Source organism: Solanum verrucosum, unplaced genomic scaffold (genome assembly GCF_900185275.1).
Source record: "Solanum verrucosum unplaced genomic scaffold, falcon-dt-bn FXZP01000088.1, whole genome shotgun sequence".
Classification (NCBI taxonomy): Eukaryota; Viridiplantae; Streptophyta; class Magnoliopsida; order Solanales; family Solanaceae; genus Solanum; species Solanum verrucosum.
In genome coordinates, this window is record NW_026020077.1 from 1,142,652 (window position 1) to 1,193,837 (window position 51,186).

General features: G+C 35.1%; 4 protein-coding genes, 1 long non-coding RNA gene and 2 pseudogenes across 5 annotated transcripts; 3 read left to right on the top strand and 4 right to left on the bottom strand.

Moving 5' to 3' along the window:
* The first annotated feature begins 257 nt into the window (after positions 1-257).
* On the top strand, positions 258-856 carry LOC125824197 (uncharacterized; annotated as a pseudogene).
* Positions 857-14,812: 13,956 nt separating this feature from the next.
* LOC125824033 (uncharacterized) lies at positions 14,813-20,327 on the top strand (annotated as a pseudogene).
* Positions 20,328-27,146: 6,819 nt separating this feature from the next.
* LOC125824201 (uncharacterized) lies at positions 27,147-27,728 on the top strand. The gene is made up of 2 exons (XR_007442759.1): positions 27,147-27,422; positions 27,502-27,728. It is a non-coding gene; the product is annotated as an uncharacterized LOC125824201 (long non-coding RNA).
* Positions 27,729-28,231: 503 nt separating this feature from the next.
* On the bottom strand, positions 28,232-31,039 carry LOC125824166 (malate synthase, glyoxysomal-like). The gene is made up of 4 exons (XM_049503527.1): positions 30,567-31,039; positions 29,981-30,306; positions 29,564-29,894; positions 28,232-29,095 (listed from the first exon to the last, which is right to left on the bottom strand). Exons 1-4 carry the CDS (start codon positions 30,969-30,971, stop codon positions 28,439-28,441), a joined length of 1,719 nt encoding a protein of 572 aa, XP_049359484.1. The 5' UTR covers positions 30,972-31,039; the 3' UTR covers positions 28,232-28,438.
* A 3,870-nt stretch (positions 31,040-34,909) lies between these two features.
* Positions 34,910-37,271, bottom strand: LOC125824199 (malate synthase, glyoxysomal). Its single transcript, XM_049503560.1, has 4 exons — positions 36,895-37,271; positions 36,379-36,704; positions 35,962-36,292; positions 34,910-35,645 (listed from the first exon to the last, which is right to left on the bottom strand). The coding sequence occupies exons 1-4, from the start codon at positions 37,231-37,233 to the stop codon at positions 34,989-34,991; spliced, it is 1,653 nt and encodes a 550-aa protein (XP_049359517.1). The 5' UTR covers positions 37,234-37,271; the 3' UTR covers positions 34,910-34,988.
* Positions 37,272-38,374: 1,103 nt separating this feature from the next.
* Positions 38,375-40,908, bottom strand: LOC125824167 (malate synthase, glyoxysomal-like). Its single transcript, XM_049503528.1, has 4 exons — positions 40,466-40,908; positions 39,979-40,304; positions 39,560-39,890; positions 38,375-39,279 (listed from the first exon to the last, which is right to left on the bottom strand). Exons 1-4 carry the CDS (start codon positions 40,865-40,867, stop codon positions 38,623-38,625), a joined length of 1,716 nt encoding a protein of 571 aa, XP_049359485.1. The 5' UTR covers positions 40,868-40,908; the 3' UTR covers positions 38,375-38,622.
* Positions 40,909-41,644: 736 nt separating this feature from the next.
* LOC125824178 (uncharacterized) lies at positions 41,645-45,379 on the bottom strand. The gene is made up of 4 exons (XM_049503540.1): positions 44,748-45,379; positions 44,130-44,561; positions 43,375-43,681; positions 41,645-42,013 (listed from the first exon to the last, which is right to left on the bottom strand). The coding sequence occupies exons 1-4, from the start codon at positions 45,180-45,182 to the stop codon at positions 41,874-41,876; spliced, it is 1,314 nt and encodes a 437-aa protein (XP_049359497.1). The 5' UTR covers positions 45,183-45,379; the 3' UTR covers positions 41,645-41,873.
* Positions 45,380-51,186: the final 5,807 nt, after the last annotated feature.

Here is a 51,186-nt window from a genome sequence, read left to right on the forward strand (position 1 = left end):
TAATTAATAGAGCTGCCAAATGTTTTTAACTTATACAGTAAACCTCTATAAATTAATATACATGGGACCATGAAATTTTATTATTTTATAGGGATATTATTTAATCGATAAATTAATATTTATTAATTTAAAGAATGATTTGAGATTTAATGAATGTTAATTTTGATTATATCAAAATCATAATATCTTACTAATTTATGTATCATATAAAGTACAATGAATACATCAAAATAACTGTATCTTACTAATTTCAACCTTGTGATGTTAGGATAATAAAAGCTTTCAAGATGTATTATCGTAACAAATTTTATCGTAGGATATTAGAAGGCTATGAAGTGAGACAAACTGATCGAACAAAGATTAATACTTTAGATGCTATCAATTTTGCAATCCTTGCTTGGTGTTCAACAAGAGACAATAGCAAATTGTTTTTGACACTGTAAATTTCGTTTGGGGAATGCAATCTCAAAGAACTTGAATAAACCCACTTGTGAAAACGTCATTCATGAACTTAAAGTCATGATTAATGATCTCGGTTATCACAATAAAATGGATGTCAATAATCTGTTGGATTATCCGAGTGAAAGTGATACATGTTTAGAGGTCCAAAACTTAGAAGAAATTATGGATACCATCGAAAAAACAATGTTGATGATGAAGTTGAAGATGATACTATACCTTTGGAACCAGTTACGCATAAGGAAACACTTATCGCATCTAGAACTATTTACAATTTCATGGTGCAGTTCGAAAAGACAACACCAGAGCTCTTGAATGCAATAAAAAAAGTTAGAGTGAGCTTCAACTAGATTTGAATTTTAAGAAAAAACAGAACAGAATAGAATCATATTTCACTAAATTGTCTTACATATATTTGTATTTTAAAGAATTATTAATTTATGTTATTAATGGGGCCATATATTTATATAGAGGTCTTCTAGAAATATATTATCTTATTATCTTATCGAAATTGATAATTTTTTCCATTGGCCCAAGTCGGGACCTGAGGAAATTAGTACTTTAGAGAGATTATTAATTTACTGAGTATTACTTTATAGAGGTTTTACTGTATTACTAAAAGTGAGAAGAATTTAAGTCAAAAACTGAATTACGAAAATACTCATTATCTATTAACTTATTTTCTTAAAATCATTGTTTTAAAAAATAATTGATGGGGTTTTGCTCTATACTTTTCCTTTTGTCATTGTTTGTGTTTATAGCATATTCATTTTCATCTTGATGTAGAAATTGTCCGGCAACATTTTGTGTTGAACTCTTGGAACTCAAGAATTAGTGGTTGACCTCCAATTTTGATCCTCCATGATATAGGATTAATCATCGAATTTCTTTAATTTCAAATAATTTGTTTTTATAAAATTCAAAATAGTTTGCGACTTAGTTTGAATAAATTATAAATTTTCAAATAATATATATTATTTTATATAATTATTAAATGTTATAAATATTCAAAAATTGTCTCAAAAAGATTTTAGTTTTACTTAAATATTTGGTTAATTAATTTAGTTAATTAATAGTTTATATTTTTGAATTAATTAGTTTATAATTAAGTTAATTATTTTAGTTCGTTAAGATTACGAAGCTCATTAATTAATTAATAACAATTCGTCTTATGCCGAATCGAACCAATTGCCTCAATTTGATTAAAATTGTAATTCACGTGGTTATTTTTCAAACACCAACAGCCCAGCCTACTATCTCAGCCCACAACTAACAATACATACAACGGCTATATCAGTGACCCCTACGCTCGTCTTCCTCATCCGCAAACCCAGAAATGCGTACCCAGCAGCGCGTGTGTATCAGATCGTTTCGAGAGTAATCCACCTGTCGTAATCTCCTTGAATCAACGGCTCCTTTCAAAAAATCCGTTGAGGATTCCTACAAATTCAAGCAGGCAAGTTCTTTTTTTTTTTTTGAATTTCACATTCAATTTTCATCCATTCTTCACCCAAAATCAGTCCTATTTTCCCTCTATATAAACCCATCTCAACTCCTCAATCTAGGGTTACGAAAAAGAGAATACAAAAGCTAAAATCAAAGAAAGAATCCATCAATTTCTTTTTAGACCTTCATTTCTTCAAATCTTTCGTCGGAATCCGGTGAAATTCCCGCTTGTGGTGAAGTTTCTGCTCCAAGTTCGTTTGTCTCAGTTCTCTGCCCATCAAAAGGTAATATTCATTCCGGTTCATGTCCTTGTTTGTTCTTAATGTGTGGATTGTTTAACTCTTGACTGTGTGTGAGAGGTGATTAAGATTTAAGAGTGTTAGATTCGAGGAGTCTTTTAATAATCGTTGATTCAAAATGGTTTAATACAATTGGCTTTGTAACTATACCGCTTTGATTTTCTTGTTCGCCATTCTGTGTTGATTTCCATGTTTTATTGCTCGTACCTGTTTCGAAAATGTACCCATTATTTCATATTGTTGCGATGTTGTGTGTATTTCAGTTTCATCTTGAGTTATTGTAGTTGTTGCATTCTGGCCCTTGTCTTTTTACCCTTGCTTGCTTGGATTAAGTATTTGAATCAGTACACTAGTTGTTCTTATCTGTGTTAAAGCTTCTTTATTTAAATTTGATTAAAAAATGGATTAACAAACTGATTAATTCAAGTTTTGTTGCCTATCTTTTCTCTGTTCGAGTTTATTTTATCGCTAACATGATTAGTTGTGTTTTGTTGTTTCTCATCTGAAATCTGCTTACTTTGAACCCTTGTGGAATTCATTTTGTCATTGTTTTACTCTGTTTTCAAAATCTAAGTCTTTCACTTTATTTCCTGCTGATTGGAATCATTTTCGTTTAGGCGTAGGAGTTTCGAACTAATTAATACGATATGGTTGAAGTAGCCGGACATTTGAAAGATTCATATAAAGTGATTTTGTTCTTTGAATTACTATTAAAATCTTTCTTTTGGAGTATTCTTGATCACTGGTAGAATCTCTTTGCATTAGTTTTGAAATAATTGCTAAAGAGAGATGCGCCTTCCTCAAATGATTTCTCTGGTACATGTTATTCAAATTGTGTCTCCATGTTTAGTTGACCACAAAATGAATGTGCATATTTGGAATAATTGGATTATTTTTCTTATAATTATTATTACAACTTGGTCATATTTTGATGGTCATTTCATTGTTTTAGTAGGGTACAAATGTTTGTATAAGTTAGCATTTTTCCTTTGCTCATTTATTATACTCGCTCCGTCCCATTTTAAGTGGCACTTTTTGGATTTCGAGATTCAAACAAATCTATTTTTGATCGTAATTTTTTCATATATTTTTTAAACATTTTGAATTATTATCAATTAATTTGACTTATGTACTTATTACGTAGTTTACATCATTATATATAAATTTTATTTCAAAAAAATTGAAGTCCCATGCGCAAATTTTCGGTCAAACTTAAACTGTTTTACTCTATTTGTCTTAAGTCGCCTTGACTCTAATTAACTTTGTGTTTATTGTGATTCCTCTTTAAACAAATACTTTATGTAGTGTTTTCCTTAAATGTTGGCGTGTAAATCAAATTGGATCAGATGTTTCGTCGTAAACCTAATTGGTTATTTCAAATTACGTAAATCAATAGTTCAAACACTCAATCGCATTGATTTGATCCATTTCTTTTAGATTAAATAGGTTCAATTTTCTCTTGTTGTGATTCCAACCGTGCTTATTATCTGATTATAGCTTGCACTATGTCTGAAAAGCTAAAGAAATATATATGTGTCCTGTGTTAAGAAACTCTTGTTAAATGAACTGTGCTAGAATTCCATTTGTTTTTTGTATATCAAGTTCCCGAGTGAGGCGTTCCCATGTCAGGCGTTCTTCGGTCAAGCGTTCCCAGGTCAGGTGTTCTCAGGTCAGGCGTTCTCGGGTTAGGCGAATCGAGTCAGGCTTTCTCAGGTTAGGCGTCAGGTCAAGCATTCTCATGTTAAGCATTCTCAGGTCAGGCATGCTCATGTCAGGCGTGCATCTTTACAATTTCAAAGATCTTAAAGCCCATTTGAAATGAAGACCTGTTAGGCGTTCTCGGGTCAGGCGTTCTCGAGTCAGGCGTTCTCAGGTCAGGCGTTCTCGAGTCAGGTATTCTCGGGTCAGGCATTCTCGGGTCAGGCGTTCTCGGGTCAGGCATTCTTGGGTCAGCGTTCTCAAGTCAAGCGTGCTCAAGTCAGGCGTTCCTAGGTCAGGTGTTCTCAGGCCAGACGTTCTCGGGTTAGGCTTTCTCAGGTCAGGCGTCAGGTCAAGCATTCTCAGGTCAGGCGTTCTCATGTTAGGCGTGCATCTTTCCAATTTCAAAGATGTCAAAGCCCAATTGAAATGAAGACCTGTTAGGCGTTTTCGGGTCAGGCGTTCTCGAGTCAGGCATTCTCAGGTCAGGCTTTCTCGAGTCAGGCATTCTTAGGTTAGGCATTCTCAAGTCAGGCGTTCTCGGGTCAGGCATTCTCGGGTCAGGCGTGCTCAGGTCAGGCGTTCTCAGGTCCGACGTGCTCAGGTTAGGCTTTCTCAGGTCAGGCATGCTCATGTCAAGCTCTTGGGTCAGGCGTTCTCAGGTTAGGCGTGCTTAGGTCAGGCGTTCTCAGGTCAGGCGTTCTCGAGTAAGGCATTCTCGAGTCAGGCATTCTCGAGTCAGGCATCCTCAGGTCAGGCATCCTCGGGTAAGGCATTCTCGGGTCAGGGATTCTCAGGTCAGGCTTCTTCGGGTCAGGCGTGCTCAGGTAAGGCATTCTCAAGTCAAGCGTTCTCGGGTCAGGCGTTCTCGAGTCAGACAATCTCAGGTCAGGCATTCTCTGGTCAAGCGTCCTCAGGTCAGGCATCCTCAGGATTAGCGTTCTAAGGTCAGGCGTCCTCAGGTTCAGACATCCTCTAGTCAAGCATCCTCGGGTCAGACATCCTCAGGTCAGGCATCCTCGGGTCAGGCATCCTCAGGTTACGTATTCTCCGGTCAGGCATCCTCAGGTTAAGTATTCTTTGGTCAGGCGTTCTTGGGTTAACCGTCCTCATGTAAGGTATCCTCTGGTCAGGCATTCTCAGGTAAGGCGTCCTACGGTCAGGCATCCTCGGGTTAGGCGAATCAGGTCAGGCGTTCTCAGGTCCGGCGTTCTCGGGTCAGGCGTTCTCAGGTTCGGCGTTCTCGGGTCAGGCGTTCTCAGGTCAGGTGATCTCAGGTCAGGCGTTCTCGAGTCAAGAATTCTCGGGTCAGGCATTCTCGGGTCAGGCGTTCTCGAGTCAGGCATTCTCGAGTCGGGCATTCTCTGGTCAGGCGTCCTCAGGTCAGGCATCCTCGGGTTAGGCGTTCTCGGGTCAGGCATTCTCAGGTCATGCTTCCTCGGGTAGCGTTCCCAGGTCGGGCGTCCTCAGGTCAGACATCCTCTGGTCAGGCATCTTCGGGTCAGGCATTCGAGGGTCAGACATTCTCAAGTCAGACATCCTCGGGTCAGGCGTTATTGGGTTAAGCATACTCGGGTCAGGCATTCGAGGGTCAGACATTCTCAAGTCAGACATCCTCGGGTCAGGCGTTCTCGGGTTAAGCATCCTCAGGTCAGGCATCCTCGGGTCAGGCATTCTCAGGTCAAGCGTGCTCAGGTCAGGCAATCTCGGGTCAGGCGTTCTTGGTTCAGGCATTCTCAGGTCAGGCATTTTCAGGTCAAGCGTTCTCGGGTCAGGCATTTTCAGGTCAGGCGTGCTCGGGTTAGGCGTTCTCGGGTCAAGCATCCTCGGGTCAGGCGTTCTCGGATCAGGCGTTCTCGAGTCAAGGATTCTCGGGTCAGGCATTCTCGAGTCAGGCATTCTCGGGTCGGGCATTCTCTGGTCAGGCGTCATCAGGTCAGGCGTTCTTGGGTCAGGCATTCTCAGGTCATACATCCTCGGGTAGCGTTCTCAGGTCAGGCGTCCTTCGATTAGACATCCTCTGGCCAGGCATCCTCGGGGTAGACATTCGAGGGTGAGCCAATTCTTTCGGGCTGCCATGGGTTCTCTTTCGTCTATGTCCATAATTCAGACTTAGACATTTCTAGTTAGTTATTAGTGCATTAGTTTGGGGTTGTATCCCTTCTTGTTTAGACTTGTTGTACTTTAGATGTTTTTGTACATTGACTTTCAGGTTCTATGTGTATTTTCGGCATTGTTTAGTTGTTAGATCTTTTAGAAGTTTATGGAAACTTTAGTCTTTAGGTATTTAACTTGCTTCCGTAACTTAAAATGCTTTAATTTTTGGTTTAGTTGCTTGGTTTGAGTTATAGTAGTGGTTCTCCAACTGGAGGGTTAGTGTGGGTGTCAATCACGACGGTCTGAATCGTGATACATGTTCAAGCATTTTTATATTTGAAAATATTTGACGGTAGATATCTCATTTTATACCTTATGAGTATTCCCTTCGTTCCAAATTAGTAGTCATTTTAGCTTAAAAAGCTTATCACTTCAGAAATTTAAGATCGAAGTTGATAATAATTCCAATTATATTCTTATATTAGAGTAGTAAAAAAAAATCAATATTGTTCAATACATAAAACATTTACTAATCAATAGGGAACTTTACATTATATTTATTATTCTCTTAATAAATAATATGAAAGAGCTAGTAAAATTAGATGAAGGAAATGACTTTTATTATCAGACAAATATAATGGCATATTTAAATACCGAACCATACTATACCACACATTATCACGGAGGGATTACTATACTCCCTTCGTTCATTTGTACTTGTCCATAATTTATATATCTAAATATTAAAAAACATTTAATATCTAATGTAATAAAGATAAGAACAACTTTCACATATAGCAAACACAAAAATCATATTTGTATGTTATAGTTATAGTTTGCATAATTGCACTCCATAGCAAACATAAATATGTATATTTCGCTATACATATACAAAATAAAGTAGTTGTATAAATTCGCTATACATATACAAAAGAAAGCAGTTGTATAATATGCTTTGGTATACATATACAAAAAATCAATTGTATAATATGTGTTTGTATAAAGCGAGAAAGAAAGAAAGACAAAAGAAAACTGGGCAGGAAAATATCGTATTTGTATAATCATAAGTGTATAGGATGAAAATATATGCATTTATATTTGTGTATACAATTTTCCCTCGCTTTTGTACAAACACAAAAACAATGTATACATTTGTGTTTGTATAAAGTGAGAGAGGCGAGATCTGGGAAAAGGGACAGAGGGAACGAAATATATGTATATATACAATTTTTCTCTCGCTTTATACAAACACAAACGCATTTATACATTTGCGTTTTTGTATAAAGTGAGAGAGGCGAGTGAGCGAGCGAGATCTGGAAGAGAGGCGAGCGAGATTTGGGAGAGGGGGAGAGAGGGGAATGAAAATATATGTATATATACAATTTTCTATCGCTTTATAAAAACACAAAAACATTTTATACATTTGCGTTTATATAAAAAAACGAGTGAGGCGAGGGAGAGAACTGTAACATCTCGCACTTAGAAACGACTATAAAGAGTTTAAAATATGAAAATATTGATTTTTGGAAAAAATAAGGAAATCTGGAAATTTTGTTTAAGTTAAGAAAGTGAGTTTTGACCATTTTCAAACGGTCATAACTCCTAGCTCAGAAGGAGTTAGGAGAAGATCTTGATATGATTGGAAATCCCTTGGAGAGATCTGTCCAACTCCGCCAATATTGCATGATTTAGACATCGTATAAGTGAGATATGCCTTTTGAAAGTTGGGTTGTTGGATTGAGGAAAGTCGCAATCCGGATTTAGGGAAGGGCAAAGTAGTATTTTCTCTAACTAATTTCCTAATTTGATTTTAGGGATTTATTGGGGTAAAAACATGACTTAGTCAGTTTGGAGAATTGAGAAATATGCTTAGGGCTTGGAGAAGAGAGAAAAGAAGAAAGAAAGGGAGAAAAAGGCAAGAATTCGTCAAGATCATCCAAGCTTGCGAGTGGAATTCGTCTGGGGTGATCCCTATTAAGGTATGTGATATCTTTTAGTGATGGGTTAGTTCATCCACACACCAACTTGTTTCAGTTCAGCGATTTTGGGTTGTTCATATGTAAAAAGGTGAAGTTCTTGAAGGACATAGTTAATTTCTTGATTGATTATGTTGTTGAAGTTCCTTGTTGATTTGATTCGTGGTTTCGGGTGAATTTTTGAGTTAAATTTGTTATATGTTGAGGGCAATATTGCTCCTAAGTGTTTGGAGAAGTAATCATTGAAGTTTATAGGGTTTAGAGATGAAAAACGAAGCAGAGAAATCGGGGATTTTCTGGGCAAAGGCTTGAGGCGCCGCGCCTGCCAGAGTGGACTAAGCATTCCCAAAGAGTTTATAAATGTTTTCACATTTGAGCAAGAAAGGGACATCGATTCAAAGAGAGTTTTTAAGCTAAGTTTTGAGGAATTATCTCAATTCAAAAAACGAGTTTTGTTTTTACAAACATATGAACTAAGTATATTTTGGGAGTAGTATTGAGCACCGATATGGGGATTCGAGTTCTTATTAACTCAAGTCTCCATAAACCATGTAGCCATCATGGGTAGTAAATGATCATACTTTTTAGATGACTCATTAAGATGCTTTTAGCATAGATTAGTGGATCCACTAAGTTAAGCGTTCTATATGACGGCAAAGTATAAGCCAGTTCTGGCAGCGTGGGCAACACGTTGTATCACCACTTAGGCTCATAGTGGTGGTTGTCGGTTAGAGAATCTCCCACAAAAGTTATATTACTTTTATATATAAGTAAAGTTGAGTTTGTTATTGCTTTATCTTTAACGAACTAAGTTGTTTACACTGTTTTACCTATATATATATATATATCTTGCATGTGTCTTATTGCTTTATATTGAGTTCAGTTATTCATGAGTTAAATAGAGCCAAGGTACTTGTTCATTTGTACTCTTTTCAAGCTTAAGTTGTTGTTTAGCATTTCAACTCGCATACTCGTACATTCAATGTAATGATTTCAGTTGACCTGCATCTTATTATGATGCAGATGCTGGTAACCAGGATCAACATCCAGCACGTTGTTGATCCAGTTGAGCACTCCAGAGTCAGTGGTGAACCTCTTTGCATTCCGAAGGACTCTGTTATTTCGCTTTCCTAGTTTTGCTTTATTAGGATGTTGTGGGGTATGTCCCAACATCCATCTCAGTATTATAGAGGTATCATAGTGTCACGACCCAAAAATGGATGTGATGGCACTCGTCGTATCCCACCAAGACAAGTCAGCCTAAAACCCAATCATTTCGATAAAGTGCGGAAATAAAGCAAAGTTCAATAGCAATTACTATTACGAAAACAAGTCAACTTAATTCAATCCCCAAAACCTGGTTGTCACGTGCACAAGCCTCTAATGTAAATACTAGAATTGAAAGAAAATACGCAAGTCTCAAATGACGTTGTCTTTCAAGTAAAAACAAAATCATAAACAGGAGTAAGAAGGTTCGCTGAGATGACAAACAGCTACCTCTCAGATCTCCACAGAAAACCTCGGAAACGAAGAGAATTGACGGTATCACGAAGATCCGGGCTCGTAACCTACAAAAGATTGTAGAAGCAAGGGGTGAGTACCAAACCACACGGTACTCAACAAGCAAACCTCTAAACACAAGCTAAGAGTACAGAATACGGGTACTCCTTACACCCCATCCTAACCTCCATAACTACAACCTGCATAAAACCAACCCAACCTAACAATTTACAATTTACAAAGCATACAACTCAACAATAGCATTCTAACAGGTCATATATTCTCAATAACACCTCAATATTCGTCAGTCACAAGTTCCATAGAAAGGCACTCACAAGATCAACAACACACAAGATCAAGTTCATTAATAATAAAAATGTGCAATGCAATGAAATGCAATGTCAATTATAGTGATGCATGTCTGACCTAATGATACACACCCGCTGTCTCTCAGTCCGGGACCCATGGGGGACATATCTGTCCATGCATCCATCGCGGCGCGCGATACGTCCCTCGAAATATAATATCCGTCGCGGCGCGCGACACGTCCCTCGAAATATAGTATCCATCGCGGCGCGCGATACGTCCCTCGAAATGGTACATCCTCCTTAATTTCTTATTCTTTCTCAATGCACATAACACTTGTCACAACCATGTCTCAGAATAATGCAAATGACATGTTCACACAAATAATAAGGAGATGACCATTTTCATAACATTGCACAAATCACAACAACCGAATCATGATACAACTTCAACAATGATTCAACAAGTCTTTCAAACAATTCACAACACATCACACAAACAATTGATCACATTACTCACAAACATATACGACAAGGAAATACACGAATTCCATACGCTTAACAAGGGTTTAGAAATCCACTTGCCTCAATGGATTCACAATTCACTCCGAGACTTGAGCCTTCCCTTTTCGTTGAGTTTCCAAATCAATGTAATCTATTCAAATACATAACCACAATGAGATTTCATAACTAACAACACTCATATTACTAGGTGTCTAGTCTAGACCCAAAAGCTCACTCAAATCTGTAACAAGCTCTTAACATTTTCCAAATTTCAAGGCTAAGGTCAAGTCTTAATTCCTCCGGTTATTATAAATTTAAAGGTATTCAAGTAATATAATACCCCAAATATTTAAGTACCTATCTCAATATATTAAAACTAGAATAATAATGTAACCATAACAAGAAACTTAAAGCACGAAACAAAAGTCCAATTTACCATCAAGTAACCAGACAGTGACGTGAATTTGGGAAAACAAAGTAACCACGCATCTTATACTCCTAAAGACTATCTAATAATTTGTTATTTGTTACCCTTAATCATTATGCCATCACTATTTCCATGATTGTAAGTCAAACTTGTCGCTGTGCAAATTCTCAAGTGAAATTTTTTACTATTTCTATACAAATAATATTAAGAAAGTGCACTACCTACTACAGCTATCAACATTTAACCAATCAACCAATCAAAACTATTTAACTTTCTTACTTTTAATCCCATGAAATAGTTCCACCTACGCTGTCTAGGAGAATTTCCAAGTTTCAACTCCAATATCTTTCAGCTATCGCACATAACCACAAAACATATAATTAAGACATGAATTAAGTTATCCCAAGCAAAACAAAGATTCTTACCTAAAGGAAGAGAAATCACTGCTCACGCTTTCTTCTGGTCATTTATGACTAACGCCGCACGACTATGCGGTTTCCACAAATATTATAAACCTAATTTACTTTTACACATGGACCAAGTAATATAAGACCTTAAATAAATAATTAAAATTCCCCAATTATATAACTATAATTAACTAATAGTCCAAAATACTCCTTATAAAATTTTCGGGAATAGTCAAATAATTCTAGTACTAAAAATGATCTAACGGGTTATTACACATAGACAGTCAGACAGTTAGTATTGAGTCTTTCATCTATGTATTTGCAGATACTTTGTTTTGAGACATAAGTGGCCATTTTGGCTAAGATGTTATCATTTAAATTATTGCATTGAGTTTATTCTGTTGAGTTTTAAGTCTGCCGTTAAGTTAAGTAAGCCAATCCAAGGGTTCGCTTAGGGCCAGCGATGGTCTCCGAGTGACGGCCACGTCCAGGGTGTAAGCTCGGAGGGTGACAAGAATGGGAGTGGCGAGCGAAATAGCAACAGTTTGCTATGGGTACAATTAAATCAAACTATATTTATAGTATTTAATTTGAATTAATAATTTGCTATTTATACAATTTTTCCTAAAGATTAACCAATATAAACTGATAAATTATTTATATTTTAATATAAACAGTGAAATCTAAAAATAGAATAGCATATTTTATTACATAGTTAGCCCTACAAGATGCTCGCTTAAAGCGGAGCAACACCATATTTTATGGAAAAGTTACTATAAATAGGGAATAATCGTTTTCTTTTTCTTAAAGTTTGGTTCTACCAATTTGTTACTACTACTTTTTACCTAAAAAAGATGAATTGATATTAAATAAAGATTTTATACAAATATATTTTTCCATTTGACTGCATAATGGTGATGATGGTTGATTTGATTCCAGTAACTTTATTTTCTGTGTAAAGTAGGAAAACTAGTAAAGGGTGCTTGAAATATTTTTATTTAGATTATCTTAAACAATTGTTTCGCTAGTTCCAAAATAATTATCATGTTTCGCCAATTATAAATGGAGGGAGTGAAGACTAAGGGATAGGGTCGGGATGGTTTGATTTAATAAAAAATTCAAATGTTTTGGATATAATTTGATTTGGATTTTTAGATTATGGATTGTACTTTGATTTTTTATTTTCAAAGTTTATAGGTTTTTCATTGGATATTTAATTTAATACTACAGATTTTTGGATATTCAAAAATCGAATTTTTTTATGCCTTGTATTCAAATTTACCCATATTATATGAGTCAAATGCTAATTGATAAGTGCAAACTCTAAGTGGTACCTTATTCGTTATTGTATTAAGTTGAATATGAAATAATATGATATGGATAATTGGATGGACTCAATCCTTATTAATAATTTTATATATATATATATATATATAATAAGTGGGAATATCCACTACTTAGCACATGATAAGTGTTGGATGATATGTGCCTGATAGTGTTGTACATTCTTCTTTTATGGTTGCACCTTTAAAATTTATATTATTGGACAATTTAACACCATTAATTACCTACTAATTTATTAGCCAAATCGTTTGACCTCATTTGGGCCCATTTATTATTTATATGTTTTCAATTTTCAATAGATATTGTTTATCTAATTCTTTTTTTCAACCTTTTATTTTAAGCTTCTTGAAATTTAATTACCTATTTATTACTCTCTCTATGCACTTTTAATTGTTATGATTTCCTTTTAAGAGTCAAACTATAAGAATTTTAACTAATATTTTACAATGTATTATTTCATCATATTCATAGGTAAAAAAATACAATTTATAGTACTTTTTGTATAGATTTTGTATATTTAATTTTTTTTCTAAAAAAATTGAATTAATACAATCTGATTTAACTTTGAAAATTAGTCAAATAGACTTTCAAAAAGCGCAACATGACAAATACAAGTGGACGGAGAGAGTATATTTTAGCTACAAAATATATTAGAGGTACAACTTTTTTTAAAAATTGAATTTTTATTGCGTCGACTCTTGAAATCTTATCATTGTCATATGAATTTGAACAAATTATATATTATTAAAAGTTACATAAAAGATGCTATAAATCACAATAATTAGCAATGAAAAATATTTTTAAATCATATAAGAAATTTGATTGACTAATTGGAATAGAATAAGTAACATGTACTATTTGAAAATAACGTCAAAATTTCTAGAATTCACAATAAATTAACAACTGAAAATATTTATGATTATTCACGTGAATTGAAACATGAGTAACCTATATTATTTAAAACTAACGCAAAAATACTATAAATCACAATAATTTAATAACTTCAAATATATTTTTAAGAAAACATATAAAAATCGACTGACCTTCAAATTCTATTTATATCAAATAAATTAAAACAAAAAAATTAATATATTTATTGGGCCCGTGCTGGCACGGGCACCAAATATCTATATATATGTGTCACAAATGGAAAAGTCTCAATCAAGGAATCAACACATATCATTTACAAATGACTTAAAAAACATTAAAAATTACAATAATTACCAATTTAAAATATTTAAAAGCTATATAATAAAATACGTTGACTCTCAGAATTGTATCAGGCTCACATATATTGGGACAGAAAAAATAACACATATCATTTTAAAATTACCAAAAATGTATTATAAATAATAATAATTAACAACTTAAAATATCTGAAAGACATTTTAAAAGGGTTAATTTTGTAACTTTATCCATATCCCATAAATTAGGACAAAGTGACTAGTAATGTCCATTATTTGAAAGTTACACAAAAATATTATAAATCACAATAATTAATAACTTAAAACATTTTTTAAAAAAATATGAAAATTTGGATGACTCTCCAAATTTCATTTATGTCACATAAATTGAGACAACAAAAATAACATATATTGGGTCCATTTTAATTTATTTGTCTTCTTATTTTTTTTTATATTTAAAAATTGCGTAAAAATGCTATAAATCATGATAATTGACAATATAAAATATGTTTTGAAAAAAATACAAAAAATTCCACTGATTTTTGAAGTGAATCTATCGTAAAAATACTATAAATCATGATAATTAACAACATAAAATATTTCAAAAATGTTGTATGTGGGTAGTATTATTATGTCTTAAATAGCGTCAAAGAAAGTATATGTTTGTGATAAAAAACTTATTCTTTATCCACGCAAACAATCACTTCAAAAACTCGATTATTAATCCCAAAACATACCATTTATATTATTACAGGCAATATATATATATATATATATATATATATATATATATATATATTTATATTAAGGAGCAAATTATAGTTTTACAAGCAAAGCGTATTAAAGGAAATAAAAAGAAGAAGAAAAGACATACATTATAGAGATCCACCCATATTTAACTTGAAAATGTAATTAATAGAGCTGCCAAATGTTTTTAACTTATAGAGTAAACCTCTATAAATTAATATAGGTGGGACCATGAAATTTTATTATTTTATAGGGATATTATTTAATCGATAAATTAATATTTATTAATTTGAAGAATGATTTGAGATTTAATGAATGTTAATTTTGATTATATCAAAATCATAGTATCTTACTAATTTATGTATCATATAAAGTACAACGAATACATCAAAATAACTGTATCTTACTAATTTCAACCTTGTGATGTTAGGATAATAAAAGCTTTCAAGATGTATTATCGTAACAAATTTTATCGTAGGATATTAGAAGGCTATGAAGTGGGACAAACTGATCCAACAAAGATTAATACTTTAGATGCTATCAATTTTGCAATCCCTACTTGGTGTTCAGCAAGAGACAATAGCAAATTATTTTTGACACTGTAAATTTCGTTTGGGGAATGCAATCTCAGAGAACTTGAATAAACCCACTTGTGAAAACGTCATTCATGAACTTAAAGTTATGATTAATGATCTCGGTTATCACAATAAAATGGATGTCAATAACTTGTTGGATTATCCGAGTGAAAGTGATACATGTTTAGAGGTCCAAAACTTAGAAGAAATTATGGATACCATCGAAAAAAACAATGTTGATGATGAAGTTGAAGATGATACTATACCTTTGGAACCAGTTACGCATAAAGAAACACTTATCGCATCTAGAACTCTTCACAATTTCATGGTGCAGTTCGAAAAGACAACACCAGAGCTCTTGAATGCAATAAAAAATGTTAGAGTGAGCTTCAACTAGATTTGAATTTTATGAAAAAACAGAACACAGTAAAATCATATTTCACTAAATTGTCTTACACATATTTGTACTTTTAAAGAATTATTAAGTTATGTTATTAATGGGACCATATATTTATATAGGGGTCTTCTGGAAATATAGTATCTTATCGAAATTGGTAATTTTTTCCATTGGCCCAAGTCGGGACCTGAGGAAATTATTACTTTAGAGAGATTATTAATTTATCGAGTATTACTTTATAGAGGTTTTACTGTATTATTAAAAATGGGAAAAATTTAAGTCAAAAATTGAATTACAAAAATACTCATTATCTATTAACTTATTTTCTTAAAATCACTGTTTTAAAAAATAATTGATGGGGTTTTGCTATATATTTTTCCTTTTGTCATTGTTTGTGTTTATACCATATTCATTTTCATCTTGATGTAGAAATTGTCCGGCAACATTTTGTGTTGAACTCTTGGAACTCAAGAATTAGTGGTTGACCTCCAATTTTGATCCTCCACGATATAGATTAATCATCGAGCTTTTTTAATTTCAAATAATTTGTTTTTATAAAATTCAAAATAGTTTGCGACTTAGTTTGAATAAATTATAAATTTTCAAATAATATATATTATTTTATATAATTATTAAATGTTATAAATATTCAAAAATTGTCTCAAAAAGATTTTAGTTTTACTTAAATATTTGGTTACTTAATTTAGTTAATTAATAGTTTATATTTTTGAATTAATTAATTTATAATTAAGTTAATTATTTTAGTTCGTTAAAATTACGAAGCTCATTAATTAATTAATAACAATTCGTCTTATGCCGAATTGAACCAATTGCCTCAATTTGATCAAAATTGTAATTCACGTGGTTATTTTTCTTTAAGTCAAATTGACCACATTCTTGGTTTCGTTTTTAAGACCCTTTTTCATCCAATTTTTAAACGAAAATTGGTCCATATTTCTGCCCATATGTTCATCACCAAACAAATCCCGCAGACCCAACCTCAATTTCATTCCCAACACCAACAGCCCAGCCCACTATCTCAGCCCACAACTAATAATACATACAACGGCTATATCAGTGACCCCTACGCTCGTCTTCCTCATCCGCAAACCCAGAAATGCGTACCCAGCAGCGCGTGTGTATCAGATCGTTTCGAGAGTAATCCACCTGTCGTAATCTCCTTGAATCAACGGCTCCTTTCAAAAAATCCGTTGAGGATTCCTACAAATTCAAGCAGGCAAGTTCTTTTTTTTTTTTGAATTTCACATTCAATTTTCATCCATTCTTCACCCAAAATCAGTCCTATTTTCCCTCTATATAAACCCATCTCAACTCCTCAATCTAGGGTTACGAAAAAGAGAATACAAAAGCTAAAATCAAAGAAAGAATCCATCAATTTCTTTTTAGACCTTCATTTCTTCAAATCTTTCGTCGGAATCCGGTGAAATTCCCGCTTGTGGTGAAGTTTCTGCTCCAAGTTCGTTTGTCTCAGTTCTCTGCCCATCAAAAGGTAATATTCATTCCGGTTCATGTCCTTGTTTGTTCTTAATGTGTGGATTGTTTAACTCTTGACTGTGTGTGAGAGGTGATTAAGATTTAAGAGTGTTAGATTCGAGGAGTCTTTTAATAATCGTTGATTCAAAATGGTTTAATACAATTGGCTTTGTAACTATACCGCTTTGATTTTCTTGTTCGCCATTCTGTGTTGATTTCCATGTTTTATTGCTCGTACCTGTTTCGAAAATGTACCCATTATTTCATATTGTTGCGATGTTGTGTGTATTTCAGTTTCATCTTGAGTTATTGTAGTTGTTGCATTCTGGCCCTTGTCTTTTTACCCTTGCTTGCTTGGATTAAGTATTTGAATCAGTACACTAGTTGTTCTTATCTGTGTTAAAGCTTCTTTATTTAAATTTGATTAAAAAATGGATTAACAAACTGATTAATTCAAGTTTTGTTGCCTATCTTTTCTCTGTTCGAGTTTATTTTATCGCTAACATGATTAGTTGTGTTTTGTTGTTTCTCATCTGAAATCTGCTTACTTTGAACCCTTGTGGAATTCATTTTGTCATTGTTTTACTCTGTTTTCAAAATCTAAGTCTTTCACTTTATTTCCTGCTGATTGGAATCATTTTCGTTTAGGCGTAGGAGTTTCGAACTAATTAATACGATATGGTTGAAGTAGCCGGACATTTGAAAGATTCATATGAAGTGATTTTGTTCTTTGAATTACTATTAAAATCTTTCTTTTGGAGTATTCTTGATCACTGGTAGAATCTCTTTGCATTAGTTTTGAAATAATTGCTTAGTTCATTACTAAAGAGAGCATGCCTTAGCTTGCTCAAATGATTTTTCTGGCACATGCTATTCAAAATGTGTCTCCATGTTTAGCTGACCACAAAATGAATGTGCATATTTGGAGTAATTGGATTATTTTCTTAAAATTATTATTACAACTTGGTCATATCAATCTTGTTGGTTATTTCATTGTTTTAGTGTAGGGTACAAATGTTTGTATAAGTTAGCATTTTTCCTTTGCTCATTTATCATACTCCCTGTCCCATTTTATGTGGCATTTTTCGGATTTCGAGATTTAAACAAGTCTATCTTTGACCGTAAATTTTTTATAGATCTTTTAAACATTTTTGAATTATCAATTATTCTGACTTATAATACTTATTACGTAGTTTACAAATATATAAATCTTATTTCAAAAAAATTGAAGATTCCATGCGCAAATTCCCGGTCAAACTTAAACCGTTTGACTCTTGAAAAATGAAAAGTGCGCATAAATTGAAATGTGCTAGAATAATTCCATAATGTTGATTCCATTTTCTAGGCATGTGTTGATAACCCGAGTCCCTTTTGGACTCCCCTCTTGCATTTCTTCGAGTTGAAATCTTTCGAGTCAGCCCCTTATCGATGTTCGAGTGAAAAGGGACCTATATGTCTTGGAAACAAGTATACATGATATACGTGAAATAAAGACTGATATATACAGCCTGTTTGGAAGCTGATACACTGTATACTCGATACAGGGAAAAAAAGGTAAAAAGAGGAACCAAAGGCGAAGGGTAATTAATTCCAGCAGGTCCAGGCAGAAAAATGGGCCCAAACATGCCCAATGAGCATTACCAACAACAGATTTTGATTGAAATGGGCCAAAGTCCATTTTGGCAAATTGTTAGAGTTAGGACAAGTTGGACACCAAAGCCCAAATTTATTTGTTTATTGTATTCTATTTGTTTGATTTGATTTAAGGAAAAACTACCTAGTTAGACATACTAAATATATACTTAATTTACCTCTAGTTTAAAAAAATTACGCACAATACCACTTTTATTTTTTATACCATATAGTTTAAAATATTTAATTAGATACACAAATCTCTTATATATGATATTAAATAATTATCTTAAAATTTAAACTCATTAATTAATGGTAAATTATCAATTCAAAAAGTTTTTCTCTCACTTCGATCTGTTGCTCCCTCCCCAAATCCCATTACCTTCCGATCTCTCACCCCCCAGCCCACCCCCCACGATCTTCAAACACTTTCACCATCTCCCTTTCTTTCTTAAATCTCCCAATACCATGTCCCTAATTCAAAACTAAATCTTGATAATTACAAGTATACAAAGATGTAAATTACTTTTTTTTCATTATTCTAATGTATCTTGGTTTTACATCTTATTTATGTATCTGAAATAGAGTTCATATTTCTCTAAAGTTCTATTGTATAAACTTTTACAAATTAGGCTATGAGATACATGTATCATTAGTGGCGAGATACATGTATCTAACAGTTTTTAAGACTGAGACTGAGATACATATTGATACATGTATCTGAGATAAAATTCATATTTCTCTGAAGTTCGATTGTATAAACTTTTAAAAATTAAGCTACGAAGGGCAATAGAGAGCCTTTCTGGTTGATGCATATGACAAGGAATTTGGTCGTTCAACCGAGATCAATATCAAAGGAGAAAACTACATGATTCTTTGTACTAATTTCATTCTATTCAGTTCCGTTATCATAATTAGACTATTTTAAATTGCACCTCAACCTGCCGATGTATTCCCCTTTATATGTGTTTTAAAAAGTTGGCGTAGGATTCAGGCGGATACAAAGGAAGGAACCGATGAAGAAGATGAAGAGTAATAACAAAATTATTTGGGTTTATGATTTCGTTATTTTAGGAAAACTTGTTAGAGTTAATACTCAAGATCCTGTAAATTTGTTGGGTTGTTAATTAGTCAACAATCAATCCTTTAATAAAGGAAATAAGTTACACCCCTTTAATTCAAATTGATAAATTATTTATCTTAGCTTTAAAAACTGTTGGATACTTGTATCTCTGCCCTTCAACATGTATCTCGAGGTCAAAATATGGTATAAAAAGTAATATTACAAACTATTGGGAATTATAATAATTAGGATCTAAATTAGTAGGATTTATGTAAGATGCCCTTGATTTAACAACAATCAATTCTCGTTTTGTTAATAAAAATTGTTTTTTCCTAAAATTATCTTTTAAGTTCATTTAAGTAATAAAAAATGGTTTTCTTTACTTATTTAGTATTTCAGGTTAGGAGTTCTCGGGTCAGGCTTCCTCAGGTCAGGCGCGTTCTCGGGTCAGGCGTCCTCAGGTAAGACATTCCTGAGTGAGGCGTTCCCAGGTCTATGCGTTCTCAGGTCAGGTGTCTCGGGTCAGGCATTCTCTGGTCAGGCGTTCTCAGGTCAGGCGTTCCCAAGTCAGGCGTCCTCAGGTCAAGCGTTTTCAGGTCAGGCATTCTAAGGCCAAGCATCCTCAGGTCAGGCGTTCTCAGGCCAGTCATCCTCAGGCGTTCTCAGGTCAGGCGTCCTCAGGTCAGGCGTTCTCAGGCCAGGCGTCCTCAAGTGTTCTCAGGTTAAGCGTTCATCTTTCCAATTTCAAAGATGTCAAAGCCCATTTGAAGTGAAGACCATGTTACACATCCTCAGGTCGAGATTCTCGGGTCAAGCGTTCTCGGGTCAGGCGTGCTCATGTCAAGCGTGCTCAGGTTAAGCATTCTCACGCCTGACCTGAGAACGCCTGACCTGAGAACGCCTGACTTGAGAATGCCTGACCGGAGAATGCCTGACTAGAGAATGCCTTGATATGAGATAAAAAATTTGAGTGTTGCGGAGCGCCATGGGCTATATAGCATACGAAGAATCAATGATTTTAGGTACTTCCTAAAGAAAGGCCTGTAAATGCGAAAATATGCATTAAAAATTATGTGAGTTCAAAGGCGTTAAAAATTGCCTGACCTGAGGACGCCTGACCTAAGAACGCCTGACCTGAGAACGCCTGACCCGAGAATACCTAACCCGAGAATGCCTGACCGGAGAATGCCTGACCCGAGAACGCCTGAACTGAGAATGCCTGACCCGAGAACGCTTGACCTAAGAACGCCTGATATAAGGACGCCTGACCTGAGAATGCCTGACCTAGGAACGCCCGACCTGAGAATGCCTGACTAGAGAATGCCTGACCCGTGAACGCCTAGCAAGGGTCTTCATTTCAAATGGGCTTCGACATATTTGAAATTGGAAAGATGCACGCCTGACCTAAGCACGTCTGACCTGAGAATGCCTGACCCGAGTCGCCTAACCTGAGCACGCTTGACCTGAGCACGCCTGACCTGAGAAAGCCTGACCTGAGAACGCCTGATCTGAGGACGCCTGACCTGAGGATGCCTGACTTGAGAACGCCCGACCTGAGAATGCCTGACTCGAGAACGCCTGACAAAGGGTCTTCATTTCAAATGGGCTTTGACATCTTTGAAATTGGAAAGATGCACGCCTGACCTGAGCACGTTTGGCCTTAGAACGCCTGACCCGAGAGCGCCTGACCTGAGAACACCTGACTTGAGGATGCCTGACCTGGGAACACCTGACCTGAGAACGTCTGGCCTGAGGACGCCTGACCTGAGAACGCCTGACCTAGGAACGCCAGACTTGAGAACGCCTGACACGAGAATGCCTGACAAAGGGTCTTCATTTCAAATGGGCTTTGACATCTTTGAAATTGGAAAGATGCACGCCTGACCTGAGCACGCTTGGCCTTAGAATGCCTGACCCGAGAACGCCTGACCCGAGAGTGCCTGACCTGAGAACACCTGACCTGAGGATGCCTGACCTGGGAACACCTGACCTGAGAATGCCTGTCCTGAGGACGCCTGACCTGAGAACGCCTGACCTAGGAACGCCAGACTTGAGAACGCCTGACACGAGAATGCCTGATCGAAAAATTACCTGACTCGAAGACGCCTGACTTGAGAACGCCTGACCTGAGAACGCCTGACCCAAAAATGCCTGACTTGAGAAAGCCTGACTCGAGAACGCCTAACACGGGTCTTCATTTCGCCTGACCTAAGAACGCCTGACCTGGGAACGCCCGACCTGAGAACGCCTGACTCGAGAACGCCTGACCCGTGAACGCCTGGCAAGGGTCTTCATTTCAAATGGGCTTTGACATCTTTGAAAATGGAAAGATGCACCACTGACCTAAGCACACCTTACCTGAAAAATGCCTGACCCGAGAACGCCTAACCTGAGCATGCTTGACCTGAGCACGCCTGACCTAAGGATGCCTGACTTGAGAACGCCTGACCTGAGGATGCCTGACCTGGGAATGCCCGACCTGAGAACGCCTGACCCAAGAACGCATGACAAGGGTCTTCATTTCAAATGGGCTTTGACATCTTTGAAATGGGAAAGATGAACGCCTGACCTGAGCACGCTTGACTTGAGAACGCCTAACTTGAAGATGTTTGACAGGGGTCTTCATTTCAAATGGGCTTTGACATCTTTGAAATTCGATAGATGAAAGCCTGACCTGAGAACGCCTGAGGACGCTTGACCTGAGAACGCCTGACCTGAGGACGCCTGACCTGGGAACGCCTGACCTGAGTTCGCTTGAGGACACCTGACCTAAAAATGCTTGACCTAGGAACGCCCGACCCGAGAATGCCTGACCCGAGGACACCTGACTTGAGAACGCCTGACCCAAAAATGCCTGACTCGAGAAAGCCTGACCCGAGAACGCCTGACACGGGTCTTCATTTCGCCTGACCTGAGAACGCCTTACCTGGGAACACCCGACCTGAGACGCCTGACTCGAGAACGCCTGACCCGTGAACTCCTGGCAAGGGTCTTCATTTCAAATGGGCTTTGACATATTTGAAATTGGAAAGATGCGCGCCTGACCTAAGCACGCCTGACCTGAGAATGCCTGACCCGTGAACGCCTAACCTGAGCATGCTTGACCTGATAACGTCTGATCTGAGGACGCCTGATCTAAGGACGCCTGACCTGATGATGCTTGACTTGGGAATACCCGACCTGAGAACGCCTGACCCAAGAACTCCTGACAAGGGTCTTCATTTCAAATGGGCTTTGACATCTTTGAAATTGGAAAGATGCACGCCTGACCTGAGCACGCTTGACCTGAGAACGCCTGACCCAAGAACGCCTGACTTGAGAATGCTTGACAGGGGTCTTCATTTCAAATGGGCTTTGACATCTTTGAAATTGGAAAGATGAACGCCTGACCTTAGAATGCCTGAGGACGCTTGACCTGAGAACGTCTTACCTGAGGACGCCTGACCTGGGAATGCCTAACCTGAGAACGCCTGACCTAAGTTCGCCTGAGGACGCCTGACCTGAGAACGCCTGACTTGAGGACACCTGACCTAGAAACGCCTGACCCAAAAATGCCTGGCTCGAGAAAGCTTGACCCGAGAACGCCTGACACGAGTCTTCATTTCGCTCGACTTGAGAACACCTGACCCGAGAATGCCTGACCGGAGAATGCCTGACAGGGGTCTTCATTTGAAATAAAAAAAATTGAGTGCTCCGGAGCACCAGATCCATGGGCTATATAACACACGAAGAATCAATGATTTTGGGTACTTCTTGAAAAAAGACCTGTAAATGCGAAAATAGGCATTAAAAAATTGTGTGAGTTACAATTGCCTGCCTGACCTTTTTCGTTAATTAATGAACTTCGTAATCTTAACGAACTAAAATAATTAACTTAATTATATATTTTTGAAATTTATCTATTTTCTATATAGTACTAGATACGGACTCGGTGCCAGCACAAACCCAATATATAATTCACTGTCTCAATGTGATATATACCAGATTTTGAGATTTAAACAAATCTATCTTTGATCGTAAATTTTTCATAAATCTTTTAAATAATTTGAATAGTCAATTATTGTGACTTATAGTGTTTTTTACGTAGTTTACAAATATATAAATTTATTTTTAAAAAATTAAAGATTTCATAAGCAAATTCTCGGTCAAACTTAAACTCTCAAAAACAAAATGTGTCACATAAATTGAAACAGAGGGAATATTATTTTTTATTTTAATTCATGTGATACAAATAGAACTTGAGAAAATATTCAAACTTTAAGTTATTAATTATTGTGATTTATAATATTTTTTACATAATTTTATTGAAACAATATATATTATTTTATTTCTCAATTTATGCGGCACATATTTAAATATTTTAAATTACTAATTATTGTAATTTGTAGTACCTCTTACGTAATTTTTAAATAATATATATTACCTCTCATGTCTCAATTTATAGGACATTGATATGGCCAAATGTTTTTATGTCTTTTGAATATTGTAAGTTATTTATTAACGTAATACTTTTTACGTTATTTTAATCAAATGCGAAATATCTTAAAGTTTTCGAAATAATATTTTTTCTTCAAAAATAACAAAAAATACATTCTGATGGGATGAATGGGTCCGGAAAAGTCCTAATAACAAAACTTTTATACCTTTTTAGACATTTAAAAAGGGTCAAACTTCAGTTTATTTACTAATGTGCACCAATGGATTTGATGTAAAATGGTGCCAAAAAAAAAAGGGGCAAATGCATCTTTGAAAAAGTAGTGTATTACCAACAAAATGACACCGTGGGAATTAGAGGAAAAAACATGAAGCAGACAACTCTCAAAGCAAATTGTACTACCAATCAAAGCAACGTAAAAGCAAAATTACCCAGTAAATTACCAACTTGTCCTTTGTCTAGGAAGCAATTAAGCAAATTTTATAACAGACATAAACAAATGAAAAATGATTTACTGATAAAAACATACTGAAATATGACATATTATTTAATTCATATTAATCCATCCATTTGAACCCAATTAAATATTAAGGGGACTATAACCAACCCATTTATTGCATAATGATTCAATCTTATCAAATTTCACATATTTGAAACATTACATTTAAATTCACTAGAAAGATAATATCGAAATGGTTTCTCTCCACTGATTTCTTTAATACTCCAATTCCATCACTCTCTACAAGTTTTTTATTTTCATCAAAACTAAACATTTTGTATTATTGCGGAACCAAGAAAAAACAAGAATGTTACTCATGAATAAGCCTGGACCATGAATTTTATATCATCCCCAATCTTCTACCCAGAAGATGAACATTCAGGAACCTCAAGTGAAATTCAATCCACAAAATAATGTAATCTATGAACAGCGTCGTTGTGGTAAATTTGACACTGTATTTGATTTGGTAGCGGATAATTCAGAGGGATTATAAGCAAATCTGTTTGAGTTACAATGTCATTAAATATTGAGGAGATAGTGTTTGATGAAAGTCTCCAGCGAAATGAGTTTGAGTTACAATGTCATTAAATATTGAGGAGATAGTGTTTGATGAAAGTCTCCAGCGAAATGAGTTTGAGTTACAATGCCAATTTTGACATCTGAAGCTTGTTGTAACTGATGATAAATCTGTTATACCATGAGATTTTCAATATCTCTTCAACCAGCCATCTTTATTCGATTTTGGGATCTAGCAATGTGTGAGTGCATGAAAAATGGCTTATCCACTTGTTATTGGTTCGAAGCATTTATCTCAGTTCATTCTCTTCGATCGTGTTCCGGCATATATGGTAATCTTTTGTACGTGCTGGAATTTGACGAGAATGGTGCATGTGTTGGTGCTAGTCTTGCTTTTGGGGCTCAAGCTGGTGGTGTCATAATTGTTGGCCATGGTGAGACCTTTCTTCTTAGAGATGCCCGTAGGATTTGCATGTGGTGCTTTGAGTTTGTTTTCATGAGGCAGTCCGCTATCAGTGTACAGACTCGTCGTAGGTACTTCCTATTATTTCCTGTCATTTAAGACATGCTAGCATACTTTGCACATCAGCATGCTATTACTCTATGACTAAAGGGTGGGATCTTACATTAGTGAGATAATTGAACATCAAATTGCTGGTGTAATTATTAGTGATATATCCTCATTCCTTGCAAGGCTTACATTGAGTGTGGATATACTCTGATTGCAATGTATCAGAGGACAGTTGTCTGATTGTCACACGGTTTTGGATAGAATACCAAGGACTGTGTTGTTTGTTGGATTGGATGGATAGAGGCTTATGAACGAGCATTCAACTGTGAGGGAGTATTCAGTTTGTTCTTCTTAATACAACATGGATACGTTATACTCTTGATAGTCATTTGCAATGCAAATCCGTTCATTCCATTTGTGGGGGTTCTGCTATGTTCAATGCTTGTCACTTTCTTCTGATGGTTTCTCTCAAGAACAAGACTTCTTCCTCGACTTTCATTCCTTGTGCTATTGTAATACTTAAGAAATACAATATTGGTACATGGATAGCTACAAAATGTGCAGCTTATTCAAGTATTAACTTACAACTGAGTGAAATTGTCGAGATAACTTACAGGGACAAAGCTTATTAGTACTGGTGTCGCAACATATGAACTCACCCGACCAGATTTGTGGATGGCGACAATCAATCTTGCTGGCCCTTTAGATTTACTTTTACTGCTTACTCTTATGTAGGGTGTTCCCCAGCTATGCCTCTGCTTTTAACAGTATTATGACATTATTCCTTGCTCAAGATGTTGCCTTCACTCAACATGTGCCAGTTGGCTCCTCCTATATCGCGTGAGAAATTCACTTCTTCTATGACACTTGGTTTGGGCTACTTGGCTTGCTTGCTGAAAGGAGGTACTTCAGGAATTCTTCAAGTGCATACAACTGATCTTGAAGGACGTTAGGAACAAGCAAAGCAGTTGGTCAACACACATTTTGATCACTTTGTACCTTGTGAAACAATGATTTATTGTATACAAGAGTTCAGCTTACTTTTCACTGTGCATTTGAGTTGCTATGCGCAAGTTTGGTGCAGAAAATGTTTCCGAGGTTATGAATATTACTTCACTTCCCTAGTACTACCCATGAGTGCATTCATAACGGTGTATATGGCCTAATAATAAGGGAGCACAACAAAGCAGAATCAAATATTTTCCCCCTTCTCATATGTTAATACTACCATGTGGCCATTAGGAGAGTGACAGAATAATGCAAGCATCTACAAATCTCTGTGAGCCTACTGGAGCCAATGTTGTAGCTGTAGCAGGCTACAAGACTCTTCTTATGGAATTGTTTTGTAGGGTATTGCTAAGGAGATTCTTTGGACACCAAAGTAGTGTCCCAAGGTCTATCACGGATTCATAGAATGTGAGGAAGTTCTTTGCCTATGTTCAGTTATGGGCTTCTGACAATGATGTTGTTGATTTAGGCTTTACTACTCGAACCTTGAGGACAAGGTTCTTATTAGGGCCGGAGGTATTCTCATGAATGAGTCTGTACCAGTATTGACAAAGCAGCCCACCAATACCATATTAAGTGGCTCTGCTTGGGATCCAAGTTGATATATAGCTACTTGTGGGAGCAAAATAGGTTTATGCGAATATTGTTGGAGTGTCAGTATCTCCTCATTCCCGTTCTATCTGTTATTCTCACCCCCCTTTTTGAGTCTACGCTTCTCATTTCCCTTCTATCCTTAGTTACTATTCCTTGTTATCCTTTCAACTACCTTGTTGATCTTAAGCTTTCCATTGTAATAGTTAGTTTGAGCATGCAATCAAAGGAATTGATTCCTTGTAGTTGAGCATTCAAGTGTTCACTTCAGAAGATCTCTCAAGAATGGTTCAGTTTCGCTAATTCAGGTAATATATTCTCTCATTTTTATTTGTTATTCAAATAAGAGAACAAAGGAATTTTGAATAATGGGGTTATTGGGTACAGATGTAGATGAAAGCCTCACTGGAGGAGATGCCATCAAGTTATTTGCCATGTCCAATTTGCCTCGTCAAGAGCTCAAGCAGGTTCTTTTCTTTTCTACTTCCTTTATTTCCTTAATATCGTTCACTTGTACCCAATAACCCCATTATTCAAGTGAGCCGTTATTTTCTTAGATAGTGTATATATGGTCAAAATTATTTTATTATATGGCAGATCTTGAATCCTCTTGACTTCTTCGTATGCTTGCTTCTTTATATTTTGAATCTCCCTATTGAAAATCCTGTCTCTGCCATTGCATGCACCTGTCTAGAAACCTTGTTTTAATGTTTGTCAATGCTTTGGCAAGAGCTCAAGTGCAGTATGTGCTTTGTCTCAAGTTTGTAACACCGACAGCCAATTAAATAATTTGAAAAAAATGAATATAACTTAAATAATATGGTGAAACTGGCTACTGGGTGAAAATAGCACCTTCTTTTATACATATACCTTTGTGTTGCCAGAATTGTGCAATGAATTTACAGATAAACTGATTTTAAACAATTTTAGAAGTTCTCAATCTCGCGTAACACACACATAATCTGGCTGTGAGCTGAAAATCCTATAGTATTTTGAATTTAGACAGTGTTAGCACTAGTTAAAATGCATGTTTTTAGCGGACTGTGCTATGCTCATATAGAAGTTTGACACATGAAAGATGTTCGAACAAGGTACGTACTAAACAATTCACGAGGACTACAAAATGAACAATTTCCTTTATTACAATGGATAGATACAAATAACAGATAAATTGAAAACCAAAGCTGAACTAGAGAGCCTTTGGATAATCAGCAATCCTCTCAAAGGCAAAATTCCCTTTCTTTTCATCATTACTGGGGAAGATGGCAATACTAATAAACAATACAGGGACAACAAATTAATAGGAAATGAAAAGCTGCAAAATTTAGAGCCGGGATGATCCAATAGGATGATGTATGACAATGTTATTGTAGGCATCAAGAGTCATAAAATCATCCAAAACTGGTGCAGTGCATTGCCCTGTGAATAACTTGCAAGCCACCTTGTACATTCCCTTCTTGAATTTCTCCTTTCCAACTTCTCTCTCAATCCTAGCCATTTCATCCTCAACCACTCTTCCAAACAGGTCTAAGTTCACTTTCACCCCAAGTCCATCCCCATCCAATTCCACACCATATTTCAGCCACTGCCAATTCTGGACTCTGCTAATCTCAGCTGCAGCAGCTTCCTCCATGAAGTTGTAAAGAGGGACACAACCAAGCCCTGTCAGCCAGGCTGCCAAGTACTGAATTCCCACTCGGGTGTTCAGCCGAAGGCACTCCAAGGTACAGACCCCTCTCGGCCTCTGCAGCAGGTCTTCTTCATCTAGAATGGATGCATCTCGACGCTTCATGGAATGGATTTGGTTTGGGGAATTGCCCATGTTGTTAGTGAAGACTTCCATGCATGCTGGAACTAGGCCAGGGTGAGTAACCCATGTCCCATCATGCCCCGCCGTCACTTCTCTTAGCTTATCCTTCCTTACAAGTTCCAATGCTGCCTCATTAGCTGCTGGATCATCTCTAATTGGAATATGAGCTGCCTGTTTCAAGGATCCAACACAGCTATTATGCATCAATTTGATCATGTACAAGAAGATTCCAAATTAACCTAATGCAGAAATTGGAAATTACTCCAGATGTTTTTTTTTTTCAGATATTGTAAAACTAATAAAATAAAATAAAATTGGTGTTGGGTTGATAATCACACAAGTATCAAAGGATGACAATATTGCAGCCAACACACTAATCGGCTTACGATCTGTCATACATATCAACAACCGCTAAAGTATTTCCTATTGTACTCCTACATCGCTCCAATGTGGGAACGATCATGTGCGTACTTTTTAATATCATAACATCCTACTAGCATGCAAATGTTTTCGTGTCCATATGTTTGGTAATTTATACATTTTATTTGAGTTCCTAATAAAAATAATACAAATATGCTTGTGTAAAATTATTTAAAGAACATAGAATTAAAAAAAGAAACTGAATTGATGTAGACATACCATGCCTCCCATAGCATGAACGCCACGCTTATGACAAGTGTGGATGAGCAAGTCGGAGTAACTCCTCATAAAGTGTTGAGCCATGCCAACTTGTGTCCTATCGGGGAGCAATCGATCAGGGTGACCCTGGAATGTCTTGATGTAGCTGAAAATGTAATCCCATCTACCACAATTGAGGCCAACAGAATGGTCCCTCAGTTCATACAAGATTTCATTCATCTGAAACACAGCTGGAAGTGTTTCAATTAGGGCAGTAGCTCTAATGCTTCCTTTCTCAATTCTAACCCATTTCTCTGCCCTCTCAAACACATTGTTCCATATCCTAGCTTCCCTGATCAAACAAAACAAAAACTGCTACATTTTCTTGGAATATAATTCTCAAGACTACATAAATTTACTAACAAGAACACAACTAACCTAGAATGTTCCATTTTGGGTAGATAGAAAAAGGGTCCAGATCCTTGACCTTGGGCCTTGCGGAAGTTGGCATAGTTGTGGAAAAAGTAGAGGCCGAAGTCGACAAGGCAACCCGTGGCAGGCTCACCATCAATGAAGATGTGAGCTTCTGGCAAATGCCACCCTCTTGGGCGCACAAACAACTTAGCTGTCTGATCATTCAGTTTATATACTTTATTTCTGGCTTGATCATGGAATGTTATTGTTCTATTGACTGCATCCCTCAAATTTATATGGCCTCTCATTAGATTCTCCCAGCTTGGTGACAGTGCATCTTCAAAGTCCGCCTGTGGAATATTATATTATGAACTGCATTACAATGATATGCAGAAAGAAAAACAAAATGCACATATTCTGGATATGCTTCCACTCCAAATTGAGGTTAATTACTTACATAAAGGTCTAGTGCTACCATTATTTTTGCTCAATTATTTCCTTCAATGTAATTCACACTGGCCTTTTTTTCGTTTTTCTTAGTTATATTAAAATGAGAGTTCTGTTCTACTATTAACTTGGGAAGGGAGATGCGACAGGGGATATGGCATACCATGAAAACTTTGGCTCTAGAATTAAGGGCATCGATGACCATCTTCCTATCGACTGGTCCAGTAATCTCCACCCTCCGATCAGCCACAGCCTGCGGCACAGGAGCACACACCCACTCTCCTTCCCTAATATATTTGGTTGTTGGATCAAAACCCGGCAAACTGCCATTATTGTACCTCATTTTGGCCTCTCTCCTGCACTCCATAGCATACTTGATATGATTCCTGAATTCCCTCTGCAAACTAGCTACAAATTGCAAAGCACCCCTAGTTAAAATCTTGGAAAATTCAGGATCATATCTTCCCCTAATTTCCACTCCTTCAGGTACATCATAACCTATAATTCCACTGCTCTTTTTTGGAACAGTGGTTTTGGGTTGAGTGAATGTCTCTTCAAAGCTAGCCATTTTTTCTTCTTTTTGGTAATTTCAACTAACAGTTAATGTACTTGTTTCTTTCTTTCTTTTTTTCTCTCTGAACAGACTAGGTAGCTGATGGCTGCAATTTATAGGGGGGAACATGAGCTTTAGCTAGCGTTTCACTATAAATTTAAAATTTATTTTCAAATATCTGTTTAGCTATGAAATTTGACAATTAAAATATTTTCAAGTTATTAAAAACTCGTTCAAATTAGTCTTTAGATTTTTGAGACTTCCCCTCACAATTTAAAAAAATTCAGTTGAAATGCATGTTCAAACACAATTTAAAAAACTAAACCTTAAAAGTTTTAACTTCAAAATTTATGATCAAACGGGAGCTTAAGTTAATGAAATTTATAATAATGTGGATAGCTAATGATTGCATGATTTTTATTTTTTTTTATTTTTATTCAATAAAAGAAGAATAATATGTGGATAACTAAGGATTTCATGAGTCCCCTTATAATATATTCAGCAAAGCTTATCAATATGTGATTGGTTGAAAGTCCCTTATCTTTTTTTTGTGTCCCCTTTATTTATTTTATTTTAATGTTTTGTCCCTTGGGAAAGCTTGATGTAATTGATAAAGTTATTGTCATATAATCAGAAGGTAACATATTCAATTTGTGGAAATAGTCTCTTATAAAATAGTACAAGATAAGACTACACACAATAGATATTTACAATCCGACCTTTTCCTAAACCATATTCATAGCTAGACCTTGAAGGCACGGATGAGTCATTTTCAACTTTCAAAAGTCTTTTCCAAATCCAAGGAGCCAAGTTGTAAATTCGTCCATCCCAGTGAGGGATGCAGCTAGTCGATAATACATTCGGATCATTCCAGTGCTTCGAGCATAGAGTATATAGAAGAACATGTGAATCCAATTAGTAGCAAATTTACATATTAAAAATGAGATGCGTAAATTTGTCTTCTCTTTGTAAAATTAGATATTTTAGGTATGTATTTTCTAAAATTGATATAAAATATGTGTCTGCATCTAATATCTATGCTTTAAAAAAGCTAATTGATGCATTTGGTTGAATATTGAGTTATTTACACAGAGGACAAGCAATCAATTCCACTTGATGCATTTTTTCCGAGTTAATATCTTAAATAGTCACTCAACTTTGAATAATTCACTTATAAAGTCACTCAGCTTTGAGTTTTGCACTTAAAAAGTCACTCAACTTTGTTTTATAACTCAAAAGTCACTCAACTATTAATATTCACTTTGAAAGTCATCCAACAAAGTTAAATAATTTATTCATTAAATTTTGTTGAAATCTAATTTTTATTTTACACTGTTCTTTTAAGAAATAATAAGATATCTATTTTAATTATCTTATTGATCCGCTCCAATTATTTAACTACAATTTTTTTGAAAAACTTACATTAGCAATTGACGAAAAAAATTGCTTTTCCATTCTAGCAATTGTCTTACAAGAATTAAACATGCTGGAAAATTGTCCAAAAAAAGAAAAGGTTAGAATTGATCAGAAGTAATTAAAGAGTAATCAAAAAGACGCATAATAGCAAAAAGCAATGTTTTATTATTTTTCAAGAAAATAATTTTAAAAAAATTGTATTCAACAAAATTTAATAAAATAATTAAAATGAGTATTTGTTTATTTATTCTTTAAAATTAGCTCAAAACAAAAATTGTATTTCAATAAAATTAATGAAAATATTATTTAAATTAGTTGAGTGACTTTCTAAGTAAAATATCAATAGTTGAGTGACTTTCTAAGTGAAATATCAATAGTTGAGTGACTTTCTAAGTGAAATGTCAATAGTTGAATGACTTTTGAGTTATATAAAACAAAGTTGAATGACTTTCTAAGTAAACTACTCAAAGTTGAATGAACTTCTAAGTAAACTATTCAAAGTTGAGTAACCATCTGAGATATTGTTTCCATTTTTTCCTTTTTCTTTTAGTGGTGCACTTATATTCTAAAAATTCTTAATTCCTCTCTCATTATCCGATTATAATAAGAAAATAGGTCTGGAGACCATATATAAAAGAACACGTAAATCAAATTACAGTAAAAAAGAAAAAAACTTTGGAAACCATATATAGCAGAATACGTGAATTCAAAGAAGAAAGTCTGAAGATTCATATTCTAAAAATTTTAGATTAACCTTGATTATCCAATTACAATAAGAAAATAAGTTTGGGACCATATACAGAAAACCATGTGAACGGGGATCATATGTATGTCTTTTTTTTTCTACCATGCTAAGTTAAAGAATGCCACATGAAATAGGACGGAGGAAGTAAGAAAATAAAGTCTTGGGGTGTGGGGTTGGGGAAGGGGATATGACACTCCGATTATAGTAACAGAAATAATTCTTGTTGAGGATTTAAAGATATGTAGAAGAAGAACATGGTGTACAAAGAATAAGTACCCACAAATGTGGCCCATGAAAATATTATGCCAGCTGCGAAGAAATTTCCAGTCCACTAAATTCACAAATCTACGTGTGATGGAGAGTGACAGCAACACAACCACACAAGAAACGAAACCGGACCTATACACAAATACAAGGACGTAAAACTATCTTTTACGTGTCATAAAAGACTGATTCATTCCTTAAAAAATACGAGGTCTAATACATTATTTCCTTCAAATAAGAGGTAAGTTTTTTATGATAACAACCCGATATATATCATAGATTAACAAGATATCATAGACGACTAATTATAAGTGTTTGGTTCTTCAATTTTTAATACGTGGATAGCTATTGATTTCATAGTTTTCTTTTATAATATGTGGACTTTTTTTCTTTATAATATGTGGATAGCTAATAATATCATGATTTTCTTTAGAAGAATATAATTGGAAAAGCTTATCGACATGTACTTGATATGTGCTTGGTATAGAAGATCAAAAGCTTATCTTTTATCTATCTCATAAAAGACTGATTCATTCCTTAAAAAATACGAGATCTAATACATTATTTCCTTCAAATAAGAGGTAAGTTTTTTATGATAACAACCCGATATATATCATATATTAACAAGATATCATAGACGACTAATTATAAGTGTTCGGTTCTTCAATTTTTAATACGTGGATAGCTATTGATTTCATAGTTTTCTTTTATAATATGTGGACTTTTTTTCTTTATAATATGTGGATAGCTAATAATATCATGATTTTCTTTATAAGAATATAATTGGAAAAGCTTATCGACATGTACTTGATATGTGCTTGGTACAAAAGACCAAAAGCTTATTTATCTAAGTGTGCTGTTGTCTTCTTTCATTTGACCCTCTTTATTTACTTTTTTATTTTGAGATTTTGTTGTTTTATATTCATGCATTTACTATCACACCCAAGTTTTATATATATAGGGTTGTTTAAAATTTGAATAATTCCAATAAAAAAATGTTTTATTGATAATGATTCGATAACGGTGCGTGAGTAATAATTCGGGTGATAATTTTGTACGTTCATTATGTTTTACTACTTAAGGTGTACAATCAAAGCATAATCAGGTTGTTCCTTTCGTATCAAATGCTATTCTTACTTTGCAATTAATCTTTCTAACATCATGTGCTACTAATACTTTTCTAAACTGGTAGATTATATCTAATTTAATCAGGCACAAATTACTTGACAATATGATGGTTCTTTGTTTCTTTCTGTTTAATGCCCCTAGTATTCTAAATTCAGTAAAAACTTAACACAAGTATCAAAGAAGATATATATGCATGTTCTTATGCTATACACATAGAGAAGACCAAGGCCCTTGAAATTACAAGGTTCACATGTACTAGAAAAGTAGCACGAAAAATGAACAGTAGTTTTTATTATTACAGGGAAAGACACAATACTGATGACATATTGATTGAAAAACAAAGCTGATTAAGAGAGCCTTTGGATAATTAGTTATCTCCTTAAAAGACAAGATTCCATTTCCTATCATTATTGTTGGGAAGATAGCAGTAGTCACAATACAGAGATATTTGATTGATCTAACAGCAAAAGCTGCTAAATTTAGAGCCGGGACGATTCAATAGGATGATACATGACAATGTTATTATAGGCATCAAGAGTCAGAAAATCATCCAAGATTGGTGCAGTGCATTGCCTTGTGAATAGTTTGCAGGCCTCCTTATACATTCCCTTCTTGAATTTCTCCTTTCCAACTTCTCTTTCAATCCTCGCCATTTCTTCTTCAACCACTCTTCCAAACAGATCTAAGTTCACTTTCACCCCAAGTCCATCTCCATCCAATTCCACTCCATATTTCAGCCACTGCCAATTCTGAACTCGGCTAATCTCAGCTGTGGCAGCATCCTCCATGAGGTTGTAAAGTGGAACAGAACCAGCCCCCGTCAGCCAAGCTGCCAAGTACTGAATTCCCACTCGGGTGTTCAGCCGGAGGCCCTCCATGGTTCGAACCCCTCTTGGACTCTGCAGCAGGTCTTCTTCAATTAGTTCGGATGCATCTTGGCGCTTCATGGAATGGATTTGATTGGGAGCATTGACTATGTTGTTGGTAAAAACTTCCATGCAGGCTGGAATTAGGCCAGGGTGAGCTGCCCATGTTCCATCATGCCCTGCCTTCACTTCTCTCAGCTTATCCTTCCTTACATTTTCCAATGCTGCCTCGTTAGCTGCTGGATCATCTCTGATTGGAATTTGAGCTGCCTGTTTCAAGGGTACAACAAAGCCATTATGCATCAAATTGATCATGTAACAAAATGATTCCAAATTAACCTGATGCATGCTAATGCTTCCTTGTCCATTTGGTTGGCATTTATGTCATTTTATTGAGTTCATAGTCTTAGTAGTAAAAATATGTCAAGTTAGTAGCTAATCCATAAATATTGCCTTAGGTCGGGTTGGTTTCTGCAACTCGGAAACATAAAGTTGGCATCGTTAGTAATCACAATTTCACAGATCAACATGCCGTGGTGAACTAAAAAGAACATAAGATGGTAAAAAGGAGTTGATATTGGCATACCATGCCTCCCATTGCATGGACACCGCGCTTATGACAGGTGTGGATGAGCAAATCGGAGTAACTCCTCATAAAGTGTTGAGCCATGCCAACTTGAACTCTATCAGGGAGCAATCGATCAGGGTGACCCTGGAAAGTCTTGACATAGCTGAAAATGTAATCCCATCTACCACAGTTGAGGCCAACAGAATGGTCCCTCAGTTCATACAAGATTTCGTTCATCTGAAACACTGCTGGAAGTGTTTCAATCAGGACAGTGGCCCTAATGCTTCCTTTCTCAATTCCAGCCCATTTCTCTGCCCTGCCAAACGCATTGTTCCATATTCTAGCTTCCCTATCCAAACAAAACAAGAATTGCTAAGGTCTCTTGGAATATAATTCTCAAAGTTACTCAAATTAACTAACAAGAACACAACTAACCTAGCATGTTCCATTTTAGGAAGATAGAAAATGGGTCCAAATCCTTGTCCCTGGGCCTTGCGGAAGTTGGCATAGTTGTGGAAAAAGTAGAGGCCAAAGTCGACAAGGCAACCCGTGGCAGGCTCACCATCAATGAAGATGTGAGCTTCTGGCAAATGCCACCCTCTTGGGCGCACAAACAACTTTGCTGTTTCATCATTCAGTTTATACACTTTGTTTCTAGCTTGATCATGGAATGTTATCGTTCTACTCACTGCATCCCTCAAATTTACATGGCCTTTCATTAAATTCTCCCAGCTTGGTGACAGTGCATCTTCAAAGTCAGCCTGTGCAATATTATATCAGTAAAGTCTATGAATTATATTTGTATGGTGAAAGGACATGTTTATCTTTCATACATATTTTCATCATAACGAGTTAGTTCCATTTATAAGTATTTTAATACGTTATAGCAGGTAAGTTAGCTTACTTTTACACTGTTAGTAAATATATATAAACTAAATTCGTGTGACGTACCACGAAAACTTTGGCACCAGAATTGAGGGCATTGATGACCATCTTCCTCTCAACTGGTCCAGTAATCTCCACCCTCCGATCAGCCACTGCCGCTGGTACATGAGCACACACCCATTCTCCTTCCCTAATATATTTGGTTGCCGGATCAAAACCCGGAAAACCTCCATTATTATACCTCATTTTGGCCTCTCTCCTGCACTCCATAGCATACTTAATATGGTTCCTGAATTCCCTCTGCAAATCAGCTACAAATTGCAAAGCATCCCTAGTTAAAATCTTGGAAAATTCAGGATCATATCTTCCCCTAATGTCTACTCCTTCAGGTACATCATAACCCATAACTCCACTGTTCTTTCTTTGTAATTTCAACAAACACTTTGCACCATGCTGCAATACAAGAGCTATAGATTGGTGATATTTATAGTATGTGGATAGCTACTGATTTTATTAACTTTCTACAATAATCATACAAGAGATCAAATTTCACTTAATGCATTTTTTATTTATTTTTGGTGCATTCATATTCTAAACATCAAAATTAGTCTCCAATTGTTCAATTATAGTAATGAAAAGAAGTTTGGAAATCATATATAAAAGAACATGAATCCAATTACAGTAAGAAAATAAGTCTCAATATCCCAATTCTAAAAATTCTAAATTATTCCAGATTAGCCCTGATTATTCAATTATAGTAAGAAAATAAGCCTGAAGACTATATATAGAGAACATGTGAATGGGGACATGTCAATCCAATTATGTTAAGAAATAAATGTTGGTAAAATATTATAAATATCTTAAAAAGAATAAGAGAATTTATTATATAATTTTATAGCTTGATTTGCAGAGATTTGAAGGGAATATGCCATTAATTATCTATTGAATGTGCATTATTTGCACGGTTTGGAGCTCCCCCGTTGTTAACTTTATTTATAGTATTTTTGTTCCGGTAAAATATTTGTAAGGGCAATGTCATAGTTCTAATGTTTACAATGTCATAGTTTGAATGTTTAAATAAAATGACTGATAAGTTTAAGAGTTATCGATATGTTCAAACCATAATTATTCTATGAATCTCATGAACACATCATGATCAAGTTATGATTTATTAAATGAAAAAATATTACCCACATACAATTGCTTTTTCCTCTAGACCTTGCGTGGAACTATTTAAATTTGGGTTCAAACAAATCTTCTTTTTTTAAAAAAAAAAAAAGTTCATGAAATTTTAAAGTGGTTCAAACAAATCCAATGCCCCTATTATCCTTCTTTTTTTTTAGCTTACTATCATACCTGAAATTCAAATAATTCAATTAACGCATGAAAATTTTACTCAAGGGGTAAAACACTACCTAACAAAGGTTATTCTTAGTTTCTTTCCGTTTAAGTCCATAGTATCCTGAATTCACTGAAAATTTAACACAAGTATCACAGAAGATATAGGCATGTGCTTATGCTATGCACATATAGAAGACAAAGGCCCTCGAAATTAGAAGGTTCACATGTACTAGAAAAGTACCACAAAAAATGAACAATTATCTTTATTATTACAGGGAAAGACACAATACTGATGACAGATTGATTAAAAAGAACAGCTGAAAAAGAGAGCCTTTGGATAATTAGCCATCTCCTCAAAAGGCAAAGTTCCATTTCCTATCATTATTGTTGGGAAGATAGCAGTAGTCACAATACAGAGCCACCTGATTGATCTCACAGCATAAGCTGCGAAATTTAGAGCCGGGACGATCCAATAGGATGATACATGACAATGTTATTATAGGCATCAAGAGTCAGAAAATCATCCAAGATTGGTGCAGTGCATTGCCTTGTGAATAGTTTGCAGGCCTCCTTATACATTCCCTTCTTGAATTTCTCCTTTCCAACTTCTCTTTCAATCCTCGCCATTTCTTCTTCAACCACTCTTCCAAACAGATCTAAGTTCACTTTCACCCCAAGTCCATCTCCATCCAATTCCACTCCATATTTCAGCCACTGCCAGTTCTGGACTCGGCTAATCTCAGCTGTGGCAGCATCCTCCATGAGGTTGTAGAGTGGAACAGAACCAGCCCCTGTCAGCCAAGCAGCCAAGTACTGAATTCCCACTCGGGTGTTCAGCCTGAGGCCCTCCATGGTTCGGACTCCTCTTGGACTCTGCAGTAGGTCTTCTTCAATTAGGACCGATGCATCGTGACGCTTCATGGAATGGATTTGGTTAGGAGCATTTGTCATGTTATTGGTGAAGACTTCCATGCAGGCTGGAATTAAGCCAGGATGAGCTGCCCATGTTCCATCATGCCCTGCCTTCACTTCTCTCAGCTTATCCTTCCTTACGAGTTCCAATGCTGCCTCGTTAGCTGCTGGATCATCTCTGATTGGAATTTGAGCTGCCTGTTTCAAGGATATAATAAAGCCATTATGCATCAAATATCATGTACGAAAAAGAATACAAATTAACCTAATGCATGCTAATGCTCCCTAGTCCATATGGTTGGCATTTATGTCATTTTATTGAGTTCAGAGTCTTAATATACAAATATGTAAAGTTAAGAGCTAATTCATAAAAATTGCCTTAGTTCGAATTGTTTTCTGCAACTAGGAAACATAAAATCAGTTATGCGGTGAACTAAAACAACATAAAATGATTAAAAAGTAGTTGATATTGGCATACCATGCCTCCCATAGCATGGACACCGCGCTTATGACAGGTATGGATGAGCAAGTCAGAGTAACTCCTCATAAAGTGTTGACTCATGCCAACTTGAACCCTATCAGGGAGTAATCGATCGGGATGACCCTGGAAAGTCTTGACGTAGCTGAAAATGTAATCCCATCTACCACAGTTGAGGCCAACAGAATGGTCCCTCAGTTCATACAAGATTTCGTTCATCTGAAACACTGCTGGAAGTGTTTCAATCAAGACAGTGGCCCTAATGCTTCCCTTCTCAATTCCAGCCCATTTCTCTGCCCTGTCAAACACATTGTTCCATATTCTAGCTTCCCTGTCCAAACAAAACAAGATTTGCTAAGGTTTCTTGGAATATAATTCTCAATTGTTACTTAAATTCAACTAATAAGAGGACCACTAACCTAGAATGTTCCATCTTGGGAAGATAGAAAAAGGGTCCAAATCCTTGTCCTTGGGCCTTGCGGAAGTTGGCATAGCTGTGGAAGAAGTAGAGGCCGAAGTCGACAAGGCAACCTGTTGCAGGCTCACCATCAATGAAGATGTGAGCTTCTGGCAAATGCCACCCTCTTGGGCGTACAAACAACTTGGCTGTCTGATCATTCAGTTTATACACTTTGTTTCTGGCTTGATCATGGAATGTTATTGTTCTATTCACTGCATCCCTCAAATTTACATGGCCTCTCATTAAATTCTCCCAGCTTGGTGACAGAGCATCTTCAAAGTCAGCCTGTGGAATATTATATCAGTAAAGTCTATGAACTCCATCACTCTGATATGTAGAAAGAAGAAACAAAATGGACATATTCTACAAAGTAGAAAGGACATGCAGGTAAGTTAGTTTACTTTACACTGTTGTCAATATATAGAAATTAAACTCATGTAACGTACCATGAAAACTTTGGCACCAGAATTGAGGGCATTGATGACCATCTTCCTCTCAACTGGTCCAGTAATCTCCACCCTCCGATCAGCCACTGCCGCTGGTACAGGAGCACACACCCATTCTCCTTCCCTAATATATTTGGTTGCCGGATCAAAACCCGGCAAACCTCCATTATTATACCTCATTTTGGCCTCTCTCCTGCACTCCATAGCATACTTAATATGGTTCCTGAATTCCCTCTGCAAATCAGCTACAAATTGCAAAGCATCCCTAGTTAAAATCTTGGAAAATTCAGGATCATATCTTCCCCTAATGTCTACTCCTTCAGGTACATCATAACCCATTGTTCCACTGTTCTTTCTTTGAACAGGGTTATTGGTTGGAAGAAATGTCTCAAAGCTAACCATTTTTCTTCTTTTCTTTTGGTAATTTCAACACAGGTAGCAGTTGGCTGCAATACAAGGGCAATAGATTGGTTAAATATAGAATATGTGGATAGCTACTGATTTTTATGATTTTTCTTTTTAATGGAATAGTATAGTATATTATAATGAGTGTCAAGCTTATCGTTATGGGTCTAAATTTAGATAAACCATGGCGTTATGTGCGTCAGATGATAAAAGGATCATGCTGCAGATGATCTTTTCATTTCTTCCTTCTTGATATGTTCAAAACAAGGATAATGATTTTTTTGGTAATTGTGCCAGCCTCGGGAGTTGCAATTTGTTAGGTATATTGGAAGTATTATAATCCCTTCTTTGACAAGTGGCACAGTTCTATCTTACTCCCTGTGAACGTACATTGTTTGTCTGGATACAAAATTTAAGTGCATTATCTGTCTTGACGCAAAATTTAAAAAGAAACGAAATTTTGAAAGATCTTTAAGGAATTTATAAGACTAACCAGGTTGATCCTGATTAACTACAGTGCCTTGCTTCTTAGCAGTGAACTGTAGATTGTATCGGTAGGAACATAGGTTCATAGAATAAGATTCATCAAGCCATCAACTTGGATCATAAACTGAGTAATATGTGGATCCCATAAACTAAAAAGAAGATAGGTAACTTTATAACAAAAAAGTACTACTGCAGCATCACACTTGGCAATCTCTTTAAGCTAGTACTTATATTACAGAGGTTGTACAACATTCCTCTTACAAGAATATAGTTGATGTTTTATGAGAAAAAAAAAAAATAACTCCATGTTTTGGACCATGATGAAAAGTGATATCCAAAATGTGTGGGAATCAGGGGAGTAACTAATTTTCATTAGGAAGAAATAAAGGTTACTGGCTCTAGCTATTCCGTGAAGAGAAAGAGAAACCAAAGGAGAGCTGCAATGCATATGAAGTACCATTTGGAGTTGCTTGTATGTGTCATTTAGCTGTTGTTGTTACAGTCTGGTATATGTCACCTAAACTTTTATTGTTAGAGTCATCCCAAGTAGAAAAGTAACCAATGTCATCTCAACGAAGAAAAGCGTGTTAATGAGTAATCGATCAACCCTCCATCCATAAATGCTAAAACCACCAGGGTTAGACTCCACATAAGTCACTGCAAAGATGAAGCAAACTAGACATTATTTGCTGTTCGTGTGGAAAAAGAATGTTAAGAGACTGAACTGCAGAAGTTCGCATAGATATGATGGAAACATAACAAGAATGATATGCATATTAAGCAAAAAAGATGAGGATGTTATGGAAGGTTGGGTGATCTAAGAAGATGAATCAAAATCGTCACTTGTTATAAGATACATAAAATACAATCGCCAGTATTGTGCTTAGCATATCACCATGCTTCAAATCTACTTCTCTAGAGGTCCCACGACTATAAACCAAGCGATGCATCATCAGTCCCATTACATTTATAAGATCATAAATATTATGCCACTGCACTTGTATTATCAACTATTAAAAACTTGAAGTGTTTAATCTTATGACTCCCTTTGCCTAGCGCTTCACCCACCTGTCTGACAAGAGACTAGTACTAATAACTAATCTGTATTGGACTAGTAAAGACAATAGAGATTATTACAAAATGCAGTTTGTCCAGAAGATTCTAGTATTTCCGGCAGTATAAAACCTCAATTCACCAGACTTTGGTCATGATCAGCAGGACTTTAACTCCAAAGCAATAGAAGATACTTCAGCAAACTTATCTAAATGAGGGAACAAGTTCTAGGCAAAATAGTGTCTTTGCTACAAGGTTGCAATAAGATTACATGACCTTGTAAATGTTCAGTGAAAATGCACTTTCAGTAAGAAGCAATCAAACTGTGGAAATATGACATCCCAAGCAACGAAGAATTAAATGTAAAGCAACAGAGTAACACTTCACTAATTGATCTATCATCTATAGATGAGATACTGCCGAAGTGGTTCTACTGTAGGGGATCTAACAGTTACGCTAATGTTTCTTAAGAAAGTACTAATGATCAGAAAACCGTGTTATGTCTTTTTAAGACCAATATAGGTATTTGAAGACACTTCAGAGGACAGGTTTGTATCCTAAGAGATATAAATATTTCAGGGGAGGAAACATGTGAAATAAGTGAAAGAACTAGGCACGCTAACACTGTTCCTTGTATTGTCATCTGCAGATAATTCCGGCAAGAGAACTCACACAGCCAATAAAATGCAGGAAGGTAACAAAGGAGAGGATCTCAAAAAAGACTTTGGCATATGCACTATGTAGGTATATCAACCATTCTAACAATGTGGACTACTTACTATTTCAGTTTACTATTTGTTGAATAAACAGACATCCTATATGCTTGAAAATGAAATACAAATATTAGTGCTTCAGTGAATCAAATCATTAAGGCTGCAAGAAAAATTATCTCGCCATTTGGGAATTATAGGAACATAATACAAGCATAAGCAGTGCAACTTTTAGCAGAAGTTTGGTTTGCATACCAAATGCTTGTCTCTTGTAATATGACGTCATAGTAGAAGTGAGTTGTATATTTGCAGGTGGAGGCATACAATCAGCGGACTCCAAATCACCTTCTGAATAATTTAAAGCTAACTGCCCCGCTGTTTTTGGTGTTTCAACATTTCTACCATCAGATGAAGATTCGGAAACAGAAGCATCGTTGCTATTACAAGTAACTAGTGCATGCCATCTACTGGCTACTGATCCCAGGCCTTGTGCTCTGTGCGATATCTTTGCAGCTGCATTCAGGCATATAAGTAGTCCAACCAGTTGAACAATTGATATTACCTGAATATGAAGTTCAATGAAAACAATACAATCAGTCAATAACAGCTTTAATATACTCTGTTAGAGCAGTTTTTCAGTACTACCTAAGTACTGACTTAAATACAAATGTTACTAGTGTCAAAAAAAAATATACTTTGTTTGAGCATATCCACTAATGTGACAACTTTGTTTCTCAAGTTCACAAAGAAAAGACACAAGAACAAGATTTGATGGTCAAGATACACAAGCCTCAAAGATACTGAATGCACTTTTCAGCCCTTCATATAAACTAAATTGTCGAGAAACTCAAAAGTAGAATCGCCATGGAACCCGACCAAATGCCAGTACAATCGAGTAACGATAAGCCAATCATGATATGGATTTTACGCATTAAGATCTACAAAACTGAGGCTAAAAAGTCTAGAGTATCTGTAGATGCATACAGACAACGAAAGAACTTGATGCTTACCACAAAATCACCAGCATTTACGAAGTTGACAATTCCTTGATTTGATGTTGTCTGCAATAGAACTATACATTGACTGACTGTGACTATTAAGTACTCCAGGAGGAGGAACATCCTAAACCTGTGGCTAATTTTACACACATAACAAGTCAGACGCATATGTTCATTGATGTAAACTGAGACATCCATATCCATTTCCAAAAGCTCGCCAAAATGTTCCAAGTGTATAACTTGCAAATTCCCCACCAGATGAAACAGAGCAGTTCCCACTATAAAGATAATGGTAGAATATGTCCATGATACTAGTGAAGCCACCACAATTCCAATTGACCACCATATAGAGCCATCATAAATATGCACAGCTCTAGTGACTTCACGAGCTATCTTCATCAAAAAGAAAATTGCCATCCACGAAACCACCAAATAATAAAAGACCTGAAAGCAACAAGTTCCCAAAAATCAGACATTGGGAGTAATTGCGCGTTGGAATTATCCCCAATTGGACTTCACTAGCATAACTATTTTGATTTTACAGAACGAGCTAAACAAATAATGTAGCTGATGAACATGAACTTGGATTCAATGTAGGGCAAAACAATTGATCTGAGATTGAACACTTACCCGTATCTTCTTTAGATAGAGCTCACTGAAATGAGTCAGTTGACCATGGTATCGATCCACGAAAAGCAATTTCCTAATGCGATATTTACGGAGATTGTGCGAGATGCACAACAGCGATATGAAAGCGGTAACAGATTGGCATACAAGAACTTCAAGCTCAAAGTCATTAATCTGATACAGCTCACAGTTAAAGCAGTAACCAAAGTAAACTACGAGAAGAGGCACAACAATGGAGAAGACAACAAAAGCCAGCCAGGATAGTGCAGCGCTGAAAATGGAATACTGACAGAAACCCAAAACTCGCAGAAAGCGTTCGAGCTTATTTAAGGAAACGTCTAGATCAGTGAAGTGTTGAATAGCGTCAATGAGTGAGACATGAATCGAGTTGTCGTCGTCGGCTCCGGGATCCGGTGGGCGGCACTCGGCGGTGGCCATGCCGGAGTTAGCTGCTGAAAACGGTGCAAGATTTGAACCAGTGGGTATTGTTTTTGCTGAGAAGTAGACAAAATTCTGGATTCGTCAGTCTTTTTCAATTCTCTTGTCACATTCTAACATCTAACAAGTGTGGATTCTTCCGTAAATTGCCAAAATGGTCCTTATGTTTGAGTAAGTTGAGAAAATTGAAGGAAAGGTGTCCTCTCAGTCTTGAATTAACTATTTGTGACAATGTTGACCAAATAAAGGTCAAAGACACTTAAATAATTGATTAAGTTAATTGAGGACTCAATTAATATTTTTAAAAATTTATAATCTTTTTATAAATACAAAACAATTCACACACAAAATAAATAAACTTTTCACTCCCTCTCTCTCAAACACGTTCTCCTCTCTCTCGGCTGGGCAGACGACGATCTTCTCAAAAAATTGAAATTGCTCCGTTCTTTCAACCAGTTTCTCCGACAACTTTCAACTTTCGACGCCTAACTTTTCCGCTTCCGATTCATATATTCTAACCAGCCAAGGGAACATCGATTTGCGAGTAAAGCTTTATTTTGTGAAAAAAAATAGGGGTTTTTAGTTCTTTTTTTTTAAAAGAAATACTGGAATGAACAAATCGTTGTAGATAGATGTTTTTCGTTAAAAAATTAGAGTTTTTTAGTTTAAGTTTTATTTATTGATTTCATTCTTTTTAGTTTATCAAAATGTTATCTTGGGCCTTTTTATTATCACTTTTGTATAGTATTTGCTGCTGGCAGTAGTTTTAGCAGATGCTTTAGTGCAATTTTGGTCAGTTTAGGTTGTTGGTTTAGTCTAGATATTGCTGCAGTTTTGGTAAGTTTTAGCTGTTAGTTTAGTGTAGATATTGCTGCAAATTTTTTTCCAATTTTGATAGCTGATTTAGTGCAGTTTTTCTGCTAATTTGTGCATTTTTTTTGTTGTTGTCTTGATGCAGTTTTGGTTAAATTTTTGTGGTTATTTTGATATCAATTTTGTTTAGTTTTTGCTATTTTAGTGTTGTTCTAATATAGTTACCGTTGCCTTGTCCATTCAAAGTTGTTTTGGTGCAGTTTTTACAACTGATTTGGTATGTATTGGTCAATTTTCTGATGGAGTTTTGATCCAATTTTTTGTGGTTATTTTAGTGCATATTTTACTCTAATTATGATTCATGTGGAATACAAATTTAAATAATTGAGATTCACTTGATTTTATTTTTAAAGTTAATCATAGACAGGTAAGATAACCTTGTTGGTTCGTTCTTTTATTGACTTTGGATATTGACACTCGAAAGGATTTTGGTGAATACCTTTGCTAATTGTCATTGTATTTGAGATAGTGAAAAAAGAGAGCTCATAATCCTTACACGATCTTATTAAATAAATAACTACATGCCTAAATCTGTGTGTTAACTTGTTCGTACTAAATGATTGTGTGGTGATTGCCTTTAGGTGCATGCTTGGCGAAATATATCAAAAACACTTTCAATCCCCCCCCCCCTCCCCCTCTAATTTAACTTTCTAATGATGCACAAATTGATTGTTAACATTTTTTATTTTTTCTATTTGTAGATAAAATGACTTCCAAAAGAAAAACAAGTGAATCATCTTTGATAAATCAAGTAGAATAGTTAAAGTACAAACACCATTAGAGGAACTCGCTGAACAAGTCATTCCACAAACAGATGATGTGTTGGGCATACACCATTAGGCTTGGTAATTTAAAGCAATATCTTATCTCAACCAAGGATTCTTAGGTGGTTGTCTGCTAAGAATAACACAAAAATGGATTCTGCTGATCTCTCTAATCCTCCTTATGATATAGTAAATCTTCTATAGAATAATTTTTACTTAAATTAACTGATCATCTGTTTTGCTTTGAACCTAGCTCTGCCCAGCTTGGATGAACAAAGTGTGCAATGCGTGGAGTGAGATCACTATCATACCCTTTTCAATTTATCTAGTGAACATAGGCTTCGAGTGCGTACCAGGCGAGACTATGACTGAGTCAAGCGGACACCCGCTAAACTGCGCTTCCATTCGCGACCTGAAGCCAAGCCATTGACGAGCCTCGAAGACCTTTCAAGCCTCCCCGCTTCGATTCGTTTGCTTTCCCTTTCTCTGTGCGCGAGGAAGGTCTTTTTCCTTTCTCCTTCCATTGCTTGACTAGGTTCGCTGGAGTTCCGTTCTTTAAATCTCTCCACCAGCGCCAGGGAAGCACTCTTCGGGCTGAGGTCCAATTCATCTCGTAGGCTTATTGTAGAAAGGAAATCTTCAATCAATCATCATCTACATTATATAATAATATAATATATATATATATATATATATATATATATATATATATATATATATATATATATAAGAGATGAAGTGGGAAAGGCTTCGTTTACTTTTCTTTCAATATATGACCCATATATTGCAATAGATGAGTCATCTATTGCAATAGATGGGTCGTCTGTTGGAAGAAAACATAAGAATTTGCTATTGTTTTGCTTTCGACCAACAGATGACCCATCAATTGCAATAGAGATGGATGATCTATTTGAAGAAAACTTAATGTTTGGTATTGTTTTGATTTCTTCAAACAGCATGGCCATCTGTTTTACTTACTTCTAACAAATGACCATATGTTGCAACAAATGGATAATATGTTGGAAGAAAATTCAATGTTTTGTATTGTTTTGCTCTCGTCGGTCCATCTATTGCAATAAATGGGTCATTTGTTGAAAAAAAAATTAATCGTTTGTTACTGTTTTGCTTTCTTCCAACAGATGGGTCATTTGTTGGTAATACAATATATAGGTAAATATTACAATATGTATTTTATCTATTATAATTTACGAATTAGTTTAAATATAAATTACTTTTGTTTATAGATTGTGCATCCCTGACTTGTCCCCATAGAGCAAGAGTTGCAAATGTAATTATTTTTAACTCTAGGAATCATTGACACAAAATCAGACCCTACCGTAGATCTGATAAAAAGAGAATTGCCTAGAGTAATAGCCATCAAAAGGGAGGCACCTACTGTTTTTGGTGATGCTGATGATGCTGCAACAGATGTTGGTGTTGATGTTGATGTTAATATTGGTGTTGATATTGGTGATGATGGTGCTAAAAGTGGTGGTGAACATGTTGATGATGTTGGTGGTATATATGGTGGATTCACCCACCTTCCAGAGAGCCATTCACTTCATTGAAGATCAAGAGGAGAAAAATTGAAAAGAAGACCATTTTATATTTGTTAGATTTTTAGTTATTTTATCATGAATTCTATTTTGTAAGTTGAAGAATCTGAAATATATTGTATTTCATGAACATTAAACATATTTTGTAATTTCTAATGAGAATATTTTATATTTAATAAATGTTCAGCTATTTTATCATGAATTTTATTGTGTAAGTTGAAGAATCTGATATGAATTATAATTCATGAAATTTTATCATATTTAATTGTTAATGACAATATTTTGTATATGCTCATTTGTTGCAACAAGTTATGATCTATTGCAATAGTTTATGAATTACTTGTTGTAGTAGATGACATATATATTGAAAACAATCAACATTCATTGTAATAGATTATAACATGTTGCAACAAATGACTTATATAGTGGAAATATTCAAAAAAATATACACATATGTTGCAGCAGGTTATAATCTGTTGCAATAGGTTACAATTAGTTGATCATATGATTACTCTATAATGCATTGAGATTTTAATTGATTATATTAATTGAAAGGTAATTATAATTAAATAAATTTATATATCTCTAATAATAAGTTAATAAAGCATTTCATATCAAATTAATCAATTGATCATTTTATTTAAGATAAATACAGTTAGTTGATTATTTAATTACTCTAGAATGCATTGAGATTGTAATTGAACTTATTAATTGAAAGGTAATTATAATTAAACAACTTTAAATATCACTTTCATATCAAATTAATCAATTGATCACTTTATTAAAGACTAATACAATTTGTTGATCATATAATTACTTTATATTGCAATAAGATTGTAATTGAACTTATTAATTGAAAGGTAATTATAATTAAATAACTTTATTTATCACTAATTATGGATTAATGAAGCATTTCATATCAAATTAATCAATTGATCTCTTTATATGAGACAAATACAGTTAGTTGATCATGTAATGACTCTATAATGGATTGAGATTGTAATTGAACTCATTAATTGAAAGGTAATTATAATTTAAATAACTTTATTTATCACCAATTATGAATTAATGAAGCATTTTATATCAAATTAATCAATTGATCACTTTATTTAAGACAAATACAGTTAGTTGATCATGTAATTACTCTATAATACGTTGAGATTGTAATTGAACTTATTAATTGAAAGTTATTATAATTAAATAACTTTATTTATCATTAATTATGAATTAATGAAGCATTTCATATCAAATTAATCAATTGATCACTTTATTTAAGACAAATACAGTTAGTTGATCATGTAATTATTTTATAATGCATTGAGATTGTAATTGAACTTATAAATTGAAAGACAATTATAATTAAATAACTTTATTTATCACTAACTATGGGTTAATGAAACATTTCATATCAAATTAATCAATTGATCACTTTATTTAAGACAAATATAATTAGTTGATCATGTAATTACTCTATAATGCATTGAAAATGTAATTGAACGTATTAATTCAAATGTAATTATATATAATTAACTTTATTGATCACTAATCATGCACTAATGAAGCATTTCACATCAAATATATATATAATTAATTGAAAATGATCAAGCATATATTTTCATATGTTGCAACTAGTGTTCATCTGCTGCACATCCGCTGCAACAAATGAATCATCTGTTTCAACATATAGGCATATATACATGATTATTATCAACGAATAGATCATCTACTGCAATAAATAATACATGTTAGACATTTATTGTAACAATTTTTTATATTTGTTGCAACATTTAATCATATTTATTTGATTATTTTCAACAAATTGGTTATCTATTGCAACAAATTGGATGAGCATAACAAATATATTTTATATAATAAATATGAACATACATAATCAACAAAAATGAATTAAAATTATCAGATTCACAACTAAGTAAACAATAAATCTATTTCACTATTACAATAATTATGGAGCGTTTTGAACCTGGCATGTAGTTCTCTTGTGGCCAATAATTTTACATATTTAACACTTATTTTTTCTTGTAAGAAATAATTCTCCGACTTCACACCTCCTTTTCGTTCGCCTTCTTCCCGATTTGCTTGGGTCAATATAAGGAGGAGACAAGTTTGTTTCCTGCTTAGGTCAATATTTTTACACATTGAAGAAACAAGTTTGTTTCCTGAGTTGACCAACTCCATACGTCTCTCGTGAAATAATTTTCAAATCTCAAATTTATTTCATCAAATAAAGCGACGATATAAGAAATTCTCTTTCAACTTCAAATATTGCATTCACGGATTTAGCAATATTTGACGTCATAATATTTTACCTATACAAAAAATAACTTAATAAGATATATAATTATAATAAAATCAAACAAGATACTCAATATATAATATTGTAACTATTTCTTTGGCAAAATATAACTGAAATCCAACTGATTCGTGATGTTTGGCTATCTTGGGTACCATATCCGTTATTTGATTGAAATGATCATAGAACTCAATTCTTTGTACGCTTGCGCTGCATTATAAAAGTGAGATACAAGATTATTCTTCTCGATTCATTCACCATAACAGTCAACAACTATTATTATTGATTCTTCCATTAATGGTACCTAAAAAAATTTATTAAAACTATTTGAATAATGATTGTATAGGAAAGTTAAGTGACTATATATAGTTAAAAAATCATATGCACAATTATTGTCTTAACAAGTCAGTGATCTGTTTCAACAAATAGGTCATCTATTGCAATAGATGACTCACTTATTGCAACTGATGACTCACTTGTTGGATACATGTCCAAAACCA

What these genes read in the sequence shown, in the direction of transcription:
- LOC125824166 (XM_049503527.1), bottom strand. Translation starts at nt 30,971, where the DNA reads ATGGCTAGCTTTGAAGAGACATTCACTCAACCCAAAACCACTGTTCCA. An exon ending in CTAGAGCCAAAGTTTTCATG is followed by an intron (nt 30,307 to 30,566) that starts GTATGCCATATC and finishes AATATTCCACAG; the next exon opens with GCGGACTTTGAAGATGCACT. An exon ending in CCCAAAATGGAACATTCTAG is followed by an intron (nt 29,895 to 29,980) that starts GTTAGTTGTGTT and finishes TTGTTTGATCAG; the next exon opens with GGAAGCTAGGATATGGAACA.
- LOC125824178 (XM_049503540.1), bottom strand. Translation starts at nt 45,182, where the DNA reads ATGGCCACCGCCGAGTGCCGCCCACCGGATCCCGGAGCCGACGACGAC. An exon ending in TCTATCTAAAGAAGATACGG is followed by an intron (nt 44,562 to 44,747) that starts GTAAGTGTTCAA and finishes TGTTGCTTTCAG; the next exon opens with GTCTTTTATTATTTGGTGGT. An exon ending in TTACAAGAGACAAGCATTTG is followed by an intron (nt 42,014 to 43,374) that starts GTATGCAAACCA and finishes TCATCTTTGCAG; the next exon opens with TGACTTATGTGGAGTCTAAC.
- LOC125824199 (XM_049503560.1), bottom strand. Translation starts at nt 37,233, where the DNA reads ATGGGTTATGATGTACCTGAAGGAGTAGACATTAGGGGAAGATATGAT. An exon ending in CCTAAAATGGAACATGCTAG is followed by an intron (nt 36,293 to 36,378) that starts GTTAGTTGTGTT and finishes TTGTTTGGATAG; the next exon opens with GGAAGCTAGAATATGGAACA. An exon ending in TCCATGCAATGGGAGGCATG is followed by an intron (nt 35,646 to 35,961) that starts GTATGCCAATAT and finishes CCCTTGAAACAG; the next exon opens with GCAGCTCAAATTCCAATCAG.
- LOC125824167 (XM_049503528.1), bottom strand. Translation starts at nt 40,867, where the DNA reads ATGGTTAGCTTTGAGACATTTCTTCCAACCAATAACCCTGTTCAAAGA. An exon ending in CCCAAGATGGAACATTCTAG is followed by an intron (nt 39,891 to 39,978) that starts GTTAGTGGTCCT and finishes TTGTTTGGACAG; the next exon opens with GGAAGCTAGAATATGGAACA. An exon ending in TCCATGCTATGGGAGGCATG is followed by an intron (nt 39,280 to 39,559) that starts GTATGCCAATAT and finishes TCCTTGAAACAG; the next exon opens with GCAGCTCAAATTCCAATCAG.